Below are 72,089 nucleotides of genomic sequence, written 5' to 3'. Positions count from 1 at the left end.
ATTCAACATAGGAAAATCAATAAGTAGTAAAAGGCCGCCCCCAAAACACACCCTGAAGGACATGTCACTGGCACAACTAAAAAGTTACAGATGATCTGCAGATGGGTGTACAATCATATGTCAAAAGCCGCACCTTTTATGTGTGCAGAGAAATAAATGACAAGTGAAGGTGACTGAAAATCAGTCTTTCCAAAGACAATCACTGCAGATTCTTTGCATATAAGTGCCTGGGGATTACAGATGAAATGGACCATGCATCATGTGATAGCCCATAGGAAACAGTATGCAAAGGACATCAGGGTATATGGCGGTGATAAGGTCCTTAAGGAACTGTTTCTCCTGCAACTGACTTTGAATGGAAAAGACTACATTTTTTTCAAGCTTCTTATTTTGCTTACTGTAGGACTGTGCTCTTTAAAGTGAAGGAAGATCCATGAACTAGTGCCAGCACATGCTGCTGATCCACAGTAAATTTCTAGGAATGAAAATGAATGCACAACAGGACCAGTAGTATACTTCAGGTCCTTGGTACACTGCAGAGAAAAAGTTGCCAATTTGTCACATCAGAGACTTTGAGACTTTAGGGAACACTACTGAAGAATGGAACATCTTATTATGCATGGAGAAAGGCAGTGTTTCTCAGGTTGGCAATATGATCTCTATGGCTAGTAATTTTTCCCCTCAATGTACAAGGGACCAACACTATTTTTTTTCTCATTTGGTAGAGTTGCTTCTTTCTTTCCTGTAAATTGGCCGAGGGCCTGCAGTCAATGGATATGGAACTGACAACAGTCCAGGGTCCACCACTTTGAGTTGCACTGATGAGTTGCTTTTTGTGAAAGCTGTTTTCATTAGTTTTAATTTGTATTAGTTAGAAGCTCATTGAGTCCATCCAAAAAGTAGGAGAGACTGATGCCTCCATCATCCTTCAGTACTCTCTGTGCCTTGGAATGCTTCTGCTTGGATAGAGGGACAGGGGACTTCAGGGAAGGCGAGCGTCTTATTCTGTAGGTGAGTGTTCACTCACATGATATTGATTTCACACATTGGATAGCTTTCAAGAGTTATATGACCCCCATGTGGGGACCAAAACTAATACTGGAGCTACTCAGAGAAACTATTTAATATTACACTGCAACAATCTGTTATTCTGTTGTGCGGATGCTCTGCTAAAAGTGTGAGATAATCTAAAATAACTTAACTATACTTTTAATTGTTCCTCTTCCTCTTAATACACATATTTTCAGACAACGTTTTGTAAAACTCCAATGAAACTGATGTAGTAATGTCCTTTTAAATTAGTACTGCACTAATTTAAAATGTTAAAATGCAAAATGATTTATCTGGGGTTTTTTTTTTTTAGAAGGAGATCCTTGCGATCTCTAAATTGCTGTGTTCCTTGAAGATGCAGGTGGCAATCACTATCAAATTTATCAATCAACCAATAAAATCACAAGCAATTTCCTATTTTATCCATATTGCATGATGAACTGATGAACCCAGGATGTATGACTAGATTGATGTTTACTAGAATTCCACACTTCCATTTATTTTCCTCACATTCCCCTGCTTCAGTAATTAGTCAACTGATGTTACTGCAGCTCTTTTCAAAACAATATTCACCTTTGTGCCATTTGCATGCTAATTTACCAGAAAACTAGCAAGGTATTTGCATGTTTTTCCATCTCATTTGGCATCAGTACTGTTTAAAGCAGGTGCAACACTAATAAAGCAACTTGAGTAATCAGCCATAAAAATGGTTGGTGGTCTCTCAGTTGTGAGCTCTCACTATAATTTTACTTTGGCACTGATGAAGTGGGGAGAGAAAACTGAAGCACATGATTGATGCAAGTGGCATGGTAATGCTAGGGAAACCTTTAAAATGTTGTTATTTGCATATGAATGCATTCTGTGGCTTTGTGGCCAATTTGCTTTTTACTTGATTTGTTGTGTTATATGACTAATACTTAGCACCCACTTACACAGACAAACCTGAATCCTGCTGGTAGTCCCAACTGGCATAGACTTATTAAATCAGTTGTTGAAAAATGTTTTTATTAACCTCATTGACTCAGGGGTTCATCACATGGGGTTTTTGTCCCATCATAGAATGCTTTCAACACGGAGCCGATATGGATCCTGTCAGAGCCCATCACGGCAGGGCTCTGTGTCGGCTCCATGTTGAAAGCGTGCTCAGAGGAATAATGCAGAATATGGGCAGCAACTGCTTCCCCCATGTGATGGGGAAGGGGATGTTGCGGGTGATGTGGGGTGCAGAGTGACGGTTTCCTCTGCTGTCCCACAGATTTGCCATGCTGCCCCATAGATTTCCACACTGTCATCCAGCTTCAGAACCTCAATGTGATGGTCCTGAGGTTGAGACTACAAAAAGGATCCAGGCCACAGTGTTACAGTAGCACTTGGTACAAACGCTAAAATTTAAGTTACCTGCCCATAAGCTCTTCAGAACACCAGAACAACAGCCTTTGGGCCAAGTGGAATTGGGTTTTTCTTGCTCTTTGCTTTAGAACCCATGAGGTTAGGTGTGGGTTTATTTACATGAGCATGAGTCTGCCCTGCTTGACAAACAACATCAGCACACGTGTATTTTGATGGGTAAAGAAGGCCACCGCTTCTGTGAATTCTTTTATGTTCAGATTTTACATCATTATATAATTGTTTGATTACGTTTGCTTTAATCTATTGATGTTAGGTTCTAAATGTTGTTTTTATATGTGGGGTTTTTCGAGGGTTGTGATGTTAGTACTTGTTTTATGGATGCATTGAATGTTTGGCGTTGTATGTTGGGATCCGCCCTGAGTCCCCCTGTGGAGATAAAGAAGGTTGTTGTTGTTGTTGTTGTTGTTGTTGTTGTTGTTGCCTACAGATGTAAAAAGGTTTGGCCCAAGTATAAAGGTCCTAAATATAGGCCCACAACCAAACCCCCTGTTGATCGGTGAACACAATGCTCTGGCCCACTGCCAGAGGCCTTGGTATGATAGAAGGGGGACCACATGGGCAAATGTCCTCCACCACCACCATTGGGAGCTGTAAAAATGTCACCAAGATGCCCTTCAAACCCAGCATTCTCAACCATGAGCTGAGTATACTGGTGTACCTCACTTACTAACCTATCATTCGCTAATCCAATGTTAAAATTCTGTACCAATTCATCCAGAGCAGATATATTTTTGGGAAAAGAAATCAATGCAGACCATTGCTGCAGCACCATGGACTGCTCCAAGGAAGCAGTTTGTTCCATTGTCGAGTACAGGTGGAGATGAAGTAGGGCCTTATGAGTCACTTCACCTAATATATGTCTCTTAAGCTCCATGCACTGCCCCTGTTGAAGTATTTGCATCTGTACTAGCCCAATCCACAGGCAAGAAGGCAAGTGATTTTTTTATTGAGCTTTGCATCTGGAGCTCTTTCACACTTTATGATGACAGCAATATGATTCCACTTTAACTGCCATGGAATCCTAGAGTTTTGTTGTTTGGTGAAGCACTAATTTCAATTGCCCTCTCCAAACTTCAGTCTTCACTGGAGAATTTCCTAGGAAGATACCATAGCAGTTATAGTAGAATTGTAGATCTGGATAACTTTTCTGCACCACTAACCAGGTACTGTGAGGTGGTAGTTTGCAACGACAGCTGATAGGGCTTTGCAGTGATAGTCAGGGATGTGTATGTCTGAAAAGAAGGCATACTATGACATCTTGACACTTCCCCTCTCAAATGTTTTATTAAACTCAGACTTGGGGCAGGGAATTTTGTGAAGTGGCCAGAAATGTGGCAATGCTTGTAGGATGCAGGCTTTACTTACTACTGATTGTGGTATCAGTGTGTATAGATTAGAGCTAGAACAGAAGGACAGACAGACATATGTCCATGTCCACACATTTAGACAAAAAAGCACTCTACCATGAAGAAGTATGTTCTGCTGTCACAAATGAAAAGCCCCAGGGTTCACGCTTGCCACTAAATCCATTAGTAACACATGCTTTTAGACACGCAGTAGTGTCAGGGCCATCAAGATCAATTAGAACTTTTCCAGCCTTTGCTGACACATTAAATTCTATTCAGATTTCTCTTTGTGTTGATGTATGTGTGCAGAAAAAAGAGGGAGGGAGGGAAAAAGTGAGAGAAATTTTTGTGTGCTTCTTGATAGATTTGCATATTTAAAAATCTGACACTGGTGTGGAACTGTTCTATATTTCAGAAGAGAAGGCTGAGAGGAGACATGATGGCCATGTATAAATATGTGAGGTGAAGTCACAGGGAGGAGAGAACAAGCTTGTTTTCTGCTGCCCTGGAGACTAGGACGTGGAACAATGGCTTCAAACTACAAGAAAGAAGATTCTACCTGAACATGAGGAAGAACTTCCTGACTGTGAGAGTTGTTCAGTAGTGGAGCTCTCTGCCCTGGAGTGTGGTGGAGGCTCCTTCTTTGGAGGCTTTTAAGCAGAGGCTGGATGGCCATCTGTCAGAGGTGCTTTGAATGCAATTTCCCTTCTTCTTAGCAGGGGGTTGGACTGGATGGCCCACAAGGTCTCTTCCAACTCTATGATTCTATGATTCTATAAACAGGGAGTATATTTTTCAAATCAAAGCCAAGGTTTCAATTTCACACTGGGCTTTTATGTTCCTTGGTGCTACACATTATGGCTCTGGCTTTGACAAAACCATCCCTTTCCTAACTCATAACTGGAAATGCATAATGAAGGACCTGCATGGTGTAAGGACAACTGGATCCCCATTTTTTCCAGAAACCTTCTCATGTTCTGTTCAAAAGGTTTACTGTATGGAATAAATGTTTCTTGTGCCATTTTATACTGTCTGGAAGAACAATCAGACCATAAGGTTGGAGCCAGCTTTAGTTTGGCAATACCTACTGAAGTCCATTGGACCTAAACCACCACAAACCCATTTTATATTGATCTCAGCAGGTCTTGTCATTATCTGTTGTTGTGTGCCTTCAATTTCTGACATGGTGACCCTAAGGTGACCCTATCATGGGGTTTTCTTGACAAGATTTGTTCAGGTCAGGTTGCTCAAGAATAATTTTGTACCCTCAGTCTCAGTGATAGATTGCTTTAATTTAGCTAGCATCGTAAGGCTCAGCCATGGTCCAACAAAATTAAGGAGTTAAAGCACAATTTTGGGTAGAATTACTTTTACAGTTGCAGATGGGCCAATGGTTTTGGTAAATGTTGGGTTATTATATTTTCCAGATTTCTCCCTTTATAATCCCACTCCTGTATCCAGTCATACCCTAGATATACCAGTGTATCATACACCCTTTTTGCCTTTTTGCCTGAAGGTTTTTTTCACTAACCTTCAGCCTTCTTGAACTCCACATCTACTCCCATACTTCACCTCATGTATTCATATTCCTTGTCTCACACATTTATATTTTAAAACATTATGTTGTGCTAAAGTGGTGTGTTACTTTAGCACTGTAACTGTAAAAGAAAAGGGGGAGGAAAAAGTTTGGTCTAGTAACTAGAGATGTAATAGAGGGAGGAAGGTCAAGGAAAATCCTCAATTGCCCAAGTCTTTCCCCCATTCATCACATTATCATTTGGACTACCCAGAAGTGCAGGAAGAACCAAGGAAATAGGTATAATTTCTGCTAGTATAAGAAACTCCAGAGATGGGAAAATATGCTGTATCCCAGAAATCTGTGAGAAATTGAGTGAGATAGTGGAGTTATATCTGCAGCTTGGGGAACCGAACTCTTGGAATTAAAAAGATCAGAGAGGTATGTTCCTAGTGAGTAGAATAGTGGTTTCCAGCCTGTGGTCCATGGACCACCAGTGGTCCGCAAGAACTAAAATATGGTCCACTGCCTCACTGTTACTACACCATTGCAACAAGAGTGTCTGTTGTCATGAAACCCTCTTATAGTGCCGAAGCTTATTAAACATGGTTTTCTGTGGGTGAGGAGATGGTGACTACTGGATGGCATATGTTCTGTATCAGAAACTAGAGCTGATGTGGTCTACCTAATGCAATTTTCTGAATCAGCACCCCAAATAACCAAACCAAATCTAAAGTTGACCAAAAACTGATTTGTAACCTTTTTGGTACTAATGTTGGATAGTGGTCCCTGGTCAAAGTGGTCCCTGATCAAGTGGTTCCTGGTCAAAAAAGGGTTGGGAATTACTGGACTAGAAGAAACTTATCCACTCATCCAGATGGACTGCCATTTGCCATGATGACTGGGGATGATGGAACCGTAATCTGACACAGGCAGAGGACCTCAAATTGTCAACAAATGGAGAAACTTTCTACTATTGGTGCACAGACAAACACAAATGGTTCCTGTTATAGTTCTCTGAGCATATTCTAGACCAGGGGTCCTCAAACTTTTTAAACAGAGGGCCAGGTACAGTCCCTCAAACTGTTGGAGGGTCAGATTATAATTTGAAAAAAGCATGAATGAATTCCTATGCATACTGCACATACTTCTTTGCATGCAAAAAACACTTTAAAAACAATACAATAATTAAAATGAAGAACAATTTTAACCAATATAAACTTATTAGTATTTTGATGGGAAGTGTGGGCCTGCTTTTGGCTGATGAGAAAGGATAGTTGTTGTTGTTGTGGTTGTGGTTGTTGTTGTTGTGTGCTTTCAAGTCATTTCAGACTTAGGTTGACTCTGAGCGAGGGCCGGGTAAATGACCTTGAAGGGTCGTATCTGGCTCTCGGGCCTTAGTTTGGGGACCCCTGTTCTAGACAATGCACGTGTTTTGTTTTGTTTTGTTTTGTTTTCTTCCTATTTTCACATATTTGTCAGAATGACCTGCACGTATTTTTATAAAATAATATTTTGAGTAATACTGTCAAGAAGATGTAGCCAGAGAATCTTTCATCCTGTGGATATGTTCAAATGCCAAGCTGCTTCATGAAAGAAATTTCCCACTTAAAAAGGTCACCACTCTTGAACCAAGAATTTTCTAAATGATGGTTTTTCAATTCACCAAGAAGTGCATTGCTAGTATCAACACTAGCTGCTCCATAATCCATTAAATAAAGCCTAACTGACCTGAGGATGACTTGAAAAACTTTCCACAGGATGGACATGAAAATAGAATTTTGACAGTTCAATAACTTCTAGTTGTAGCCTGAACAAAGGGCTCTTTCACACTATAAATTTATAGTGCTATGATTTCATTTTAACTGCCATGGCTCCATCCTATGGGATTCTAGGATTTATAGTCTGGTGAGGCATTGCATCTCTCTGACCCAGAACTCTAGCGCCTTTTACACTGCCATATAATTCAGTTTCTGATCCCAGATTATCTGCTTTGAACTTTATTATATGGCAATGTAAACTCATATAATCCAATTCAAAGCAGATAATCTGGGATCAGATACTGGATTATGTGGCAGTGTAGATCCAACCTCTATGCCTCAAAAATGGCAAACCCCAGGACTCCAAAGAATGTTGCAATGGCAGTGAAATCATAGTTTTATAATTCTATTCTGTGAAAGGGCCCATGTTTCTGGACAGAGTGAAATTAGCATTTATTCTCCTCCAATTGGAAGGTCCAGCCAAGCCCTGGCCAAAAGCACCAAAATGAGGCTATTTAGCCCTGTGTGAAGAGGTCCATATACTACAGTGCAGTACAATACGGTATGGTATAGTATAGTATAATGCTTAAGAATCCTGCATTGCAGTGAAAAGGTATGTGTTAAAAAGCCAGGAACAAACTCTGTTTTAAGGGCAGAGGGCAAAATAATGTAACCTTTTCAATTCCATCATCTGTTCAATGGTCAAGGATTCAAGAACTGAAGATTCAAACAAACAAGGACATTTTTAAAGACTCAGACTCTTCAGTGGGCGAAACAATCAAAATATCAATGAAAACCACTTCAGTGTGGTCCTTCAAGCTTTGAATGTTGAGTTCTTAATTTATTTTTTGACAAAAAGTCAAGTTGTCTCCAAAACAGAGAAATTGCCATGATTATTTCCGACCACTTAGGAAGTGTTCATACATGACATTAAAAGTGGTTTGTGTGTTTTTTTCTTTTTGTGTTTCTACGTCTGTCACTTAAATGTCAGGTTGCTTAAAGAACACAGCGAGAAAAGAACAGTTGCTATGCTCCCTGCACTACTTTCCTGATTTTATCACCTTCTACATCAAAAAATAGGCTACAGTGGCCTTAAGCTTGTTTATTGGACTCCCAAAATCTTTTAGACTCCATTTTCCACAATCATAGAATCATAGAGTTGGAAGAGACCTCATGGGCCATCCAGTCCAACCCCTGCCAAGAAGCAGGAAAATCACATTCAAAGCACCCCCAACAGATAGCCAATCTCTTACCACTGGCTATGCTGCCTAAGCCTTCTGGAATACCAGTCCAAAAGCATCTGGAGAGCTAGAATCACTGAGCCTGTGAGTGAACTTCAGGATGAAGTTTTCTATCTTTAAAGGCTGCCTACATGGGATTTACCTATCCATGTGAACTCCACATCCTATCCAAATGGTTTGAAATATGACTATATTTGTAAGATTGCAGTTCAATTATTTAGGCATCCTGTAACACATAGTTAAAGTAAACACACAAGGGGAACATGTTATCCCTTCCTAATTATTCTATGATTCTATGACCATCTTTCTCCAGATGGACAGTAACAATGTGAAGAAGAGAAGTTTCTTTACACATGAAGGCTGTACATATAATCCAGAATCCTGGAAATCCGGGGTTTTCTATGATTTGGAAAATCTCCATGTACAGTGGAAGATCTTCTTTTTGAGCTGCCATTCTTTGACATGGAAAGCGAATCTGGAGAGGGAGAGTATAGCCTGTTCCCCTCCTTCCATGTTTACTTCACAACTATTTTGCAAAATGTTGGAATCCTGATTTTTCAGGGTTCCGAAATACATGCAGAACCTACACGGACAGAAAAGATTTGCTGTTACTACAGCATAAGGAAGATAATGAGAAAGATGATTACAAGCCTCCTTTGGAGGCTTTTAAACAGAGCCCATCTGTCGGGGATGCTTTGAATGCAATTTTCCTGCTTCTTGGCAAGGGGTTGGACTGGATGGCCCATGAGGTCTCTTCCAACTTTATGATTCTATGATGTTATGATTCTATGAAACTGGGTGGTTCTCCTGTTTCCTCTTCATTTTCTTTGAATCTAGAGGTTTGCCAGATCTCTTCGCTTGCCCTGATTGTTCCAGCTCATCTCCAATAAGTGCTGATTTTTCAATTTCTCCAAAAGGAGATGAGGGTATAAATTCTCCTTTTTGGGGAACGCTCACTTGCCATTTATTTATTTATTTATTTATTTAGAACTTTTATATACCGGTCTTCTCAACCTTTGCAGAGGGACTCAGTCCGGTTCACAACAAAAGATTCATAAACAATAGTTTAAAACATCACATCCCATAATTCACTAAAACATTAAAATACGATCATATAATTACATAATGCCAGGTCGTCAAAATGAAGTCACAATTCATCGCCATCCATCCGTGTGGTCAGGAGTTATTGGCTCACTCATCAAATGCTAAATTCCAGAGCCAGGTTTTCACCAGTTTTCTAAAAGTCTTTATGTTCTGCATCCCTCTTCCAGGTAGAAACAAGTAGGTTACGTAGATTAAATACTCCTTTCAGAGGAAATGAGAAGGAATGATCCCATCATTTTAGCTTGATCTAGGAATCACCTTTTAATTCTGTATTCATTTCTGAAAAGCAAAATTCCTTTTTTATTTTTGTAAATGACAAGATGTGAGCAAATATGGTTGGCACTTTATTTGAATGCATCGCAACACACCCAGGGATCATTGCTAGGTCTTAGGCTTTGGCCAGAAATCCGAAGGACTTGGGATGATCCTGAACTGGACACCCTAAAGGCGATTGTTTTTGTTTTTCTAATCCAACCCATTGGATCAATTGGAGCTTCATAAATGCTGACTTGCTATCTAGAAATTGATTCAACATGCCTACTGTAGCAGGGAGAGCCAGAGTGATGTAGGAATCCAGACCAGAGTTTGAACTCCTTCTCAGTCATGGAAGTCGACTGGGTAACTGTGGACAAGTCACATTCTCTCCACCTTACAGAAAAGCAATGCAAACCTCCTCTGAAGATATCTTCCCAAGAAAACCCTAAGATATGGTAGCTACGTATAAACTCGAGTCCACTTGAAAACACACAACAACACCAGTGGTCTCTGGCAACTAGATTTAGGTTTTTGGTGAAAAGTGATAAAAATCATCAAGCTCTCTAAATCAGCGTGCTCCTAAGCTTTTACTTTTGCTCATTTATAGATTTTGATATCAAAAGAAATATAATTTCTGAAACGGCCACAGTTCAAAGTGTCAGGCACTTTTACTTACTTAGGCGATCCCTCGTTGGACGAGTAAGATGGTCTTCCATCATGGGTTTCCTTGTGGGTCCGCATGTGGCTGTGGAGCCCTATTCTTGCTCTGCATCTTCTTCCGCAGTGAGGGCATTGGTTTCCAGGTGGAAGGCGGTCCCGGTCGGGGTTGGCTTGACGCTCCTTCCTCCTGGCACGTTTCTCTCTTTCACCCTCCACTCGTGCCTCCTCGAATTCTGCAGCACTGCTGGTCACAGCTGACCTCCAGCTGGAGCGCTCAAGGGCCAGGGCCTCCCAGTTCTCAGTGTCTATGCCAGAGTTTTTAAGGTTGGCTTTAAGCCCATCTTTAAATCTCTTTTCCTGTCCACCGACATTCCGTTTTCCGTTCTTGAGTTCGGAGTAGAGCAACTGCTTTGGGAGACGGTGGTCAGGCATCCGGACAACGTGGCCTGTCCAGCGGAGTTGATGTTGGAGGACCATCGCTTCAATGCTGGTGGTCTTTGCTTCTTCCAGCACGCTGACGTTTGTCCGCTTGTCTTCCCAGGAGATTTGCAGGATTTTCCGGAGGCAGCGCTGATGGAATCGTTCCAGGAGCTGCATGTGACGTCTGTAGACAGTCCATGTCTCACAGGCATATAGCAGGGTTGGGAGGACAATAGCTTTATAGACAAGCACCTTAGTATCCCTACGGATGTCCCGGTCCTCAAACACTCTCTGCTTCATTCGGGAAAATGCTGCACTTGCAGAGCTCAGGCGGTGTTGTATTTCGGCGTCAATGTTGACTTTGGTGGAGAGGTGGCTGCCAAGGTAGCGGAAATGGTCCACATTTTCTAATGTTACACCATTAAGCTGTATCTCTGGCATTGGAGAGGGGGCGGCTGGTGACTGCTGGAACAGCACTTTGGTTTTCTCGATGTTCAGTGACAGGCCAAGCTTTGTGTATGCTTCTGCAAAGGTGTTGAGAGTGGCTTGTAGATCTTCTTCTGTATGCGCACAGACGACATTGTCATCAGCATACTGGAGTTCTATAACAGATGTTGTTGTGACCTTGGTTTTGGCTTTCAGTCTGCTGAGGTTAAATAGCTTGCCGTCTGTCCGATAGATGATTTCCACTCCGGTGGGAAGCTTCCCATCAACAAGGTGAAGTATCATGGCGATGAAGATGGAGAATAAAGTTGGGGCAATAACACATCCCTGTTTGACACCTGATTCCACCTTAAATGGGTCACTTTGGGAGCCATTGCTGTCCAAGACTGTTGCCATCATGTCATCGTGGAGGAGCCGCAGGATGTTCACAAATTTGCTTGGGCACCCGATTTTTTGGAGGATGGTCCAGAGAGCACTGCGATTCACTGTGTCGAATGCCTTTGCAAGGTCAATGAATGCCATGTACAGAGGTTGGTTTTGTTCCCTGCATTTTTCTTGGAGCTGTCGTGCAGTGAAGATCATGTCCACAGTTCCTCTGGAGGGGCGGAAGCCGTTCTGGGATTCTGGGAGGGTGTCTTCTGAGAGGGGCAGAAGGCGGTTTGCAAGGATTCTTGCGAGGATTTTTCCAGCAGAGGTTAGAAGGGAGATACCTCGATAGTTTCCGCAGTCTGTTCTTTCCCCTTTTTTGAAGAGGGTGATGATGGTGGCATCCCTGAAGTCTGCTGGGATTTTCTCGGTCACCCACACTTTTTCTATGAGCTGGTGGAGTTGGTGTGTCAGCGCAGGTCCTCCCTCTTTAAAGATTTCAGCAGGGATCCCATCCGGTCCGCTGGCTTTGTTGTTCTTTTGTTGGCTGATGGCATTGCTGACTTCTTCCAAACTAGGCAGTGCTGCAAGCTCATCCCTGGTTTGTTGTTGCGGGATTTGTGAGAGGACCTCTTCGGCCACACTGGAGCTGCGGTTTAGGAGGCTTTGGTAGTGTTCTTTCCAACGTAGTGCAATTGACTTTTGGTCCTTCAGGAGTTTGGTTCCGTCTGATGAGCGTAGAGGCTGTATGCCATGGTTTCTTGGCCCATAGATGACCTTTGTGGCTTTGAAAAATCCTTGAGCATTATGGGTATCTGCCAGGTGTTGGATTTCTTCAGCCTTCTTTGTCCACCAGATGTTCTTGAGTTCTCTTGTCCTTCTTTGGACCTCAGCTTTTGCACTGGCGTAGATCTTTTTCTTAGCAGCACAGTTGATGTCTCTCTGCCATGTTTGGAAGGCTTTCCTTTTCTTGTCGATTAGCTGTTGGATCTCGATGTCATTTTCGTCAAACCAGTCTTGATGTTTCTTGGCTTGGTATCCAATAGTTTCTTCGCAGGCTTGGATGATGGAGGTCTTCAGTTTGTTCCAATGTTCCTCAACATTTTCGGGGTGCTCTGTGGGGAGATGGTCCTTGAGTGCTGTTTGGAGATGGGCTTGCCTGGAGGGCTCCTGAAGGGCTTGGGTGTTCATTTTGCGCTTTTACTTTTGCTCATTTATAGATTTTGATATCAAAAGAAATATAATTTCTGAAACGGCCACAGTTCAAAGTGTCAGGCAACCACTTGGCCAGTTAGGGTGAATGCTGACAGGTGAACTGGTATAATCTGGATGCGGAGACAAGTTAACATGTAACTCTATCCCCAGCTGAATGTGGGTGTTTGCCAGAATAACAGTGTGTCCAACCAGTAAGCTTGCAACCATGCCAGTATAAGATGAGCACTGTCTGGCTCCATTACAGAAGGCCTTGCTGACCCCCTGTACCTCTTGTTAATGTGGGTAATGATTACTGTAATAGCAACTGGAAAGAAGAAAACAATCTGGTGCACTGTTTGACACTACTTGTGCTACGAAAGTGCTATTCTACACTCCTTACAGACCTTACAACCTCTGAGGATGCCTGCCATAGATACAAGTGAAATGTCAGGAGAGAATGCTTCTAGAACATGGCCATACAGCCTGAAAAACCTACAACAACCCACTCCTGAATTTGTTTCTCAATTTTTTATGTGTCCAGAATTTTGGGATACAGCACAACCATTCAGCTGACTTAGAATCTGACATATCTATGTCCCTGAATCTCAAATTAAGAATGAAATATTCAGTATTACATATTGCCATTCTTCAGAAACATGCTATTTCAGTATTATTTTCAAATTACATAGTTGTGTGTGCCCAATATCATAGGCATCACTAGGGTTGGTGTCAGCTGGGTAGTAACTCATGTTGTCATCTCCATACAAGACCAATATGAATTTAAAAAAAAATAACCAACAGAAAACAAAACAACATGCATAATTGTAGTGTGGCAGGCAGCCTTAGAGGTTGTGAGGTCTATTGGAAACTAGGAAAATTGGGTTTATATACCTGTGGAATGTTCAGGGTGGGAGAAAGAACTCTTGCCTGTTGGAGGTAGGTGTGAATGTATCAATTGGTCACCTTGATTAGAATTTAATAGCAGTTTCAAGGTTTGGCTTCTTACTATCTGGGAGAATCCTTTGTTGGGAGGTGTTAACTGGCCCCGAAATTTTCTTGTCTGGAATTCCCCCGTTTTTGAGTGTTGTTCTTTATTTACTGTTAAGATTTTTAGAGTTTTTTAATACTAGTAGCCAAATTTTGTTCATTTTCATGGCATCTTCCTTTCTGTAGAAATTGTGCACATGCTTGTAATTTTCAGTGACTTCTCTGTGTAGTCTGACATGGTAGTTGTTAGAGTGGTCCAGCATTTCTGTGTTCTCAAATAATATGCATTGTCCAGGTTGGTTCATTAATTAGCTCAGGCATTGTTGCTGTCCTTATTGGACTCCAGCAAATAAACCTGTGCCTATCACATGTTGCAATGTCAAAAATACTGCACATGTCCACTTGTCCAGCCAGTAAATTTATGTTCCTCCACTGCTTTTTCCACAAAGGAGAAACACTGGGTCATTTGTGCAAATGGGTTGGGGCTGTCGTTGCTTTTCTTTGCCTCTCTGCATGGCAGTGTCATTTTATCCACATGAGTTTGGGTCATGTGGCGATTTCAATGAATGTGTCAGCAGCTCCGCGCCACTCAAAGTGCCATGTGCTGCTCTTTTCTCAGCAGAAAAACAATACTGGTTTGTCGTTTTGCAGAGAACAAAGGCAGGAAACATCCAGAGTGCTGGCAGAACAGAGATGGTGGGGAGCGTGTTGTTGGGGAGGGATGGAGGGACAGCTCATTGTTTGAGCAGGCAATGTTATTAGGGAGAGAAAGACTTGGCTGCCGTATATGGTGCTATCGAAATGGCATAGATCATTGACTTTCAGGGATCCGTCATCTCCAAAAAAATGAATCCATACTTTCAAAAATATTTCCTTATAATACAGAATATATTTCTTTTACAGCTGCTTGGGATTGTTCAGTCATGTTTAACTCCCCACCCTACCCTGCTCGACCCCCCAATGTAATTGCAATAGATTCTCTCATCCAAAATACATGAGTAAATCTTCTCTTTATTTCCTTGAAAAAACCTACAAGTTAAAACACTGAAGTATTCCAGTTTCAGACAGAACAAACCAATTTAGGCAAGGAATATCACCCTCTGGATGACCTCTCAAAATATATTTAAACTATCAGGGTGCCATATTCGAAATCAGAGATATTTAAGTTTACAAAGAACTGTGGAAGATGACAGATATTCTTTTGTAGAGGGACATTTCTGCCCTCAAGCGAACAAAACATGTACTGCAAGCATCTACATATAATTGTTTCAAAAACATTGTTTTGCATGATTTGTTACATTACTGAACATAGGAAGACGGTAAATGGAACATAGGAATGATACAAGGATGATGAGTTTGGATCTGATTTCATTGAGGCGCTATGTTTCTTTCATGTTGTTTGTTAATTGTTGTGGATCGGTGTTGTTGATCCTGTTGTTATATTTGTTGTGTTTTTAATTGCACTGAGATTGTTATGATAATTTGTACCCTGTAAACCGCATTGAGTCGCCTTTTTGGGCTGAAAATGCGGTATAGAAATGAAGCAAATAAATAAATAATAAATACTTAAAAATACACACATTTTGTTTTATGTGTTGTCGAAAGCTTTCATGGCCCGAATCACTGGGTCGCTGTGAGTTTTCTGGGCTGTATGGCCATGTTCCAGAAGGATTCTCTCCTGACATTTCGCCCACATCTATGGCATTCATCCTCAGAGGTTGTGAGGTCTGTTGGAAACTAAGCAAGTGAGGTTTATATATCTGTGGAATATCTCCAGGGTGGGAGAAAGAACTCTTGTCTGCTTGAGGCAAGTGTGAATGTCGCAATTGGCCAACTTGATTAGCACTGAATGGCCTTGCTGCTTCAAAGCCTGGTTGGTTGCTGCCTGTGGATACTTTATTGGATCAAAAAAAAAAACAGGAGAATTCCAGACAAGAATCAATCAGGACCAGCTAACACCTCCCAACAAAGGATTCCCCCTGGCAGTAACCAGCCAGGCTTTGAAGCTGTAAGGCTATTCAATGTTAATCAAGGTGGCCAATTCCACTTTGAAAAACTAGACCTGAAAACAGCAACAAAAAAGCCCACTATATCGTTCAGATATGTGGATGACACTTTCACCATTTGGAGCCATGGAGAAGAAGAACTCAATAGGTTCCTGGACCATCTTAACAGCGTCCACCCAAACATCCAGTTCACCATGGAAAAAGAAAATGAAGGAAGACTGCTTTTTCTAGATGTCCTAGTCATCCGCAAACCAGATCAACAATTGGGTCACACCGTTTACAGAAAACCCACACACACAGATAGATATCTACATAAAAACTCCAACCATCACCCAAGTCAAAAAAGAAGCACCATTAAAGCCTTGGTAGACCGTGCAAAAAGAATCTGCAAACCCCACCTCCTCCAAGATGAACTGAACCACCTCAACTGGGCTCTACAGGCCAATGGATACTCCACCTCAGACATCAGAAGAGCTGCAAAACCGAGAACAAGCCACAAGAATAAAGACGAAGATCCACCCATACATCAAGGGAACCACTGACCGCATAGGGAAGCTGATGAGGAAACACAACATACAAACTATCTACAGACCCACCAAGAAAATCCAACAAATGCTACGTTCAGCAAAGGACAAGAGGGATCTTCTCACTTCTGCAGGAGTCTACCGTGTAGCATGCAGCTGTGGACAAGTCTTCATAGGGACCACCAAACGCAGCATTGCCCAAACACGAATCAAGGAACATGAAAGGCACTGCAGACTACTTCAACCAGAGAAATCAGCCATAACAGAGCACCTGATGAACCAACCTGGACACAGCATTTTATTTGAGAACACATAAATGCTGGACCACACTCACAACCACCATGTCAGACTACACAGAGAAGCCATTGTAATCCAGAAGCATGTGGACAATTTCAACAGAAAGGAGGAAACCATAAAAATGAACAAAATCTGGCTACCAGTATTAAAAAAAACTCTAAAATTGCAACAGCACAACAACAGAGAGGAAGCAGGCAAGGACATCTAATCACCTCTCAACAAAAGTTTGCTCTAGGCACTGTCAGGCCATTATATGCCAATCAAGGTGGTCAGTTGAAACATTCACACCTAGCTCCAGCAGACAAGAGTCCTTTGTCTCACCCTGGTCATTCCACAGATATATAAACCCTTTTTCCTAGTTCCAACAGACCTCACTACTTCTGAGGATGCTTGCCATAGATGCAGGCGAAACGTCAGGAGAGAATTCCTCTAGACCATGGCCGTATAGCCCAAAAAAACCTACAACAACCCAGTGATTCCGGCCATGAAAGCCTTCGACAATGCATCATGTCATGGTTTTAAAACCAGTTGCAGAAAGTATGGGAAAGCCTGACCTCTTGTGGGGACCTCTTTATTTTACAATCCAATTGGATGCATGAAAGTTCACAAAATGTCAACCTTTGTTGTTATTTGATTTCAACTTGATTTCAGATTATCTGAAAGAGTGACTTCCAAGAGTCTTGGTTATCAGCTGCTCTGTCCAAGTCTTGCACATTCAGAGTTATGGTTTCCATGATTGAAACAAACATGTGTAGTGCAATCTCTTTCTTTTCCTACTGTCTCCCACTTTACCAGATATTATTGTCTTCTCCAATGAGGTGTCTCACAACATATCCAAAGCATGGTAACCTCAGTTTAGTGATTTTCACTTCTTGAGAGTTCAGAGCTGGTTTGTTCTGACTCCATTCATAGAATCATAGAATCAAAGAGCTGGAAGAGACCTCATGGGCCATCCAGTCCAACCCCCTGCCAAAAAGCAGGAATATTGCATTCAAATCACCCCTGACAAATGGCCATCCAGCCTCTGCTTAAAAGCTTCCAAAGAAGGAGCCTCCACCACACTCCAGGGCAGAGAGTTCCACTGCTGAACGGCTCTCACAGTCAGGAAGTTCTTCCTAATGTTCAGATGGAATCTCCTCTCTTGTGAAGCCATTGTTCCGCCTCCTAGTCTCCAAGGAAGCAGAAAACAAGCTTGCTCCTTCCTCCCCGTGGCTTCCTCTCACATATTTATACATGGCTATCATATCTCCTCTCAGCCTTCTCTTCTTCAGGCTAAACATGTCCAGTTCCCTAAGCCGCTCCTCATAGGGCTTGTTCTCCAGACCCTTGATCATTTTAGTCGCCCTCCTCTGGACACATTCCAGCTTGTCAATATCTCTCTTAGAATCATAGAATCATAGAATCAAAGAGTTGGAAGAGACCTCATGGGCCATCCAGTCCAACCCCCTGCCAAGAAGCAGGAATATTGCATTCAAATCACCCCTGACAAATGGCCATCCAGCCTCTGCTTAAAAGCTTCCAAAGAAGGAGCCTCCACCACACTCCGGGGCAGAGAGTTCCACTGCTGACTCTTGAATTGTGGTGCCCAGAATTGGACACAATATTCCAGATGTGGTCTAACCAAAGCAGAATAGAGGGGTAGCATTACTTCCTTAGATCTAGACACTATGCTCCTATTGATGCAGGCCAAAATCCCATTGGCTTTTTTTGCCGCCACATCACATTGTTGGCTCATGTTTAACTTGTTGTCCACGAGGACTCCAAGATCTTTTTCACACGTACTGCTCTCGAGCCAGGCGTCACCCATTCTGTATCTTTGCATTTCATTTTTTCTGCCAAAGTGGAGTATCTTGCATTTGTCACTGTTGAACTTCATTTTGTTAGTTTTGGCCCATCTCTCTAATCTGTCAAGATCGTTTTGAATTCTGCTCCTGTCCTCTGGAGTATTGGCAATCCCTCCCAATTTAGTGTCATCTGCAAACTTGATGATCATGCCTTCTAGCCCTTCATCTAAGTCGTTAATAAAGATGTTGAACAGGACCGGGCCCAGGACGGAACCCTGCGGCACTCCACTTGTCACTTCTTTCCAAGATGAAGAGGAAGCATTAGTGAGCATTCATCTGTCTTTTTAACAGTAACCCTGCTATCCATAGGCATTTTCCCCAGCACCTCATTTCAATGAGTGGATTTCCTTCCTGACAGCTTTCTTCACTGTCTAGCTTTCATAACAATATAAAGAAATTGGAAATATCATGGTCTGGGTTGTTCTAATTTAGGTATTTAATTAAGCTTCTGTATGCCTGAAGGTCTTATTGAGTTCCTTCATTGCACACTTTAAAGTTATATAAATAATTTGCCGCCATTATTGTATTTCCCTAATATGTGACTGGGCCCCCTTTTGTACTTTCCCCCTTAATTTTCATTAATAGCTATTCTGAGTCCTAAATTTAACACGTAACATTCAATTACAGGGGTAATGCATGTGACAAATATAAGTGCATCTGATCCAAAGACTGTATTATCCAGTTCACTCTCCAAAAAGGATTCTCCATGCATTTAATCTCCTTTTCTTATATTGGTTATTTATCTTTCATTCAGTCTTTTTGCTTCCTTACGGTAAATGTAAATTTAATTCTAGACCAGTGGTTCCCAACCTTTTTGACCAGGGACCACTTTTACCAAGGACCACTCTCCAACATTAGTACTAAAAGGGTTACGAATCAACTTTGGATTTTGTCTGATTATTTGGGATGCTGATTCAGAAAATTGCATTGGATAGACCACATCAGCTCTACAGAACATATGCTAACCAGTAGTTGCCATCTCCTCGGCCACAGAAAACCATATTTAATAATCTAGAGCTGGTGTGGTAGTAGTAATCTTTCGTGGGTAGTCATCCAATCTCCTCCTGAGATCCCTGTTGCCTTGGTACTATAAGATGGTTTTGCAAGACCAGTCTCTCTCGTTGCCGCATGGTTTTGAGGCATCAATGTAGTAATGGTGAGGCCATGGACCAGATTTTAGTTCTTGCAGACCACTGGTTCTCCACAGACAACAGGCTGGGAGACAGTTCTGCTCTATCTCCTGACAATAGAAATTCAGTATATTCAGTTATATTCATTTCCAAATGATAACAACTTTATCTTTCTTGTCTGGATCTGGCATCCCCTTTTTCTTGTCTTTTCCCAAGTGGTCTTATTAAAAGGATTTCCTTTAAGCAGCTTGTAAATATTACAAAACAGGTACATGGCTTCTCTTCAGTCTACTTTAACTATATATTATTTATAAGATACAAAATCAGATACAAAAGTCTAGTGAGGATGAGTGAAGTAGAGTGAGCTGATTCTAAGAACATTTGATGACTGCCTTGGCACACTAACTGAAAGCCAAGATTTATAGTGCCATGTAAAAGCCAAATTTAAATCAAGTTTCTATATTTCTAATTTATTTGCTTCCTGAATTTATACATTTTCAGGACATGAATGAAATTATTGTGCATTACCCAAAACAATTGTCATGTAACTCATATCATCTTTTTGCTGCAACATTATCTCCAAAGACAAATGAAATCAAGGCATCCCTATTTCTCTATTCATTGCCTCACTAACCAAAGAAATGCTGCATCATGGAGATGAGTAATGTATGTATCCACAGTGTGTGCATCCACTAATTCAACCATCCATGCTTTTATTTATTTATTTATTTTAAAAAAAACCCAAAAGCAAACCTTGAGTATGCCATTTTATATTAGGGTTATCATTTTACTATACGATTGTATATAATGGGACTTTAACATCCATGGAGATCTGCACACTTGGTCAAGACACTTTCCCAAAAGTGCCACTTTTGAGTTGGTTGGAAGAAGGTGATGAGATGCGACAGGCAGCACGTAGCAGAAGCATACAGAGATTGTGTCTCCCCCCCACCCCCCATCCCCAGGGCTACCTATGTGGATGGCTGACAGGGCAATGTTCAGGGGGATGTCACAGGATCCCCAGGGAGAACAGACAGGAGAGACCGCCATAGCTATCCTGACAGCATTTCATATGGCATTGAAATTCATCCTAACAATAGAGCCTTCCCTGAAAGATGCTAACATGAATTCCCCAGCATTTTCCAAAAGCTCCAACCAACTTGTTACTGGAAAACATTCGTGCTGCTTTGTGAGATGGAAAAGAAATGTTCCTGCCAATCTAAATATTCATCATCACCCCGACAATAATGTATACAATACATGACCTACCACAGCACATTCATAATGGGTATCTTCAAATACAAGATATTTTTATTGCTGCCTATCCTTTTATGTAAAAAAAGCAGTTATTAAAAGTTATTTAAGAGTGATTCATACAGTGTGGTGTCTTCAGCATTGAGATAACCTGCAGCTGAAACTTAATCTGTTTGCATTCTTTTAAAATCAGGTTTTAGGGGACTGGAACACAAGTATCCAATTGCAATTTAAAGAAATATGATTTTGTTTTTTGCTCAGATTGTATTTTATTTGTTCAGCCAAAAAAAGATGCCTGAAAGATGACTTTGTGGCATAATAATTTCAATATTTATTATGCTCTCTATTTTAGGACATTTGCTTTTATTTTTCATGTCCAGTATCAAGGTTCCTTTAAAATTCAAACTAAGAATGCAGAACAAAGGCACAAGAGTATTATTTCCTCAAAATCTTAACTTTCTGAATTGCAGCATATTAAGGAAAAGAAAATATATTGTCAACAGTTTTTACCACCAGCTTCTTTCAAAACAAAAATACTGAGAAAGAAGAACAGGAGTCTTCACAGCTGTCATTTGAAGAGAAGACTGGGTAGTCAAAACAGGTCATCTGGTCTTAGCTTTCTCCCACTTTAGTGAGCTGGATTGGGTAATTACTCCTAAACGAGCATCTATGCAAATAAATAATGACATGCAAATATCATGCCAATTTGTGCCTTCTTTTTCATCATGCATCAAAAAGGCAGGGTGATTGAATGTTTATGAAAGCTAAGAACGTAAAATAGATAATATTTTGATGGTTTGGGTTTTGTAAGCTATTCTCAGAAGAATCAAATGCTATGTATGCATTTTCTCTCAGTTTGTGAACAAAAGCAAATTTTGAGGATGAGAAGGGATGTTAAGGAACAAACGGAACACAAGTTGCTTGTTTCACGTTTCTTTATTGACTGCCACTGACTGAGTTCTCAGATTGTGTGCCAGATATCAGTAAAACAGGTGGAGCTATGTTAGATTTACAGCAAGTTTAAGGAAGATGGTGTGATACACGCAGGCCTGGGAAGAGCTTTGGAGGGGTTTGAAGCCACAGCACCACGATGAGCATGCTTGTCATTGCATCCGTTGCCACTAAGGGAAGACAACACTAGAGCAGATGTTATCTAAATGGATATACGTCTTACTTTAAGAAATATCAGCTGTGCAGAAGAAATGCTACAAAGTCCAAACCCTTTTTGCTTTTGCTTTGTTTAAAGGAATGCATGGTACATTCTTTCGAAGTGCCATCCAAGCCCTCTCCCCACTCCCCAATCCACCCACCACTGATCATTTTAGCTCTTGATCATTCCTGCCTCTTACTTATTTTAGGATAGAAGGACTCTGCCTCATTGTTTTTGCAGCAACAAACTCAAGTTGAACAATTGAGAGCTAACACTTTCTGGTTGGCCCTGTATTTGGTCTTGGCAGATGTTCTCAAACCTAGCACAGCATCTGGATCACTTCAGCAAGTACATCAGCCCTGCACCATGTCTTTCGTGGCACTGCAATGTATGTGTGTATTTGTGAGGGGGATAAGCTTCAAATTCCTCTAGCTGCTCTCCTAGCCTCTCATTCCATTCAAGAGAAAAATTAGAACCAAAAAGAGAGAGAGAGAAATCCTTCTAGATATTCACTGATATCTATGTACTGGCTTTGTGAATGAGGCCTGCAAGTGGTGACAGCCTGGATGCTTCAGCAGCAGTGGGTTCAGCCTAAGAAGAAGGAGCCGCGGGCTTCTCTTCACGGGTTACGGGAATGGGTCTCTCACTATGGCTGGGGTCTGTGTTGGACTGGACCCTGGGAGCAGAGAAGGTCAGCATGCCGTCAGCAGAGAGAGAGCAGGCAAAAGCCGATTGGTCCACATTGGAAGGGAAGCGGTACCGACGGTGGAATTCACGGGAAATGTACCCATGGTCATCCTGAGAAAAGAAGGAAGAGAACAAGAGACGTTGAAGTGTTAGGTATTGCATCTGCAAAGAGTCAGTATGGTGTAATGGTCTGAGTGTTGGGTTAGGATTCTGGGAGACCAGGGCTTAAAAGCCCATTCAGCCATGGAAATCCACTGTGTGACCTCAGGCTAATGATATGCTCTTAGCCGTTGAGAAATGCAATAGCAAATATTTTCTAAAGAAATCCTGTTGAGAAAACTCTTGAAGAGCGCTGCTGTAAATCATTGTCAGAGGCTACCATCTTGGTTGCTCTTTTCTGAACATATTCCCACTTGTCAATAAACTTAATAATGCCATTCCCCATTTTGCTTCAGCAAACACTTTCAAAAAGTCCTACTGCAGCATGGAGACACAAGTTTTTACTTTCACCTGTTCCAGCAGGTAGGCAAACGAGCCTTCACTCTCCCTCCAGTACTCTATTGGGCCCCAAACTGGAAAAAATACATGGCAAATAAATAAGAAATCAAAATCAGAAGTGACTGGATTGTTATCTCTGCTTTTTATTTTGGGTAGTTTGAAGATACACAGGCTTGTGTTCTTCTGACCTATCTAAATACTAAAGTGCCGCTTCTGGAGACTTACCGCTGAGGGGAATTACTTTTTAAACATTGACAAGATGGGGTGTAAGGGGGTCACCAAAAGCAAAAAGAAGTACAAGTATGGTCTGTGAGCTATAGTTTGCCCACTCCACACACTCCAATGGACAGCAAGCTCGGTCCTAGATAAATCCTGCACTCCTTGGGTAATAAAGGGTAATAAAATAACAAAACATAAAGTTTGACCATAAAAGAAATAGAATGAGACACATAATAAGTGAACACAGTTATCTTGGACTGAGTGGTATAATTTTCAAGGATAGGTGTAGGGTCACATTTTAAATGCTGCCCTAGGCAAAAATATGCAGCAGTAGAACTTGTCTTCTATATGATTTTCAATTTATTGACGTGCTCATAGAAATGTACCATAAATTGGTTGTCATTTAGTGATTTCGCTCCCCAATACATGAAGTCAGAAAATTAATAAATCTCATGTTAACTCCTGTAACTAAAGTTATATTTCATCGTATTTCCCCATTTACCCCTCATTCTAAATAATGGACAGTCCTTAAAATCTCATTCTTCACAGTTGATTGATACTATCCCATTTGTCTCTTACTGCCTTTTGATAAAGTGTGCCATTTAAAATTGTTCTCCAGTTCTGCTACTATAGAGACCATATAACACATGAATCTAAATGCGTAGTTTTGTCATTTAGTGTGATGTGGGTTTTCATTGTTCTCAAGTTGAGCGGTGCTGCTGATCTGGAATGAGACATTGGCAGGGTGTACGGGTTCTTTAACCCCTTGTTCTCTGCTTGCATCCTGATCTGTGCCTTGAAGATGCATACACAATTGAGAATCCCATAGATTATCCCATTTACAGATGTTATTAATCTACAAATACTTTCTTAGAACTTCAGAATGCATTGCCACTAATCTCAAAACAGAGCTTGGAAAAGTTTCTTTTGGGGATCCACGATCAGTATGGCTAGGAAACTGCAGTTTTTATTAACGTTTCAAATTTATGCTCAAAAATCATTGCTCAAACTTTTCCCAGTGTCATACATGATTAAAATTCGAGAGCTGCTTGAAGATTATATGCTCCGGTGATTCACAAATTTTGTCCATTCTGGAGTTTGGGGATTCATCTCCCAGATGCCCTAGTTACCTTGGCCAACAGTCATGATTTCTGAGGGATGAAATCCAAATCATCTGGAGAACCAAGTTTTGGGAACTACTGCTCTAATCCAACATTTTGTTCAATGCCAAATCTGAAAAAGGGGGTAACTACAGTATCCCATCTCACCTCTGCCTATATCTCCAGCAAAGGAAAGCTTTTGAGGCACCTTTTCCCCACGCTTACAGCATTTAGCATTTGGTAGTGCCTTATGATCCTTCACTGACATCTACTTCCCTGGATTTTCCAATTTCTGATTAACAGAAAAGTATCAGCAGATCTCACATTTGATATTTCTTAGCATAGAATATACTGATATTCTTAATTGGTAGCCTTTAATATAATCTCAATAAAATGTACTTTCATTGTCCCTTCTTCATACCTGTCTTTCATTGTGCTTCCCATGAATTTCCACAAAGTCATCAATAACCTTCACGCTCAAATCTTCAGGGGAGAAGTGTTTTACATCCAAATAGATTGTATACTTGTCCCGGTCAGATCTCACCTGAAATTAGAATGAGGAGAAACAAGCCCCCTCCAATTAATATTCAACATTTTGCAAAACAAGGTGATTACTTTAAGAACACAAAGAGCTGTCCTTATATTCTTTACAAAATTATTTGTAATGGCAAAGTTACTGAAGGTTATTCTAGAGTCTAATGAAATTAGAAGAAGCCTTGTTAACAATTTCTATTTGGAAAAGGAATGCTTTCTGAAAAGGCGGGGGGAGGAATTTTAGTCCCACAAACAAATCCAGCAATTGGGAGCTTCCAGATAAGACAACTACCCTGCTTCATTGATGGAATTTTACAGGATATCCATATGATGTGTTCTTCCAATTGTAGCTATCCTATGTTTTCCCAATGCTGCATCTATCTCCCCCTTCCAGCACAAAGCCAGTAAAAACTAGAGATGGAAAGAATATTCAAATAATATGAAAAAGTCTGATTGAAAACCAGTTTTCTATGTAATATTGAGAAAATTGGATAAGACTGATGAAAATCTTTGTACATGGTTGATTGACATGGAAAATATTTTCTGCGCAGAAAATAATATTTCTGAATAAAAAACTATCACTTTTAAGGATTGAAAACATAATATAGATGCCTCTTTTTTTTGCTAGGAACTGCCCATCTGGAAGTTTCCAAAACATGTTTGTCTAAGCTACGAGTATTTCACTTACTTACTTCAGAGGAACAAAACTTGCTGAAAATCAATATTGTGGCCTTAAAAATCCTTTTAAATAGTATGGATTGATACGTTTATAGATGTGCATTAAGGATCCTATATACCAGCTTACAAAAAAAAAATCCCTGACTGGAATTCATTTCATGGCTACTCTGATTCACTCTGCATAAGGTTTTTGTTGTGATGTTCCACTTCACTACAGTTTTCATATAGTTTGAGACCAGAAAACCCAGGTGTAAATAGAACCATGGAGGTATTGTCTCACTTTGTCTATACGATGACATAAATGCAGATATGCATAGAAAGAGCAAGATCCCTGAATTTAAGTGCTAACTTTTAAAAGTTGCCATAGCTGTTCACCTGCTGAGATAATATTAGATTTCTACACAACACCTTAAACAAGTTTGTAGAATACAACACAAAACAAGGGAACCTATCAGATTTGCTTGATCAGAGTGCATAGCTTGAGAAAGAACCAATCCTCTTTGTAGATAATCTATCTATTCTTTCTGCCACTAAGTAGTGGATAAAGATTTATTATAGCTGTCAGAATATGGTGAATATTTTAGTGTGAATTTATTTCTAATTATAAATTAACTAGAAACTACTTAAGTGTAATTCACATGAAGATTTGCTTTCATCTAAGCATGTAACTCACATTCTCCAATCTGATGAATGCTTCGCTTTCTAAAACTATAATTACAGAATGTCTGAACTTTCTTACTGTTAAGTGATAGTGATATCTATTTTATACCATCCTGTTTGGCAAATAACATATCGACTTTGGTCGTTTAAAAGGTGAGTGGACCAATGAAGCCAACAACAAATCCAGTGGCTTGTTGTTTCTTTGAATTGCAAACCAAAGGAGTTTAAATTGATTCCAGAACATGAAGTCTTACCTCGGAAACACCTGACTCCAGAAAAGTGCGGAAGAACGATTGCCTGTAGTATGGGCTGATGGTCGAGGAAAAGAAAGGCAGGAAGTCATATTCGAAAAAACCTTCTCCAAAATATTGGTCAAACAAACGGCTTGGGAAAAAGGGTCCAAGAGCACGTTTGAACCAGGGGTGCTGAATGGTAATATCCATGGTCGTCTTTGCTGCTGCTGCTGCTGCAAGCCTGGAGGTGGAGAGGAGACAGTGCAGTCACTGTGAGGTGACAGTGAGGTCTTTGTTGGACTGCACAGTGGCGTTTGCGGGAAACGTCCCTCTATATATACCAGGTTCACAGAATAAAGGCATTAGTGGGATTTCTCTGGAAAGACATGATCTCATGATGAAGGCCAATCTGGTCAGCAGAAATTGTAGGGGCTGACCCGAGAATGACAGTCTGGTTAGAATCAGTGCCAGATCTCGCTGAACAACAGCTGGCTGGGCTCTGCAGAATTCTCCCTGGACAGACAGCAGGGACCGTTGCCACTCTCCAGCTGCAAGGGACACCAGCCCTCACTTAGGCAAGGGCATCCCAAACAATATCGCAGCTGACAGGACTCTAAAACTTTTCTCTAAGTTGAAGTTCCCTACTTGTTGCTTTTTTAAGGGGGGAAGGGGGGGATTAATCTGTAAACATGTCTGAAGCCTAGAAGAGATACTTAGCAGCATTTTTAAATAGGGGTTTAGATGAAATTTTACTTTAGACTGAAAGCAACTGAAAGAAAATACATTCATACTGATGGGTGCATTTATTTATTTACTTATTTACTTACTTACTCTATTTGTATCCCACCTTTCTCTACCCCGAAGGGGACTCAAGGCGGCTTTACATATATCAACTATTCAATGCCTTTGGACAACAAACAGTTAAAATACACTTAAATTTAAAATTAAAATTAAATGAACATTAAAACATATAAAACATATACACTGTAGAATGCATGCAATTTGACACCACTTTAACTGCCATGGGTCAAATGCCATGGAATCATAGGAATTGCAATTTCTCAAAGCCTTTAGTCTACTCTGCCAAAGAATGTTGGTGCTTCACCAAACTACAAATCCCAGGATTTGCTAGCAAGGAGATACAGCAGTTAAAGTAGCATCAAATTGCATTCATTCTACAGTATAGATGCATAACATGGAACCCTGGTGCCAAACTGCAGTCATTCTATAATGTAGATGCACAATGAGTTCAGCAGACTGTGAAGAAAAGAAAATAATACAGCAGCATTTTATGTCAACATAGTTTTAAATCGGGGGTGAATATCATTCTGGTGTTTTAAAAATGAAGTTAGTAGAGCCGTATACTTTGGAGACAGATAAACAACTTAAATCATAGGTTTTATTCATCCAGGTAAGTACAGAAAAGATAGTCTTGTACAATGAAAGGAGCACTGGAAATAGGCCTGTATTGTCCATCCAGGCTGGACCTTCACCACCACATTTCTGATGTTATATGTAAATAGATATCCTCTTCCAATCTCATTTTCTTTGAAGATCTGTTTTCACTTGAGATATTCATGAACACATATGCTTCCCTTATTGGCCTCCTTTCTCCAAAATTGTGTATGTATGGTCAGTGTCTAGTATACATTTAACCTACCTGTATACCTGAAAATCAAGGCAAGCAAAGCAAGACCTGTGTTCGTATAGTCAATGCTGTATCATCTTAAAGAAGAACAAATCTACACACACATGTCATTTATTGCATGCATAACCTAATTAATATTTCTGAAGAGCATCAAAAAAGTGTATGTTGCCCATAGTCCCAAAACCCACACATGCTGCAGTTTTTAACCTGGATAAGCTGAATTATAAGCAGCACTTTGGTTTTCGTTTGTTTGTTTGTTTTGGGTTTTTTGTTTGTTTTGCTTGCTTTGCCCCTAGTCTGGAACTCTGATTGAGCTGATTTGGGGCAGGGGATATCAGGAGGGGGGTTGTTTACTTTCTTTAGGGAGGGAGTTTTAGAGCCTGGGAGCAGCCACTGAGAAGGTCCTCTCATGTGTTCCCGCTAAATGTACCTGTGAGGGTGCTGAGACAGAGAGAAAGACCTCCCTGAAAAATCTCAACACAGAAGCAGCCTCATACAAAGAGATATGGTCCTTCAGTTAATCTGCAAAACAAACACTGTATAAGCAAGCAGCAATGGTACTCTTCATATTCAGTGGTGCACTTACGGTTGGACATCAGGGCTGGTGCATCTCCTACCACCTTATGTTCACCCCCATGAAAATAATGGGCTCTGCAGAATTGTTCTAATGGTTCTAATGGCTCTATGGTTCTAATCTGTCAAGATCGTTTTGAATCCTGCTCCTGTCCTCTGGAGTATTGGCTATCCCTCCCAATTTGGTGTCGTCTGCAAACTTGATGATCATGCCTTCTAGCCCTTCATCTAAGTCATTAATAAAGATGTTGAACAGGACCGGGCCCAGGACGGAACCCTGTGGCTCTCCGCTCGTCACTTCTTTCCAGGATAAAGAGGAAGCATTGGTGAGCACCCTCTGGGTTCGTCCATTTAACCAATTACAGATCCACCTCACTGTAGTTTTGCCTAGCCCACATTGGACTAGTTTCCTTGCCAGAAGGTCATGGGGGACCTTGTCGAAGGCCTTACTGAAATCCAGGTATGCTACATCCATGGCATTCCCCGCATCTACCCAGCTTGTAACTCTATCAAAAAAAGAGATCAGATTAGTCTGGCATGACTTGTTTTTGATAAATCCATGTTGACTATTAGCGATGACCTCATTTGTTTCTAAGTGTTTGCAGACCACTTCCTTAACAATCTTTTCCAGAATCTTGCCTGGTATCGACGTGAGGCTGACCGGACGGTAATTGTTTGGGTCATCCTTTTTTCCCTTCTTGAAGATTGGGACCACATTGGCCCTCCTCCAATCTGCTTAAACTTCTCCCGTTCTCCAAGAACTCTCAAAGATGGTTGCCAATGGTTCCGAAATGACTTCCGCTGGTTCCTTCAATACTCTTGGGTGTAGTTGATCTGGCCCTGGGGACTTGAACTCATTTAGAGCGGCCAGGTATTTCTGGACAACTTGTTTCCCAATTTGGGGTTGGATGTCCTCTAATCCCTCATCCACTCCATCTTGCTGAGGTTGAAGATTACTTTCTTTTTGTGAGAAGACCGAGGCAAAGAAGGCATTAAGTAGTTCTGCCTTTTCCCTACCCGCTATCAGCATTGCCCCATCTTCTCCTCAAAGAGGCCCTATCGCCTCCTTGTTTTTCCTTTGAGATACAGAACAAGTGATTTAATTTAATATTTATTTATTTAGAACTTTTATATCCCGTTCTTCTCTACTTCCGTGGAGGGACTCAGAACGGCTAACAGCAAAAATTCAATGCTAAACAATAAATAACATTTTAAAACAACAAATATAAAATAATAGGTTAAAATACATATAAGTTAAAATACATATAAAACCATTCGCCAAGTTAAAAACATCGTCCAACTCAGTCCACATATTGTGGTCCAATAACTTCTAGTCTTTTCCAGTCTCAGCCGTCACTCTGCAAATGCCTGGTTCCAAAGCCAGGATTTCAATTGCTTTCTGAATGTCAGGAGGGAGGGGGCATACCTGACTTCATTCGGGAGACAATTCCTTAGCCAGGGGGCCACCACAGAGAAGGCCCTGTTGCTTTTTTAAAAAAAAAGTCAAATTAACAGGGTTTTGTAATTAATTACATACCAAAATACTTTTTGCTATGTAATTCACTACACAACCCTGTTAATGTGACTTTTAGGGAGGTTTAGGGAAAGGTGTTTAGAATTCCCTTCCACTGAGTTTTATTTGCTCACCAAACTACAAATCCCAAAATCCATCCATGACAGTTAAAGAGGAATCACAGAACTATATTAAACAGAGGCTGGATGGTCATCTCTTGGGGTGTTTTGAATGCAATTTTCCTGCTTCTTGGCAGGGGGTTGGACTGGATGGCCCATGAGGTCTCTTTCAACACTATGGTTCTATGATTCTATATTTGTGTAGTGTGAAAGGGCCCTCAGTAAAGCTGCCCTGTGACTTTGCATGCTTGTTCAGTTGTCCACTTGCTGCCATTGATCCCTTCTTCATTTAGTTCCGTATTCCAAGTTGGGATTCTCAGCCTTACTAAAGAGAATTTTGTTCTGGTTGATTCTTGTTCAGTTATGGCCTATCTACAGTTTGTATGATTCCTTATCAAGACTTCAGACATCAATGCTCTCAATGTGTACGGTGGAATAGAAAATTTAACAGAGGAAGAAAAAGCAAAACAGAAGACTACAAAAAGTGTTATAGTCTTACCACACTGAAAGACTGGCAGGTTGGAGAAGGCTGATTAATTAGTTCCATCCCATTAGTTCCTGTACTGGTTTAGTTGTTGTTTGCCATCAAGCCAGTTCTGACTTATTGTATAGTTATTTTGTTACACTTATCAGACAAGCAGGATAAACAAAAAAGGGCATCAACCAGGCATGTAGCCGGGGGGGGGGGGGGGGCTTGGGGGGCTTCAGCCCCCCCCCCCCCCCTGAAATTCTCATGGTGGTTCGCGAAAAGGCCTTACTGGTGCATTATTTAAACTGTTATGTTTATTCATATCATGATCTGATCACCATATTTAATATATCCCATATGCATGGGGGTATTGGGGTAATGATACAAAAGGTTTGCTAGGCTAGACCCTCTTTCACTCAGACTCAGCCCCCCCCCGAAACTCAGCCCCCCCGAACCCCCCCTGAACATTTTTAGCCCCCCCCCCCCCCCGAAATGAAATCCTGGCTACAGGCCTGGCATCAACAGATATTTTAATAAATGTATTTCTATTCACCCATGTTTATGTTGAAGCTTTAAGTGCTGTTGCTATGGCAGCTCTTTCTGTTTGCTAGTGGTATTGCCAATTCTGTTCCAGGTCTTGAAATTTCACAGCTGAAAGTTGGGGGGAAAAAGTCATGAATCCTTGTTATAACATTGGGGTGGAACTTGGAGATGCTACAATGGTTATGTCGGAAGGGGCAGCATGACACATTAAGCATCAACCAGAGTTCATATTTTTTTAAAATCAAGCTTAACTAATCAGCAATACATGCACAAGCAAAACTTTCAAGGCAATGCTTTCACCCTGAGATGACTTCCATTTCCCTTGAAAGTGGATCCAGGCTGAGGCCCCATCTACATGGCAATATAATGCAAATATTTGTCAACTTTATTTACATAGCGAGGAGCCCCCGGTGGTGCAATGGGTTAAACCCTTGTGCTGACAGGACTGAAGACTGATAGGTCGGAGGTTCGAATCCAGGGAGAGCATGGCTGAGCTCCCTCTGTCAGCTCCAGCTTCCCATGTGGGGACATGAGAGAAGCCTCCCACAAGAATGGTAAAACATCAAACATCCAAGCGTCCCCTGGGCAACGTCCTTGCAGAAGGCCAATTATCTCACACCAGGCATGACTTGCAGTTTCTCAAGTTGCTCCTGTCACAAAAAAACCCAACAATTTATATGGCATGCTCAGGATATTTTGATGCCTTATGCCAAGCAGGAAATGGACCAAAATCAAACAGCATTATCAGGAATGCAGCAAGGTAACTTTATATCCTGCACTTTGTCTTATGCCTCTGTCCAACTTTAGATGGTTGTTACAGTATATAGTACAACCCTCATATCCATGAAGGATTCATTGCTGGGATTCATGTGGCTAATAGCAAACACTATTGAAATAAAGTCATCTGTTTCAAAAATACAACAGAGCCAAGCTGGAAGCCCTAGAAAATTCTTAGAAGGGACATCATATTTTGTCAAGATGGATAAATGAAAGTGTGGGTACGGGGTTGTATACTACAGCTCCTTCCTAGTCCAATACTATTCTGTTCCTGATATCTTCAAGCAAATATCTGTATGTGCCCACCCATTTGTTGACTCATTTTGATAAAGATCTATTCTGAACATTGCCATTTTACATTCTAAATTCACTACAGTTAAAGAAATTATGTCATGAATACAGTAACAAAAGAGACTTTGGTTTTGCAGCCTTGGCACTGAATCCATTGTCTTGTTATCCTAATATACAATTTTGTTGAAGAAATAGATAATGCAATTTAGAATTAAATGTTCTATATTTTGTCATAGTCAGAATCACTGGTTTGCTGTGAGTTTTCCAGGCTGTAAGGTCATGTTCCAGAAGCAGTCTCTCCTGACATTTCACCATAGATGCGGGTGAAACGTCAGGAGAGAATGCTTCTGGAACATGGCCATACAGCCCAGAAAACTTTTACTTCTAAACTGCATTATCTATTTCTTCAACAAAATTCTATATTAGGAAAACATGTATTTCCAAGACAATGGATTCAGTGCCAAGGCTGCAAAACCAAAGTCTCTTTTGCTACTCTATTCAGAACATAATTTCTTTAACTGTAGTGAATTTAGAATGTAAAATGGCAACAATAATGATAATCAAATGATGACAACATGGTAACACTTGATAGTGCCACATTGTTTAACAATACTTCAGTAATTTTGAACATTCTTGAAGTGCATATGTATCACTGATGGTCCAAAAGTCCAAACAGTTATATTTGGTAGATGGTGAAATCAAGAATAATTGTTATAATACAATTGCAAAAGCATAATTACAACTAGTGACTTTGGTTGGAACATTCCACATTATTGGACAATACAAGGGGTCCTAGATTTGTAGACAGAATCCGAAGATACACTGACTTGGCCACGGTAGTCCACGCTCTGGTTACATCCCGTTTAGACTACTGCAACGCTCTCTACGCGGGGTTGCCTTTGAAGACGGCTTGGAAGCTTCAACTAGTCCAACGCTCGACAGCCATGATACTAACAGGAGCGGAGCACAGGGAGCATACAACTCCTCTGCTGCACCAGCTCCACTGGCTGCCGATTTGCTACCGGGCTCAATTCAAAGTGCTGGCGTTGGCCTTTAAAGCCCTAAACGGTTCTGGCCCAAGCTACCTATCCGAACGTATCTCTGCCTATCAGCCCGCCAGGACCCTAAGATCTTCTAGGGAGGCCCTGCTCTCTATCCTGCCTGCTTCACAGGTGCGGCTGGCGGGGACAAGAGACAGGGACTTTTCTGTGGTGGCCCCTCGGCTGTGGAACGCCCTTCCCATGGAGGTAAGATCAGCCCCCTCGCTAATGGTATTCCGAAGGAGATTAAAAACTTGGATGTTTGAACAGGCATTTGGTTAATCAGTGCAATGAATGTGACGATTACAGGAATGGAAATATGGATGACGAATTGCATCACGACTCTAGTTATGAGATGCATTGTGTTGTTATTGTTGTGTCAATATTGTATATTGTGCTCTAATGGTTTTAAATTGTATATCGTTGATTGATCTTATCCTTGTTGTAAACCGCGTTGAGTCGCCTGTTAGGCTGAGAAACTGCGGTATACAAGTAAAGTAAGTAAATAAATAAATAAATAATGGCCCATCAGTAAAACCCGCAAACAGTGAACCGGTGGAGATTATGGTAATTATGAGATTACAGTATGGCATCAATTCTAGTTTGCCACTGTTCATTACCAGTCACTCACTTCTAGGCAGTTACATTTGCCCTCCTAAATGCGTATATGCCTTAGACATTGTCTAAAGTCAAGCCCTAGTTTTTACACAGAACCTAAAGGCAATCGTTTCGAGTACCTATCAAAACATTCACAAATGCTCTCGCCATCCCTGGCAATAAAATTAGAAAGATAATAAATTAGCAATTTGCTGCCTTTTCATGATTTTCAAAATTGGTTTAATATGAAACTGTAGAATTCTGGTTAAGGGCTGAGGAATCCCTGCTTGTTAAACTGAGGGTCAGACCAATAATAATAATTATTATTCATTCATTCATTCATTCATTCATTCATTCATTTATATACCGCTCCATCTCCCCGAGGGGACTCAGAGCGGTTCCCAGGTAACATCACAAAATATACAAAGTAAAAAACCCCAACATAACCATAAGATTAACAAAACAAAGCAATGGCTAGAGTTTGTTCATAGATCTTTATTTCTAAGTTTTGCCTCAATAAAACAGAAATACAGCAAGAGAAAATATATCCCACTGAAAATTAAGCATTGCTTAATTGTTGTCTGCTTAGAGCTTTCCATTTCACAGTTGCATTCCTCTTTAGCATTATCCTTTTAAAATGTGTGCACAGTTTATAGGTACTACACATTTGCTGCCCTCCAGATCTATTATACTACAGATACTATCACACCCAGCCAGCATACTGGGGCATCCCAAAGCTTGTTTCTCTTGAATCCCACCCTTATATTGGATCCGGATATAAGATGTTCATAAAGAAGTTTCCTTTCCCTTCCTCTTTTTTTTCAGATATGTGCACTATCTTAGATGTGGACAACTGTGATTCTCCAGAAGTGTGTAACCTGTAAGTCCTATACTTGATAGGAAGTATAACTTTCTGACAAGGCCATCCTTAAAAGCCCTGCCCTTTAGGATGCTTCAGGTGGCCATCTTGAATTATTTGTGATGGTCCAGCTGGCCCATTCCATTCCATGGAGTGATGGTTCAGCTGGCCATATATATATATATATATATACACTCTTTGGAGGATGGTCCATATACACTCTCTGCTTCATTCGGAAAAATGCTGCACTCGCAGAGCTCAGGCGGTGTTGTATTTCGGTGTCGATGTTGACTTTGGTGGAGAGGTGGCTGCCAAGGTAGCGGAAATGATCAACATTTTCTAATGTTACACCATTAAGCTGTATCACTGGCATTGGAGAGGGGTTGGAACAGCACCTTGGTTTTTTCAACGTTCAATGACAGGCTGAGCTTCTCGTATGCTTCTGCAAAGGTGTTTAGAGTGGCTTTTGGATCTTCTTCTGAATGCGCACAGACGACATTGTCATCAGCATACTGGAGTTCTGTAACAGATGTTGTTGTAACCTTGGTTTTGGCTTTCAGTCTGCTGAGGTTGAATAGCTTGCCATCTGTCCGATAGATGATTTCCACTCCGGTGGGAAGCTTCCCATCAACAAGGTGAAGTATCATAGCAATGAAGATGGAGAATAAAGTTGGGGCAATAACACATCCCTGTTTGACACCGGATTCCACCTTAAATGGGTCACTTTGGGAGCCATTGCTGTCCAAAACTGTTGCCATCATGTCATCATGGAGGAGCAGCAGGATGTTCACAAATTTGTTAGGGCACCCAATTTTTTGGAGGATGGTCCAGAGAGCGCTGCGATTCACTGTGTCGAATGCCTTTGCAAGGTCGATGAATGCCATAGCTAAGGCTGGCTCTCCAGGAGCGAACTGCATTGCCGGTTTGTGTGTGTATGTGGGGGGGGGGGGGGGGAGGCATTGACAAATCTGGCCAGAGTTGACCACCTCTCAGTCTGGGCTTTCTCTTATTAGAAATGTTGTCTGTTTACGATGAGTTTGACAGAAGAAGTAAGGGCTTAATTTTGCCTCTTCATGTCTCATTCCCTGAGCACAGGAGCAGAGGTTCCTACTGATAATGCTTACTGCTTGGATCTTGTGCTTGCTGTCCTTGGTTTATGAAGGCCGATGGACTGAGATGCTGAGCGTCTCATTCACCATGTGAATCCATTGATGAAGACATGGAGTGCATTGTGCTGCTGAAACTTGCTGAGCTTGGTTGAATATGTGCCAAGGATTAGCACCATGTACATTCACCATTGATTTGAAAACAATGATATTATACGCCCCAAGCACTGAGGGGATTTATTCAGTGTTCAGGACATGGGCTCTGAGGTGGAAAATTGGGATTGCTAGTAACTTTTTAAGCCCCTTTGGCTGCATCCAGGCAGACTGTTGACATTATATAAATTCTTTCGATAAAATAAATATCTGTCTTTGTATAAAGAAAGCTGCTGTTTAGCTTTTTTAATGTACAGCCAGAATGAAAAAGCTGATCAAAACGAAGGCACAGGCACTGCGATAACAGAAAACCCAGTAGTTTCAAACGTTAGAGGAGGGGGATGCAGAGAGATAAAATGACAAGATGCTAAAGGCCAGGAAACCAAACAGAGCTTGTAGATATTCAGCATTGAGATATTTGGTATTAAATATAGCAAGTGGCATGCTCTAGGATGAAAGACAGAAACAACAAATGGCAGGAGGAACCAGAAACCACCAAGCTATTCCTAGATTACTTGGCCATGCTGGCTAGGAAAGAAGAAATCTAGGAACATCTGAGAAGCTATAGATACCCCACCTAGAATGACAATACTCAGAAATGTCTCAGTCAACATTATTGAGCAAATCAATTTTTGTTGTTGTCGCAGATACCTTATATTCCTGTGATGCAGCTCACAAGCAATCACATATGGACTACTTCATACCTTGTTCCTTCACTAATTATATTGTATCATGAATGTACAGTGTTTGAAAGAATTAAATAAGCTAGAAAACATTATATCCCATGGAAAGCACAGTCCCAATGTTTGTCTTTGTCCCAAAGGACCACAGAATCGTAGAATCGTAGAGTTAGAAGAGACCTCATGGACCATCCAGTCTAACCCCCTGCCAAGAAGCAGGAAAATCACATTCAAAGCTCCCCTGACAGATGGCCACCCAGCCTCTGCTTAAAAACCTCCAAAGAAGGCGCCTCCACCACAATACGGGGCAGAGAGTGCCACTGCTGAACAGCTCTCAGAAGGAATAAAAGGATTTACAGCCTTCTGTCCCAAGGACAGAGAATCTTTAACATCGTGTCTGACCAGTTCTGACTTTACTTAACCATTTGCTACATGGCTGAGGTTGATGAGATAACAGGAACCTTGAAGTTGTTCAAGAGTTGGTCCTGGACAATAGACTGAGCAGGTCACTTTGGAACTGCCTTTCCCATTACAGTGAGGTATATTACATTTCCATTTAAATTATAGTAATTATGTCTAAATCTGCATGTCTATACATAAATTAGCACATGAATATATGTGAATTTTAATGGCACATGCCCATTTTCATTTGCTATGCTTGAACAGTCACCCTTATTGCAATGTTGGACAAGATGACGGAGGCACCTGCTTGTCCAATTTTGTGGGATTCTTTTAGGCTTGTTCTTCCTGAAACCGTGGAGGAGATTCTTGGGGCTGTGAGAGCGACCACCTCATCTCTGGACCCATGCCCATCTTGGCTCATTAAATCAGCCAGAGGGGGGTTGCTTGATTGGTTTGTACCGATTATCAATGCATCGTTGGAGCAAGGAATTTTTCCATCTAATTTGAAGCAGGCCGTGGTTCGCCCACTTATCAAAAAAGCTTCCCTTGACTCCACGGTGCTGAATAATTACAGGCCGATCTCCAACCTCCCCTTTTTGGGTAAGGTGCTGGAGAGGGTGGTCGCCTCTCAGCTCCAGGGCTTCCTAGACGATACCAACTACCTAGATCAGTCACAGTCTGGTTTCAGGCCTGGTCATGGCACCAAGACAGCCTTGGTCGCCTTGGTGGATGACCTCCGCAGAGAGCTGGACAGGGGGAGTGTGACCCTGCTGGTTCTCTTGGACATCTCAGCGGCTTTCGATACCATCGATCATGGTATCCTTCTGGGTCGTCTCTCCGGGATGGGCCTTGGGGGCACGGTTTTGTCGTGGCTCCAGTCCTTCCTGGAGGCACGAACTCAGATGGTGAAGCTGGGAGATGCCTGCTCGGACCCCTGGCCTTTGACCTGTGGGGTCCCGCAAGGCTCTATTCTGTCTCCCATGCTCTTCAACATCTACATGAAACCACTGGGAGAGGTCATCCGGAGTTTTGGAGTTGGGTGCCATCTCTACGCGGATGACACACAACTCTACTACTCTTTTCCACCTAATTCCAAGGAGGCTTCTCAGGTGCTAGACGAGTGCCTGGCCGCTGTGTCGATCTGGATGAGGAAGAACAAGCTGAAGATCAATCCCGACAAGACAGAGGTCCTCCTGGTCGATCGTAAACCGGATCGGGGTATAGGGTGGTCACCTGTGTTGGACGGGGTTACACTCCCCCTAAAGCCACAGGTCCGCAGTTTGGGCGTCCTCTTGGATTCTTCGCTTACACTTGAGGCTCAGGTGTCGGCGGTATCCGGGAGGGCCTTTGCGCAACTGAGACTTGTGCGCCAACTGCGACCATACCTCGTGAAGGCTGATCTGGCCGGGGTGGTCCACGCCTTGGTCACCTCTAGAATGGATTACTGCAATGCGCTCTACGTGGGGCTGCCCTTGAAGACGGCTCGGAAACTTCAATTGGTCCAGCGGGCAGCAGCCAGGATGTTAACCGGGGCCCATTATCAAGAGAGGTCTACCCCTCTGTTTAAGGAGCTCCACTGGCTGCCATTTATTTTCCGAGCCCAATTCAAGGTGCAGGTGCTTACCTACAAAGCCCTAAACGGTTTGGGGCCACCCTACCTGCGTGACCGCATCACCATCTACGAACCCACACGCTCGCTTCGGTCATCTGGAGAGGCCCTGCTCGTGATCCCACCCACGTCGCAAGCGCGCTTGGTGGGGACACGGGACAGGGCCTTTTCTGTGGCGGCCCCCCGACTTTGGAACGCCCTCCCAAAAGATCTCAGACAGGCCCCTACTCTAGCCGTTTTCAGAAGGAATTTAAAAACTTGGCTGTTCCGTTGTGCCTTCTCAGACTAGGAATCCCCACCCCAAGTCCTAGTAGCACCTTAGCATAACTAATTGTCGCTGCACACTGCACTTTTAATCCCACGTGCCTCCTGCCATTTCAGCACTTTTAACCCTTGTACCCCAGTGCGCCGGCCGAACCAGTTTTAATAATGTCTTGATGTACTGCTATTGTTGTTATTTTGCTTATTGTTTGATTTGCTTTGTTATTGTGGTGTTATGCTATTTTGTTTATTGCTGATTTGCTTGCTATTGTGATGTTATACTCTCTACTGTATTGTTGTTTTGAGGCTTCGGCCTGTGTAAGCCGCATCGAGTCCTCCGGGAGATGCTAGCGGGGTACAAATAAAGTTAATAATAAATAATAATAATAATAATAAGATAACATCTCTTTTCACCTCTCACCTTAGCTATCAAGGAATGGCTGAAAGCTTGGTTTTCCTGGATTCAGTGTCATTCAAATCCAATGGAAGGTCGGTGGATTAAAATGTGCACTTTTATATAATAATAGTAAAAAAAAATTCAGATATTGTTATTAGGTAGCTTGAAAAGGAATGGGACAAAAAGAGAGCACACAGTGGAGCCATGAAATAGGATGAAAAATGCCACCTGTCACCAAGTAGTAGCTATTATATCAGGTTGCTTGTACTGTTTCCAACTCACCTGGCTACTGTGAGAATTCAAATGTTAAAAACAAGTTGCAGCCCTTGCTTTCTCTGATTGCTTATCCTTTACTCTGTCGATCTTCTGAGATTGAAACATGCTAAAGTGCAAACACGAATTTTTCATCAACATACAAGGTACTCCTGGTGCCTGTTTGGCAAAAGAGAACAATATTGTAGTAAATACAAAACAATTCCTATATCCACAGCCAGACTTAAGAAATGCTGGGCTGATTGTAGACAGAGTTGGAATCCTTAAGTTCCTTTCAATTTGGGGCCCATCCTCACTCATTCCTTTAGTTCAGTGGTTCTTAACTTGTGAGTCCCCAGATGTTTTGGCCTTCAACTCCCAGAAATTGTAGACCAAAACACCTGAGGACCCACAGGTTGAGAACCATTGCCTTAGTTGCTAGAGCCACACAGTTGCTAGGGTCATATTAAGAGGATCAACAGTCAGGCAATTTACAACATGGGACCTCTCAAGACGACCACACTACACACTTTAACATTGATTCAGCCTAACCAGAGATAACAAAAATATCATTAGAATGGGAGATGGTGCACAAAGGCTTGAATTTGGATCTTATATATTAATGCCAATATAGTATTTCTGCCTATGGCTTGTTCCTTAATCAATGGGAACCTTTTCAAATATTTTGTTGATCTCCCAGTAAGACAAATTAAATCCAGCCAATGGGCCAGACTTTCCCCATTCCATCTTGAGTCTGGGCTATGAAGCGAGAAATTTCAGTGACTTGCTGTTTTTCCAAGTTGTTCCTGAAAGCTCTTCAGAAAATGTAAGTATGTAAATGATAAAAATTTGAAGCCTATGTTTCCCAGTATGGTTCTGACAGGACGAAATTCCAGAAGGGCAGAAGGCAACATGTAAAACAAAAGCATTTGAAAAGCTATATTTTTTCACCTCCTTTCCCGCTTCAAGAATATTGCCTTGAAAAGAACTCTGCAATACCTGTAATTTGCTGTGAATGTTGTTGCAAGGGCATTGACATGGCTGCTTTTAAACACAGAATCACAGACTTCACATGATTTTTCCCTTTATTGTCTCCACAAACTGACATGCAGACAATTTTCCAATGTGTACATAGCACTGCAGAAACAATGTGCAGCCTTCAGCTGAAATCACGACATGCCCCACATCCATCCAGCTTCTTTTCCCATGGATTATGAACTCCAAAGGCTGGCTGTTCTCCCCTGTGAAATTCTGAAAGCCCAAAGTCTCCCATGGTGGGAAGATATGTAAACCTTGGCCTTTGCTTTTATCTACACTGAAATTGTATATGCCATCTTTGTGTCGTTCTCAATTTTAATATAAAGCAGGAGAAAGGGCTGTAGACTTTAATGATAAGAACAAACTCATAGTGAGTTGCAATTCCCATACGTACAAAGGCTTATTAGGACTGGCTTTACCATGAGACAGTTTAGGGTTATGTCTCAGGTAGCAAATCAAAAGTGTCATGAAAGGCCAGCAAAGTTAAGCCTCTCCAGTTATTATGCTTGGTAAACTGGATGGGAAAGGGAAAAAAACAGATTGCATTACATATGTATTGATTCAATCAAGGCCACAGCCCTGGGTTTGCAGGATTTGAGCAAAGCAGTTGATGACTGGGGCTCTTTAAAGGTTTCCCATTTACAGGTTGCCATAATTCAATCATGACTTGATGACAAATAACAAAAGTATATGTTCAATACCAAGGATAGGATGGGTTTGTGGGATTTTCTTTATGTGCCAAAATAATTTACTTGGCTTTGGCTACAGGGGACTTTAATGTCAATAGAAGTTGCTATTTTCAGCTTTGCTTTAGACAAGAAAATGTCTTGGAATAGTCCTTGGTCTTATCAATATAGTCAAATGCAGAAAGTCATCTATCTCTTCTTTAAACTGAAAGATGCTTTTCTTTGTAAAGTATAGAAGTTTGTAAAGTATAGAACATATAGAAATTACAGAAATCTCCAGAATTGATTCTATTTATAAATACAATGGGGGGGGGGAGTGCTGCCCTCCAGATATTGTTGAACTGTAACTCCCAGTATTCCTTCTTCTCATTCACTATGCTTGACTAAATCTGTTGGGAGTTACACCGGGGGGGGGGGGGCAACATTTTCTGTATTCACTCATATAATAATTACTTCCCAAATTTAGTTATACAAAAATATTTTAAACATGGGTCAGGTAGGTTAACTTAAGATAGATGCATAACTATGGCAGAGTGGGTGAAAGTAGTGGTTAATGCTTCCTTACGAAAAAGTAAGATTCCAGAGGGCCTAGAGGAGACCATCATGAAACCGCTGTTGAAAAAACCATCACTGGACACCACTCAGTTGAACAACTTCCAGCCAGTCTCCAGTCTCCTTTATTTGGACGAAGTCTTGGAACATGTGGTGGCCTCGCAACTCCAGGTATTCTTGGAAGAAACTGATTTTCTAGACTCCTTGCAGTCTGGCTTTAGAACAGACCATGGTACAGAAACAGCCTTGGTCTCCTTAGTGCAATGGTTCTCAACTTGTGGGTCCCCAAATGTTTTGGCCTCTAACTCGCAGAAATCCTAACAGCTGATAAACAGGCTGGGATTTCTGGGAGCTGTAGGCCCAAACACCTGGGGACCCACAGGTTGAGAACCATTGCCTTAGTGGATGATTTACATAGGGAACTTGACAGGGATAATGTACTCCTGTTGGTTCTTAGACCTCTCAGCAGCTTTTCATACCATAGACCATGTTATCCTTCTGAGTCGCCTCATGGGAATGGGGCTTGTGGCTACTGTTTTGCAGTGAGTTCAGTCCTTCTTGGAGGGCCATTCTCAGGTGTTGTTGGGGGACACCTGCTCAACCCTGCAACCATTGTCCTTTGGGGTCCCGCAGGGATCAGTAATGTCTCCCATGTTGTTTACCATCTACATGAAACCACTGGGGGAGATCATCCTGAGTTTTGGAGTTCGATGCCATCTGTACACAGATGATGTCCAACTATATCACCCCTTTCCACCTACAGCTAAGGAGGCTGTTCAGGTCCTGAACGGGTCCTTGGCGGCCGTGACAGGATAAGGACAAACAAACTGAAATTGAATCCAGACAAGACAGAGGTACTCTTGATCAGTGGGAAGGCCTAACAGAGTATAGGATTACAATCTGTGTTGGATGGGGTTCACAGCTTGGGAGTGGTCCTGGATTCATTGTTGAGCCTAGAGTTCCTGGTTTTGGTGGTGGTCAGGGGAGCCTTTGCACAATTAATACTTGTGCACCAGTTACACCCATACCTTGGGAAGTCAGACTTCACCATGGTGGCCCATGCTCATTACATCTCATATAGACTACCACAAGGCGTTCTATGTGGGTTGCCTTAGAAGCCTGTTCAGAAGCTTAAATTTGGTCCCATCAACTTAAATTGTGATGTTATAAGAATCGTAAGTCTGGAACTACGGTATACCTTTAATTATCAACAGATATCACAAATGTTTTGGAATCTACAAAACCATTAACAGCTCTTCCATTTTAGACCCTTCCAATGCTCATTAAGGCAGGTTCCACACAGGGAAGAAGTTTGCACTGACATGGGTCGGGTGGCCTTCTATTCCATCAGGCTGCAAAGCCTGTGCTCTTGGTGGTGGGTGTCTAGATGCCCTCCCAGAACCTTCCAGAAAAACACCCAGACACTCTAACCCCATCTCCAAAAATCCTTTTAAAAACCCTTTAAAAATAAATAAATAAATAAATAAATAAATGTTATTTTATTTTAAAGGGTTTTTTATGGGTTTTTGGGGAGGGGGTTACAACCCTCTGGATTTTTCAGGCTGATTCAGCCCGGAAAATCCAAGAGGGCTGTGTGGACCACCTCTTCGGTAGTCCCAGGACTATCGAGGGGGTGTTCAGAATAGGATCAATACTGGATTAGACCTGGGTCTTTGAGGAAGACCCCTATCTAATCCAGTTCCTAATTAATTCAGGACAAAGCAGGGTTTTCCTGCTTTGCCCTGAATTAATTCAGTTTTAACCAGAGATGTTGTTTGGACATCTCCGGTAAAACCATGGCAGCTCCTGTGTTATGGGCCCTGTATGGATGGGGCCTGAGATGCTCAATGTTCACAGCCAGTATATGGATTTTCCAGGCCACTTGCCTGGAATCTTTATACCAAGGTAACTGCAGATAAAGTACAGTTCTGGCATTGCAGAACCATAAATGGCACTAAATTAGATTAGGACCAGAAAAAAAACATAACTAGGTCCTTTACTGCCTATTCTATTTTATATTTTAATGTATAATGATGCACTGTGCTGTTTTTTATATTACTGTATATGAACACACGTTGTGAACCGGCCTGAGTCCCTCCTCAGTGGAAATTGTTTGCAGAGAATTCAGTGCAAGAAACAAGTTACATTATGAGTTTCGTTGTACTAAAAGGAATAAAATGTGAGTACATACTGACAGTGTTCAGACTAACCAGGGTGCAGGGGGTGGGTGGAAATTGAACTATGACTAATCAGAATTTTCCTTTGTCTTTCAGCTACACTGCACAAGTGCTGATGTCTGGCAATGCAAAAGATACACCACCAAAGGGGAATGATAGCTAAACATGTCTGCCTTTCCTACAAAACTAATATGCAGCATGACCAAGTCAATAATGGCTTTTTACATCCTCTGTGTCAAAACACTTTCTCAATAACTCAGCCCCCTTAATAGGGTCTTCACCATGTACAGCCTTATACCACTTCTGGGCAGATAACAAAGCCTAGAAAAATTCCCAGCATTGGCATTCTAGTGAAGATGGCTGCTTAGGAAAGCAACGTGTTAGGAGAAGAAAACAAGCCTGCCTCTTGTTATTGTTGGCAGACTAATTCAAGTGCAATGTATCATGCCTGAAAGCATTTGTTGTTTCTGCCTTGGCTTTGAGAAGACAGTATGTGTGAGAAAACCAAGTATTGCTTTGAATGATCATTGCATGAGTAGATGTGCCATTGCCGTAATAACTTTTAAAAAAGAGGCTTAGTGCTTTGTAGCACATACATGTTTTCTCCACAAGACTGTGATCAATGTTCATTTTTTCCTACCCCCCAAAAATCATGTTTTTCAATCCTGAAAAGGAAGTCCAGGGTTGAATAGGCAGTGTCCATGTATGGGTCTCCATTTAAACATTTGGATACACACTATCATTGCCATACATATATGGGAGAGTCTTCTAGCATGAAGCACAGTGCACCACATACTCAGTTTGGTGTGAATCAAAGCCCAATTGCTTCCCTTGGAAGAAGACGTGATTTGCATTGGGAGGAGAGAAGACTCAAGAAAACTTTCCCACATTATCGAGAATAATGTTTTATTTCTAAGAGTGCTTGTTAACTTTATCCACTTCCATTGCAACTAGAGTGCCATTTCTAAATCCAATTTAACAGAAGTAGATGAGGGGAGCCTTGCTGCCATTTTCTCCTCTTGCAATATACCAAGCTCATGTGCAGAAAGGAGTAGATTCTGTGTTAGAATCCCTTTCAGTAATTTTCCATCATGGTCAGAGGATTGCAGCTTGGTTATTGAGTATGAATTGATATTTTTATATGTACATGTGTTTTATTTGTACTGGTTAAAAATATGCACCGGTACATATTATTATATGTACCTGTATAAATATGCTAGGGGTGTAATGAAAAAGTAGAACCATTTCAATTAAAGTGACACAAAAAGTGAAGAAATTTAAGTTCATTTAATAAGCTGTCTTCTTTAGCCTTGATTTTTCAAAAAAGGTTATTAAGCATTTCAATTTTTCCGCCTTATGCAAGGACGTTTTACTCTTTCCTGGTGTCTTTTCAGTTTTTATTTAACATTAAGCATGACAAATTCTAGAGAATGTTGAAAAACGTTTTCAACAGTCAGCAATAGAAAAAAATATAAAAACACAACAGCTAATGCTTTAAAAGACTATAAACTTTGCCAAGAGAAGGACAAGATAAAAGGATGGCTGTGTATTCAGAAGAAGCAGGTGGAAAAAAAACCCCGAAAAATGGAAAAAAGAAATAATTGTTCAATTTGAATTCTTAAACAATGGCTTGGAAATTGGATAAATTACAAGCTATATCGCACATTTTGGATATGCTGGATTACAAATTTTGAAGCTTAATACAACTGGTGAAGTATCAAAGCTGCACGATCTCCAATCAAGAGATTTACACCTACAAGATAATAATATGAGGTTAAAACAACAACCAGTTCTACTAAGGTCCTCCCTCAGATGGAATGGTGTCTATGGTTAAATCAGAAGAGTTTTTGGACCCAAGAGTTGTAGATGGAAAATATTAGTATTATTGTCTATACATACTTGTATTTTATACTAAGCACCCACCCATGTAAAAAATTTTGTGAAACATTAACTAAACAGAGTGATTATGATTAAATCAGAAGAGTTTTTGAAATGCCCATATTTAACAAATAAAATTGAGCTCAAATATTAGAGGAATTGAAAGTTTGGCTTTTAATCATATATGTGTGTGTGTTTGTCTGTTAAACACCAGGAAAATGAGAACTCAAGAGTGTGGGTGAAAAATATTATTGCTAGTAGTGGTGTATGTTTTGGATTCTGCACATACCCAAAATTTAAGAAATTCCGTGAAATGGCATTAACTAATAAAACTGTGATAGGCAATAAAAATGGATTGGTTATATGGAATTATATAGATCTGATGTAATACTAAAGAAGGAAGAGAAGGTATGATAATGATAAAATGATATAAATACCAACCTAATAACAATTTAGATGAAAATTGTAGAATTTTCTTCGTGGATAATAATAAATAATTTAAGAAAAGATTTAATGTAGAGCTATCTATAACTAAAAATTATGATCAATTTTTATTGAAGAAGAACCGGAAAAGAATATATGAAGTCCAGGACACAATGTGAGAAGAAACAAGAAGATACAGTCAATGGACTTAGAATTAAAATTGTTAAGAATCTTCAAAATTTTGTGAAATATATGTTAAAGAAATAGAGATGAAGCCTTAGTTGTAACAACTTGGTAAAAGAACTCCCCATACCAACAATCCCCACTCTTGTGACATATTAGACTTTTGCAATGATGCAACTAGCCAACAACAAATCTATTATCTATTTTTATTCCTTTTTCCTTTCCCCTTTCCCCCAGCTCCCACTTTCTTAGTAAACGTTTAATAAAAATTATTTGGGAAGAATTCTGGAAAATGTGAGAGACTGATCATTATTTGCTGCATTTTGCTGGTTACAAAGCTCCCTCCTTCCTATTAACAATGTAGCTAGCCAGCCATTTTGGCATCATCAATTTGAAAACAAAAGATTACATACAGTGGTTGTTGTTCATGAAAAAGAAAGCTTGAGAGATAATAAACCCTATTTCTTTCAATACGGATTTCTTGAAACTGTATTCCATATCTGTATTCTCTGCTCATTTCTGCCAACCTAAAATTCACATTAAATTAATACAGGGTTCCCCCACTCTTTCAAATTATCTATTCTTCCCAAACCAACTTTTGAATGGGATTTTCTTCTTTTTACCACTTGAGGGAGTCGTAATCATGCAGATGGAACATGACATTCCATCCTTTATGTTATACTAGCTTGGGGACCGGCGCTGCCTGGGTTATTTGAGAAAGGAATTGTGTATCAAGGTTGATCTTTTTCAGTTATTTATATGGCTCGCAGTGGACTCAGGAGTTAGTGAAGGTACTGTGAGTCCCATCATCTGTGGTCCATCCTCCTCCAAACTGCTCCAGGATGTAGAGTGGGTCATGGGGGCTCTGTGTGCCAAGTTTGGTCTTGATTGGTCATTAGATGAGTGTTGCAGAAGTCTTGGGAAGTGAGGAGAGGTACTTGAAGTCCCATCATCCATAGTCTGTCCTCCTCGAAAGTGCACCAGGATGTAGAGTGGGTCATGGGGGCTCTGTGAGCCAAGTTTGATCTTGATCAGTCATTGGCGAGGGTCTCAGTGGCCTCAGGAAGTGAGTGAAGTTACTGCAAGTTCCATCATCCATCTCAAAAATTTTCCAAACCACACCAGGATGCAGAGTGGGTCATGCGAGCTCTCTGTGTCAATTGTGATCCTGATCCATCATTGTTGGCAGTTGTAATGGTCTCAGGAAGGAAGTGCATGTATTGCAAGTCCCATCATCCATTTTGCATCTTACTCCAAACCGCAGCAGGATGTAGAGTGCATCATGAAGACTCAGTGTGCCAAGTTTGGTCTTTTTCGGTAATTGGATGAGGGTTGTAGTGGTGTCAGGAATTGAGCAAAGATACTGCAAGTCCCATAATCCATGGTCCATCCCCGGCCAAACCACACCAGGGCGCAAAGTGGATCATGAGAGGTCTATGTGCCAAGTTTGGTTCTGATCAGTCATTGGATGAGGTTAACAGCGGTCACAGAAAGTGAGTGATATACTTTGAGTCCCATCATCCATGGTCCATCCTCCTACAAACAGCACCTGGATGTAGAGTGGGTCAAGGGGGCTCTGTGTGCCAAGTTTGGTTCTGATCAGTCATTGGATGAGGTTAACAGCTGTCACAGAAAGTGAGTGATATACTTTGAGTCCCATCATCCATGGTCCATCCTCCTCTAAACAGCACCTGGATGTAGAGTGGGTCATGGGGGCTCTGTGTGCCGAGTTTGGTCTTGATCAGTCATTGAATGAGGGTCACAGTGGTCTCAGAAAGTGAGTTAAGGTACTGCAATTCCCATCATCCATAGTCTGTTCTCCACCAAACCTCACCAGAATGTTGAGTTGGCCATGGGAGCTCTCTGTGCCAAGTTTGGTCTTTATTGGTATTTGGATGAGTGTCGCTGTAGTTTCAGGAAGTGAGTGAAGGTACTGCAAGTCCCATCATCCATCATTGGTCCTCCTCCAAACAGCACTGGGATGTAGAGTGGCTCACGGGGGCTCTGTGTGCCAAGTTTGGTCTTGATCTGTCATTAGATGAGGTTTGCAGCAGTCTTGGGAAGTGAATGGAGGTACTTGTAGTCCCATCATCCATGTTCTGTCCTCCTCGAAAGTGCACCAGGATGTAGAGTGGTCATGGGGGCTCTGTGTGCCAAGTTTGGTCTTGATCAGTCATTGACGAGGGTCTCAGTGGTCTCAGGAGGTGAGTTAAGTTACTGCAAGTCCCATCATCCATCTCCAAATTCTTCCAAACCACACCAGGATGTAGAGTGGGTAATGGGGGCTCTGTGTGCCAAGTTTGGTCTTTATCAGTCATTGGATGATGTTCACAGCGGTCTCGGGAAGTGAGTGAAGTTACTTCAAGTCCCATCATCCATGGTCCATCTTCCTCCAAACTGCAGTAGGATGCAGAATGGGTCATGGGTGCTCTGTGTGCCAAGTTTGGTCTTTATCAGTTATTGTTGGGGGCTGCAGTGGTCTCTGGGAATCAAAATGTTGGGAAGTACTACAAATCCCATCATCCATTGTCCGCCCTCCCCCAAACCTCACCAGGATGTAAAAGGGGTCATGGGAGTTATGTGTGCCAAGTTTGGTCTTGTTCAGTCATTGGATGAGGGTCGCAGCAGTCTCGGAAAGTGAGTGGAGGTACTTCAAGTCCCATCATGGTCTGCCCCCCTCCAAACTGCAGTAGGATGTAGAGTGGGTCATGGGGGCTCTGTGTGCCAAGTTTGGTCTTTATCAGTCTTTGTTGGGGGTCAAAGTGGTCTGTGGGAACCAAAGGGTTGGAAAGTACTACAAATCCCATCATCCATTGTCCATCCTCCCCCAAACCACACCAGGATGTAAAGGGGTTCATAGGGGGTTATGTGTGCCAAGTTTGGTCCAGGTGTGACACCCGTGTTGGTCACAGTGGCCTGTGAAAGTGGCAGCCAATCAGAAAGCTGCCACATACACTTCCGCCCTTCCGCCCTCCTCCAGGAAGGAACTGGCAAAAACCACCTGAATATTTCTTGCCTAAGAAAATTCTACAATGTATTTGATTATTGGGTTGCTGTGAGTTTTCCAGGCTGTATGGCCATGTTTCAGAAGCATTTTCTCTTGACGTTTCGCCCACAACTATGGCAGGCATCCTCAGATGTTGTGAAGTTTGTTGGAAACTAGGCAAGTGGGGTTTATATATCTGTGGGATGTATTAGGGAGAAAAATCTCGTCTGGTTGAGGCAGGTGTGAATGTTGCAAATGGCCACCTTGATTAGGATTGAGGGATCCTTTGTTGGGAGGTGATTAGCCGTCTGTTGCTTCTCTGGAATGCCCGTTTTTGAATGTTGTTCTTTCTTTACTGTCCTGATTTAAAGGTTTTATTTAATACTGGTAGACAGATTTTGTTCGTTTTCATGGTTTCTTACTTTCTGTTGAAATTGTCCACATGCTTGGGGATTTCAGTATCTTCTCTGTGTAGTCTGACATGGTCGTTGTTAGAAAGGTCCAGCATTTCTGTGTTTTTAAATAATATAATAAATAATAGTAAATAATATGCTGAGTCCAAGTTGGTTCATCAAGTGCTCTGCTATGGTTGACTTCTCAGGTTGAACTAGTCTGCAGTGCCTTTCATAGAATCATAGAGTTGGAAGAGACCTCATGGGCCATCCAGTCCAACCCCCAGTCAAGAAGCAGGAAAATCGCATTCAAAGCACCCCTGACAGATGGACATTCAGCCTCTGTTTAAAAGTATCCAAAGAAGGTGTCTCCACCACACTCTGAGGCAGAGAGTTCCACTGCTAAACAGGTCTCACAGTCAGGAAGTTCTTCCGAATGTTCAGATGTATTCTCCTTTCTTGTAGTTTGAAGCCATTGTTCTGCATCCTAGTTTCCAGGGCAGCGAAAAACAAGCTTGCTCCCTCCTCCCTATGACATCATCTCACATATTTATACATGGCTATCATGTCTCCTCTCAGCCTTCCCTTCTTCAGGCTAAACATGCCCAGCTCTTTAAGCCGCTTCTCACAGGGCTTGTTCTCCAGACCCTTATCATTTTAGTCACGCTCCTCTGGACCCATTCCAGCTTGTCAACATATCCCTTTCATGTTCTTTGTCTGGGCACTACAAGGTTATTCAATGCTAATCAAGGTGGCCAATTGCAGCATTCACACTTGCCTTAAACAGACAAGAGTTCTTTCTCCCACCCTGGACATTCCAGATATTTAAACCCCACCTGCTCTCGCTCCCGTCAACAGCACAAATGCGCCTGGCGGGGACGAGACAGGGCCTTCTCGTTGGTAGCTCACCACCTATGGAACACACTCCCAACTGAGGTAAGATTGGCCACCTCCCTCTTGGCTTTTCAAAAGAAATTAAAGGCATAGTTTTGGGATCAGGCTTTTGGACAATAGATGTAAGCAGCACCTTAGAAGTGACTTGACTGGAAGGATGATATGGCTGACGAGACTGTTTTACTGTTTTTAATTATGGCTTATGTATTGTTTAATTATGTTTTATGTTCAGTTGTGGTTTTATTATTGTATTTATTTATCGTGTGTCATCCGCAACCAGACAATTGTATTATTTATTATTGTAATTGTTATGTAGTGGCCTCATAACGAGGCCCATTGTAAGCTGTCCTGAGTACCCCTTCGGGGGTTGAGAAGTGACGGGATAGAAATACAGGAAATAATAAATAATAATTTTCATTTGTTGGATTTTCTTAGTGGGTCTGTAGGTAGTTTGTAAGTTGTGTTTCTTCATCAGCTTCCCCATGCGGTCAGTGGTGCCTTTGACGTATGGTAAGAACGCTTACCATAAATAAAGAGCAACACTCAAAACAGGAGAATTTCAGACAAGAATCAATCAGGGCCAGCTAACACCTCCCAACAAGGGATCCCCAGGCAAGCAGCCAGGCTTTGAAGCTGCAAAGCCATTCAATGCTAATCAAGCTGGCCAATTGCAACATTCACCCTTGCCTCAAGCAGGCAAGAGTTCTTTCTCCCACACTGGACATTCCAGATATATAAACCTCACTTGACTAGTTGCCAACAGACCTCACAACCTCTGAGGATGCGTGACATAGATGTGGGCGAAACGTCAGGAGAGAATGCTTCTGGCACATGGCCATACGGCCCGGAAAACTCACAGCAACCCAAGTGATTCTGGCCATGAAAGCCTTCGCCAACATATTTGATTATTGCATTTGTATCCCGCCTTCCTCTCAAACTGGGATTCGGGGCGACTATAAAGTTGCTTCTTGTCCCCGCCACAGAAACAACCCAGAGAGCGCGAACAAGATGGAAGAAAAAGCAATGCAGTGTGCGAAGACGCCTGGGAAGAGGCCCCTTCACGCATGCGCCGCAGCGTCCCCCGCACCAGGCGCGTGCGCGAGGGCTCTCCCTGCCATGCCCTCCTTTCTGCGCCGATTGGCCCAGCGTTCCAGGGATTGGGAGGCGTGGCGGGCGTTTTCCGTCGCTCGCGGATGACGTGTTAGGAGAGAGCCGAGGGGTCCGGCGGGCGGGTGGCCGGGCAGGGCGGGCGCTGAGAAATGGCGGAGTATCTGGCCTCCATCTTCGGGACCGAGAAAGACAAGTGAGTGGGTCGCTTTCCCCTTCCCGCTGGGCTCGCACGAACGGCGCCTCATTTCCTGGGGTGGGGGAGGGCCCTTCAGCCACTCGGGTGGAGGCCTCGCGGTTTCCCACGAGGCGTCCCCCCCCGCCCTTTTCTTTCTCCTTCTCGGGCTCTGTGTGTGCGCGTGCGCGATTCCAGCGCGCGAAACGTTCCTCTTCCGTTGTTGCTGACGGCAGCTCTCTCTCTCACTCTTGCGCGAGCCGGAGATGGCCTTTCTGATTGGAGCAGGCCTCTGTGCGCGCTCCTCGCTTTACTCTTCCCTCCCCTCCCCCAAAGCCTGGAAGGGAAGCGCGCGGCGGCTGGCGAGCGCGAGGCCGCCTTTTCCGGCTACGAGGCGCCTTTTCCCCACCCCCAACCCACCCTGTGTGTAGTGGGAGCGCGCGCCCACGAGAGGCAGCGAGAGAGAGAATATTTGCCGCCTCTTCTCCTTTCTGGCCTTGTTTCTCTTCATGAAACAGAATAATGATGATAATTTGGGTGAGGGAGGGAATAAGAAGCAACTCTACTGGTAAATTATCATCATAATAGTCTTATTCTCTCTGTCTGAATATCCTCTTTGAGAATTCATCGGGGAAAATCTCACCTTGGGCCTATCAGATTACTGTCAGGCCTAAGTGATGTTTCAAAATGAGTTTCAAGAGTCTGATCTGGAGCCTTGTATGTGTAGGTGCCTTCGAGTCAATTTATGGCAAACCCGTGAATTTTACAGGTTTTATAATAATAATAATATAAACTTTATTTATGCCCCACCACCATCTCCCCAATGGGGACTCGGAGCAGCTTACATGGGGCCAAGCCCAAAGAAGAATTACAATATAACAATACAAATTGCAATAAAATAAACAGCATAACATTAAAATAAAACATCAAAGCATATAAAACAATATACACAGAACATAAGAACTAAACATAATAACAAAATGACAGAGGGCAAGGAATTTACTTAGGCAAGGAATATTCAGGGTGCCTCTACACCAGGTATTTATTTATTTACTGTATTTGTATACTGCCTTTCCCAGCCTATCGGTGACTCAAGGCAGTTTCCAACAAAACAGTATACACAGTATCATAGAACAATTTAAAACATTACAATTACATAAACCACAACAGCAATAAAAACATCATTAGCGTCTCCTTATTGTCAAGCCTTGTCCAGTTCCAGGTATGGGCAAACTTGGGCCTTCTGGGTGTTTTGGATATCAATTCCCACAATTCCTAATAGCCTCAGGCCTCTTCCTTCTCCCCCTCAGCCACTTAAGTAGCTGAGGGGGGGAAAGGAAAGGGCCTGAGGCTGTTGAGAATTGAGGGAGTTTAAGTCCAAAACACCTGGAGGGCCCAAGTTTGCCCACAACTGATCTACACTGTAAAATTAATGCATTTTGACACTACTTGAACTGCCATGGCTCAATGCCCTTAAGAATCATGGAAGTTGTAGTTTTGTGAGGCACCAGCACTCTTTGGTAGAGAAGGCTAAAAACCTCGTACATCTCCCATAATTCCATACTACTGTGTCGAATTAGCTAAAGTGGCACCAGACTATTTTGCCAAATGCTTTCTCTGGAATAACATTTGGCCCTACATAACCAAGAAATCTGTAACCTAACCATAGAATCAACCAATTGCTGTTTGAAAATGTTTTTTGAAAATTTCAAAAAGCACAGTTTGGTTCTGGCATTTTATATTAGGGAGTGCACTATTACATATTATTATTAACTTTATTGGAGCCCCCGGTGGCGCAGTGGGTTAAACCCCTGTGCCGGCAGTACTGAAGACTGACAGGTCGCAGGTTTGAATCTGGGGAGAGGCAGATGAGCTCCCTCATCAGCTCCACCTCCTCATGCGGGGACATGAGAGAAGCCTCCCACAAGGATAATAAAACATCAAATCATCCGGGCGTCCCCTGGGCAAAGTCCTTGCAGACAGCCAATTCTCTCACACCAGAAGCGGTTTGCAGTTTCTCAGGTCGCTCCTGACACGACAAAAAAAAATTAACTTTATTTATACCCCGCCTTTCTCCTCTTGCGGACTCAAGGTAGCTAACAAACCACAAGTTTTAAAAGCACAATACAAAGGCTAAAAACAATTAAATAGTAACTCTGTGGTAAAAACAGAATTCATAATACAATAAATGCACAGAAATGGCCTTTCCCCTTCCCCAAATGCTTGTTGGCAGAAGAATTTCTTGACCTGTTTATGGTATTTGTTGCTGCATATCAGACATGTAACTTGATCATAGAATCATAGAGTTGGAAGAGACCTCATGGGCCATCCAGTCCAAATCGCTGCCAAGAAACAGGAAAATCACATTCAAAGCAAACCTGACAGATGGCCATCCAGCCTCTATTTAAAAGTCGCCAAAAGAAGGAGACTCTACCACACTCAAGGGCAGAGAGTTCCACTGTTGAACAGCTCTCACAAGAAGTTCTTCCTCATGTTCAGGTGGAATCTCCTTTCCTGTTGTTTGAAGCCATTGTCCCGCTTCTTTGATCATTCAGATGTGGTTTAGAACATCGTGTTTCATAGGCCCTTTCTACACTGCCATATATTCCAGATTATAAAAGCAAATAATTCACATGGTCTGCTTTGAACAGATCACTGCCCTATCATCCAGTTCAAAGCATATAATCTGGATTTGATATGGCAGTGTAGAAGGGGCCATAGACGTGTAAATAATAAGAACAGTGTCCAGATACATTATTATTATCATCATCATTATTTATATCCCACTTTCTCTCTGTAGGGACTCAAGGCAGCTAACACTCCACACTAAGTTTAAAAGGTGCAATACAAGAGTTAAAAAACAATTAATTTGGTAAATATTCATTTATTTACTATATTTGTATCTCACGTTTCTCAACCCGAAGGGACTCAAGGTGGCCTTACGACAGGCAGCAATTTGATGCCAAACATACATGTATCAATACACAATTACAATTAAAACCAAACAATTAAAATATAACTTATTAAAAATATCAGTTAAAATCACATCATCCAAAATGTAATCCAGGACCAATTTATTTATCAACACATTAATTCATAGTCACTTAACTGCACTGCTCCACTTGTCAAAAGCTTGTCCCCAAAGCCACGACTGAAGTTTTTTCTTCTGAAGGTCAGGAAAGAAGGGTCTGATCTAATTTCATTGCGGAGGGAGTTCCACAGACAAGGAGACACCACTGAAAAGGCCCTGTTTCTTGTCCCCACCAGTCGCACCTGCGAAGGAGGTGGGACCAAGAGCAGGACGTCCTCAGATCTTAACCTCCGAGATGGTTCAGAAAGGGAGATAAAAACAGAATTAAAAGTACTAAGCAAAGCTAACCTTGTTTAACACCCAAGATCACTTCTCTAAAGCAGCCAACTCTCTAAATTCCAATTCTCTAAAGCAGCTACAATTTGTCACCACCAAGTAGGTGGTGATAAATGATTAGCATAAAAACAAATGCCCAAAAGTCCATAGTGGTGTCTTTCTAGTGGATTTAACCATGAGAGATTTTCCTCCCCAAAATGTTAAGTACTGTTTCAATATGTTTTGTATATTTTTAAACAACATTTATAATAATAAAACACTTTATTTGTATTCCACTGTATTTCCTCAAAGGGACTCAGGGGAGATTCCAATAAAAATGGCATACATTCAATGCCCCGAGTATAACAAGCAATAAGCATGTAATTACAAAAGTTGACAACTCAACATATATAAACAAATTGTAACTTAACTAAAATTAAATTAAGAAACACAGCCTATTGTTTATAAGCTCTTTTGATTTTATGTACACTGCCCAGAGAACCTTTGTATTGGGATGCTGTAGAAATAACTACTATTTAATAAGATATTTAGATGAAAATGTTGCACACCCATATTATCCCTTCAGCCTCAGTAAAGGTACTTAAGGTGGCTCAATAAACATGAAAAGGGGTTTTTAAAGGCATGCTAGGGTTAAAAGAAAATGGAAACTACTAGTTTGCATTAAAAGGATAGATTCACTATACCTTGGCTGACAAGAAAGCAAGCCAAGGAAATCTTCCTCACCTCAGCCACCCAATCCAATACATTCCCTTTACATATGCTGATTTGAGACTTGTTTGGCTGGCCTAAATGCCTTAAAGCACATGTGTCAAACCTGAGGCCCGCAGACTAAATACGGTCCTCCATGTCCTTTTATGCAGCCATCCAGTTGTTGGACGGCAACTCCTGTATTCCATCAACTCCATCATTAGACATCATGACTAAAGTTGATGGGAGCTGTAATACAGTACTGGGTCTAGAAGGCTACAATTTATTCTTGTTTACTCGGGAGAAGAGTTTGAATTTAGATGCAAAGCTTATAGATAGGATGTCTGGTTTTAAAATGCCTTTTAATCTTTTCCCAACCTCGGAGCCGCAGGTGCTGTTGGGTTGCAATTCCCATTATCCCCAGATAATAAAAAAGGATTGGAGTTGTTCTTCAATAACACCTGGGGGCCCACATTGAGTAAAAACTAAAGAGCACTGACCACTATGCAAAAAAAAAAAAAAAACCTTATAATTGGCCCTTTCTCTGTATCCATGAATTCTCCATCCATGAATTCAATTACTATTTGTAGGCAACAGTAAGGTCAATGTGGCTCTCAATGGGAAATTAATTTGACACCCCTGCCCCGAAGGCATGAAATTCCATGTGATCTTGGGTGCTATACAGTTAGCACTGGTAAGCACTTGGATGGAAGACCACCAATGAACACCAGGTGCTGTGGCTATGTTTCAAAACTACCTCTTAAGTATTCCTTGCCTAAGAAAACCCTATAAAATAAATGGGGTCACCATATGTTTACAGGTGACTTGAAGGTACATACCCACAAGTCATGCTAGGGACATCTAATGTTCCATTCAGATTAATGAAGAATCATGGAATTGTGGACTTGCCTAATTTTGCAGGGAAGCACAAAAGCCTTCATACTTCAAATGTGAATTCCATAGGCCTTTTTCAGTCAAGGAATACTAAGAAAACCCTTAAGGCGTCTTAATGAGGGCCAATCCTTCTTAGCAATTGGGATCTGGTGCCTTTAGGACCCTTCATACTTCAAGTGGTAAAAAAACATTCTTTTTGCATAATTATAAACAGTGATAGTGCAAATAATATTATAAATATCAGACTGCACTTATCTACAAATGCCCTAAGCATTTTATCATTTAACTGCATCATGACCATTATCTTAGGGTGCTTCCACACCAGGCATGTGCAAACATTGGCTCCCCAGATTTTTTTTACCTCAACTCCCAGAAATCCCAGCCAACTTATCAGCTATTAGGAATTGTGGGAGTTGAAGTCCAAAACACCTTAAAGGCTGAAGTTTGCCCACACTGTGAAAGTGATGCAGTTTGATAACACTAACTGGTATAGCTCAATCTTGTGGAATCCTGGGAGTTGGTGCTGGTGCCCCACCAAACTACAATTTCCAAAATTAAATCCCTGATTTCAAGAGTCGTCCAACTCTTAAAACACTACAGCACATAATGGCCCGTAATTCTCATATGTGTTTACTTTCACATGTACAGTGATTAGACTCACAGGCCATGGTGCAAATAAATCTGCCATTAGGGTTTGAGGAATTAGCAAGGACCCCACAGTATTTTACCCGATGAATAAAAGTATTAAGTACTTTTTTCTCAAGCAAAAGAAGTGTGGAAGCATTCAAGTTTAAATGAAAAAAATACAGAACTCCTTTGTACAGGTTGAGCATCCCTTATTCCAAAATAATCTAAAAATGTCCACATCGTGGGGTATTAGGGGCATCTTTACTTTCCCGTGTTTCAGTGTACACAAACTTTGTTTCATGAACAAAAAGACAAAAATATTTTGTGTAATATTACCTTTGGAGTCTGTGTGGAAGCTATAGATGAAACATAAATGAGTTTTGTTTTTAGACTTGGGTTTTATCTTTAAGATAATGGATTATGTGTATGCAAATATTCCAAAATCCAAAATCCGAAACATTTCTGGTCCCAAGGGAGACTCAGCCTGTATTACAAATGTACATATGAACTTTTGATAGAAATACTTATAACTCTTTCAAATACTTTTGGACGTAGACAACGTGTTTCAAATAGTATTTAAAAATACTTTCTGAATAAATACTCTAAATAGCTATTTGTTGAATGGTATACTAACTAGAAAGAAATGTTAAAGTATTATATTTTCTTAACTTGAAATATACATTTTGTGAGGTAAATATTTCAGTTTATTAAATGGTTCCATGCCTCTCTAGCAAATTTTGTAAAATGCAAACAATATTTAAATTTGTTTTCAGATTTCTCTTGGTGGAAATTTGTTATTTTTTAAGAATTAGTAGAACATATTGTTCTTGACTAGAAAGAGAAAAGCCATTTACTTGATGAATATGTGATTAAAAGTAGAAAGTACAGAATGTGCCCAGCCTTGAATAGAATGTTCTTCACTTCTTACACCAGTCATGTTTCCAATTAATTTGCTTAGCTCTACTCTTGTAACCAAATATTTTGCATATGATCCTTATTTACTTATTACTTACTTATTTACGTATTATTCCCCCTTTTGGTTTTTGTATAGATATGTTATATTTTGCATTCTTTTGTTTCAGAGTGAACTGTTCTTTTTATTTCAAAATTGGAGCATGCCGTCATGGAGATCGTTGTTCTCGGTTGCACAATAAGCCAACATTTAGCCAGGTTTGTGTTTTTCTCTTGGTTGAACTTTTACATAAATTTTACAGCATCTATGAATTTCAGAGCTTCATAGTCTATAAATCTATATGTATAGACATGCCTTTGAGTTCCCCCCTACCTCGAATAAAACCCTTTTGAGTTCTTTATTTACATTGGTTACAGGAAATGGTTCCATTAGATTCCTAGTGTTAGAGGTCAGCCAGTGGTAACCTTCAGGATGATATTTGTCACAATATTGTTAGTCACAAACAAGTATGTAGCATTTTAAATTTGACCAAAATTTGTTTGAACTTTTACAGTTCAATGAAGTAGCAGAAATGCAAATTCCTACATACCAACAAAAGCTGGCATTTGAAAATATGTCCTCCTGGTGACTTTGTATCTGTTAAATCTAGCACATGTGTGACACTCAGTAGGCACTGATTAATACCTGCTAAATCACACTATAATAGCATTTTAATTAATTTTGACCTTACACTAGTTAAGGACATTCCTACTTAAACTGGATGTGATGATCAAATTAGCTTTATTTGCTACTGCAAATGTGTCATAGCATTTTTTTGTATTAGATTGCCAAATAGTAAATCGTTTAATATGCAGGTTTTTCTGTATCCTACCTGTTCTTCTCTGGATACTGAAAATTATAATAATCAAATACTAACTAAATTAAAATGCCCCCTTTTAGAGCAGAAGTTTTAAAACATTAGATGATTGTTATTCCATCACATACTACATACAACATATTTATAATTTCCACTACATTATTGATTATATTGTTAATACAGGTTGAATATCTCTTATCTGAAATACTTGGGCACAGAAATGTTTTGAAACCTATACTAATTTTCTGTGTGTGATTTAGAGTTTGGTCTTGATGTTAGTAGTTGTGAGTAACAGAATTATAAATGTATTATAAATGAAAATTAAGGACATGTTATATTTTAGATATTTTAACTTGGATCTTCCGGTTTTTGTAGAAGTCACTATGAGCAATTGGTTGTACCATACATTTTAACTAAGATAACAATCCTTTCCAACTCATTAATATCTATAAAAATGTAAAATAATACTTTGAAAATAGTTTAGTTAACAGGCTATATCAGAATCAAATGGTATACATTTCCTGGGCCATAGCGATTATTTCATAATTGGATCCCTTCATATTTACAAGCCTTCAATTTTTTTTTAAATGGCTTTGCAGAGGGCTGCAATCAAAGGGTGAAGGGAAAAACGTCTCGGTTCCACTGAAAGTCTGAAAATATGAAGTAGCTTTATTTTGGATTCTTCTGTCTCATATACTCAAATGCAGTAGTTTGCTTTAATTGGTTGTGATTATGAATTGTAAACAAACAAAAGATACATCTTTTCCTTTAATGGTCACTTCAGATGCTGCAGTACTAAACAGTATGGTTTTAAAGACTAGCATACTGGGTCTTGCTAGCCACCAAAAATATTTAGAATGTTGGTTGTAAGAGCATTGTGAATGTGAAATAGCCTAGATAACAGTAAGTTGAAACTGTATCTGTTATTGTGGCTAGAAACCAGCTGGTTTTAGCTTTAAAAAGAAGCTCTGAAAACATTTTTAATGCAGTAGATTACATTCAGTTTGAATGACAGCTCAAAACAAACTAACATTTTAATTAAGTAACATGAGATATTTACACTAATATGGACATTAAACGTTGAGATGTTAGATTACTAACTTAAAACATGATTTGTTTTTTCAGACAACTTGATATTAAGAAGAGCGGTACAAATGTAAGGTTTCAAGTCTGCCTGGGCAATTCTTCAAGTAGAAAGCACAAAGGCCGAAAGGATATTTTCTTTAAAGATCTGCAAAAAGTGAACATTTAGAAAGGCGTATTATTGAAATGGAAATTCCACCAAGAAAATGCTTAATAAGAGAAAAGATATTCCCTGTGAAAGTGACCCTTTAATACATTGACACTCCATGTTGTGGGTGTCATGTAACATTTTTATGGCTCTGTACTTTTTGAGGTATAAAATAAGATAACATTGGAACACATGTCTTTCTGTTTCCATTTTAAATCTTAGGCTAGCCACATTTCCCTAGAGAATAAGCTTATAGAGCAACTTCTTGGTGAAATTCATTGCTGTCTTCATAATATGAATGTTTGAGTGATATTTCAAAAACATATTGCAAAAACAAAATAATAACATACAATTTGGATACATTTTATATTTAGCTGTTCACAAAAGGTTGTCTCTTTGCAATTGTCTATTATATGCACAGCAGCCAGTAGAATTCCCCTTTTTATTTTTTTTCCCCGCAGACCATCTTGATTCAAAACATCTATCGTAATCCCCAAAACAGTGCACAGACGGCTGACGGCTCACACTGTAAGTCCCACAGTTGGAGAAATTTTTTTAAAAGAATGGTGTTAAAGAGCCCATTCCTAAATATGAGAAAATCATGTTGGCTTCTGAGCTGCTGACATAAAGCTGTTGCAAACAGGACAAGTGATGGAACTCTTACAATATTAGCCAAGAGTTTGTTAAATGCCTATGTGCAAAAAGGAACAACGATTAATAAAGGTAGCCTGATTTGATTTTTTTGATTCAGAACTTTTTCAGCTAAGACATGGATATTGGTTTTCATGCTAGGAAGATTAAGCATTAGGCATTTATCAAATATCTTGTTTTTTAAAAATCTGAAATCATGGTGGTCTGCCATGTACGGTAAGTGAAGCTTGGGTTTTATTTGATGTTAACAGTATTAGGCAATAGAGATTTCATGACAGCCTTATTATTGTTTTAGTGGAATCTAGTTCCTGACAATTTTTAACCTTTCTTTACTTCCATATTTTTATGGATTCAGGTTCGAGATCTTTGATGATCAAATACTAGTTGTTGCATTTTTAAAAAATGCAATAATAAGTGTTGTGAGATCTCTATTTTTTACTGTTAGATGGTTCAGTGAGTCACAAGTTCAATTGCAGATTTCCCTCGTGGGAGAAAATAACATCCTCTCTTTCAGCACTGAGACTCAACTAAAAGTGATCACCACAAGGAAACCAGTTTCTTGTTAAACTTATTTTCCGTAATATAAAGTTGTTGCGTTTTGTATTTCAGACCATTGCCCTCTTGAACATTTACCGTAACCCTCAAAACTCTTCCCAGTCTGCTGACGGTTTGCGCTGTAAGTTCATACAAGTTCCTTCACTGGTTCCCTGGGCTTGATTGTCAGAGCTCAGTGTCAACTGAAGCTGGTCTACCATTTTTAGTTTAATGGAACAAATTGACCACAATTAAATTTGCCTGACAAATTTTTGCTCCTTTTCATACCCCATGCCCCCCCACCCCAATTATGTTTCCTCAGAAACTAAATGTCTGCCCATTTTATGTTTTTAAGGAACACTTTTTCAAACATTCTTGAGCCATTGGTCTCTACCCCACCCTGGCCACTGGCCTCCACCATCTCAATGTGTTCTGATGTGTTCACATTGCTTTTAATCCAGCAATGAGGTCAACAGCATATAAATTTAACTCAATTGCCTTTCCATTTGTTTGTTGAAGTTTAAATCACTTTAATTTGATCTCTTTGCATAGGTACACTTAAAATTTCTTGTTTTAAAAACTGAACTGATAGTCATTTATGGGAAAGTGTGGAGATTGTCTTGAACTAGTTCATTAATACTTGTGTAGTAATGAAATGTGGATGTCTTCTTGTCTACTGTACATCAGTAGATGTAAGTGACTTTAAAGGGTAAACAAGCTCATTTGGGATTTGCTCATGATGCAGTTAAACAATGCAATGCTTAGGGAATTTATAGTTAAGTGTAGTCTGCTGTTTATAACATTTACACTATCACTGTTAGATATTTATGCAGTGATATGTACATTCCTGGGCACGTGTTAAAATTTCCACCAATTTGATAATGAATTCATGTTGCATGGTCTGCTGTGGAGATGTTAATCTTCTTTGTCCAGAACCTATTAGCTGAACAAGCATAATTGCAGCAACAAGTTTCTCTTAAAATAATGAATCTTCAATATCTTCTGTCAATTGGGTAATTATGCTTATGATCACAGCTTTTTGCTGCTTCACCTATTGCATGGTTTGCTATAAACTGGCAAGCAAATATATACATTGTTTAACTATTCTACTCCCCATCAGTGTCATACAGAAATATCAGCTGTGTCTAGTAATAGTTGTCTGATGGTGTACTCATTTAGCTAGCAGAACACCATCATTAACGTCAGCTTGTTTAATGCTACCTTTTGCAGGGAAATAATTATATCAAATTTAGCAAAGTGACATATGGTATATTTTTAAAGTATGTTTAATGTACAACAACTTTGCTCTTAGAAGTAGATAATTATTAAGCTCTACTATATTTTGTCAGATTGTTTGGGATAGTTTAATGCGTTTTTTAGAGCTCAGTGCATTTTACAGCAGGGTAAAACACTATGGATATATTGGCCTAAATCCAATGACATGCTTATGCTGCAGCACCAATGTGCCTGATCATTTTACACTGCATCACCTTGGCGCCCAACAAACTGGACTAGAGAGCAAGACTTTCATATTTATGGGAGGTTGCAGTAGAAAACAGGCCACCCGCTGTCCAATTCTGCTGAAAGAAACAGTTCTGCCAGTAGAATCACCTCATTGGATTTTGGCCATTATCTTTTCTGTGAACATTTTTTATCTCATTTCATCTGTGTCCCTTTAATTTTAATGTAGAGGGCATAGCTGATCTCTGCTATTTTTTGTCATTGAAAGGTGTTGAAAATTGATTTTCCAAAATCTTCATAGGTTTTCCAGTTGATGAGTACTTCAGATTCTGTTTGTAAAATATCTGTTTGTTTTATGCTTTAAAGTTGCTTTGTTCAGTAGTACCATTTAGGATCAGATAATGCAAACAAATGTAGTTTAAATTATTCTTAATGTGTACTAAAATGGTGTAGAACCATTTGTTTCTGCCCACATACATACAGTGATTTTATGCCCATATTACCTGCTTTAAAATAGGAGTAAACTATTACCCTGCAAATACCATATTGAGGACATGGTAATAATATAGCATGACTTGTTCTAACTGTTCTGAAAAATGTGAAATACTAAATTGGCTTTTGGAGAAAAAATGACTCTATCTGCCTTTAATAATTAGTAAACTTAGTTGTACTAACTGAAGGAATGAAAAACATGTTGGCTTAATAATGTGTTGAATACATTCAGTTGATTGTGAGCAGGAAATGAAATTTTAGGCTATATTTCCTGTAATACTTCCTTTTGTTCCTTCCCTGATTTGAATTCTAGTAATCATTCTCCAAAAGTTGGTAATGAAAACATGCTGCGTTAAAACTCAAAATATTTGGAACTCACAGGTTGTGTTCCATAATTTGTTTTCTTAGATTAAGCCAGCTTCTCAATGGAAGGATGCCATTGGGTTAGGGATTAAAACTTTAAGTGACTGCTGTGGGTTTTTCCCCCTTAAAGGACTTACAGAACTGCTTATGATCTACTCATAATGACTAGCAATGTGTTTCATATTTTTACTGCAGTAAATGCCTGACATTACTCTAAAAATATTTTATAAGATGCTCAAAAGTCCATTAAATTGTTAGAAGATAGATTCTAATTAATATGACTTGATATTTCCAGGTGCTGTGAGCGATGTTGAAATGCAAGAACATTATGATGAATTCTTTGAGGTATGTTAAACTAAATAATTCTTCGAAAAGTTTGTGTTGGTGTGTGCATCAAGAGATGACTGCTGAAGTGTTAAGTTCTTATGGGTTTCTTATGGGTAAAAAGGCGGCCAAATTTAAGCCACATGATTCTCTCATAAGTGGACATGTGTGGTTCCATATGCTTGTTTGAAAAAAAAACATATTGAGTCAAATAACTAAAGAATACAAGTGAAAGATTTTTCAGCAATAAGAAGTATTACAGTATACTGTGTTTTCATACCAGTTGGACCATTCTTCAATGATAATGTGCTTATCACGCTATCAGGAGAGTTTTAAGAATATTCAATATTTCTGTTGTTTTGCCCAGAATACTTTATGTCACCATAAAGTATTACAATCACTTTCAGTGAAAATACTTTTCTATTAACTTTCAGAGATAGCCAAAAATCGAGCAGCTTTGAGACTAGCTGGTTTATTCTCATATGAGCTTCCAAACATTTCAGTCCACATTATCTTAGTTTTGGTGGCTCTGATTCACATCAGACCATCTAATAAAATTCTTAACTAATATTATAGAAAAACATAACAGGCTAGATACAAATCTGGTCAATTGACCCTATCTCACATCAAAATCTGTAAGAAAAATGCCATAGATTTCAAAAGGAATTCTGTGTGATGAATTCAATCTAGATCCAGTTCAGTGGGTTCTGTTTTTCATTTCAGTTTGAGAAGTGAAGTTTCACTTTGAATTATTAAAGTTATTGCCTGATAGATAGATAGATAGATAGATAGGTAGGTAGGTAGATAGATAGATAGATAGATAGATAGATAGATAGATAGATAGATAGCCAGCCCAAAACTGGGACAGCGAAAATGTGTTCAAATTGCTGATACTTCCACTTTGGATCAGATTAACATTTTGAGTTTTTGGGTGGGGGGTTTTCAGGAAGTCTTTACAGAAATGGAAGAAAAATATGGTGAAGTAGAAGAGATGAATGTCTGTGACAACCTTGGAGATCACCTAGTTGGAAACGTATATGTAAAGGTAAGGCTAAAAACTAGCCTGTTTGCCTACCAAAATGCAATCTATGGTTCCACTGGCCTTTAAACTCAATTTAGAGTTTAATGTCTGAAAACGTGGCGGACACGATTCCTAGTAGCTAATTCCCATATATGTTTTGCATAGGGCCCCCCTGAAAGTATTCAGTTATGAATTCTCAAAAATGTATATATAACAGGCATCGGTGCACATTGGATCTAATTGAGCTATTGGTTGGAAATGTAATAGGTTTGGGTTTGCCCAAGGAGACTTATGGAACCTGATAGGTTCCTGAATGCTCTTGAGGGTTCTGGAGCCTGTCAGCGACTCGATTGAATTGCAAGTGGATTTATGGAACAACAACTTATCCAATGCACTAGACGAGATCACCCCTAGATGCCCTCTCCGACCCCACAAGAAGAGATCGCCTTGGTTTACCAAGGAATTGCGGTTGCTGAAGCGGGAGAAGAGACAGCTAGAGGACATGTGGCGTGAACTCCGTGACGAAGCAGCGAGATCGGCTTATAAGCTATTCAAAGGGTTGCTACCACCGAAGCCAAAAAAGTTTACTATGCTTCCTTGATGGCGTCTGCCAGCTCACGCCCGGCCAAATTGTTTAAGGTTATTAGATCCTTGACGGCGGTCCCTACCGTCCCAAACAGTAATGATCAGGCCCCTTCAGCCGAAGATTTTCAGAGCTATTTTGCAGACAAGATCTCGTTGCTCCTCCGGGACCTTCCCAGCCACAATTGATACAGTAAGTGAGCTTGAGACTCCGTGGCCACTCACTGGGCCCACCCTCGGATCGGTTTATCCTGCTGGACGCAGAGGCTTTTGACAGGATCATGACTGCAGTTTGATCAACCACTTGCTCTCTTGACCCGAGTCCCTCTTGGCTGATTAAATCTTGCTTAGAGGGACTACGTGGTCCCTTGTTGAACATAATAAATGGGCTCCCTTGAGCAAGGAGTTTTTTCAGAGGCTCTGAAAGAGGCCGTAGGATCTCCACTGCTGAAGAAACTGGATCTAAATTGCTCGGTTCACTCCAATAACCGCCCAGTTTCGAATCTTCCGTTTCTGGGAAAGGTGATTGAGAGGGCGGTAGTGGAGCAACTGCAGCAGTTCCTACATGACAAAGCCGGATTAGACCCCTTCCAGTCCGGCTTCCGTAAGGGCATGGGACAGGGACTGTGTTGGTCTCCGCTGAAGAGTCTGGGAATCCTTTTAGACCCTCTGCTGACGATGGAGGCCCAGCCCACCGCTGCGAACAGAATTGCATTTTTCCATCTGTGTCAGGCTAGGTGTCTGGCTCCCTATCTGTCCAAGGACGACCTGACCACGGTGATCCAGGCTACAGTCATCTCAAGGCTGGACTACTGTAACGCCCTCTACATAGGCCTGCCTTTATCGGTGATCCGGAAACTTAAACTAGTGCAAAATGCTGCTGCCCAGCTTCTCGCAGGTGTTCCAGCAAGGTGTCATATCACTCCAATCTTGCAGTAACTGCACTGGTTGCCGATTGAGCACCGGATTACCTTCAAAGTGCTGATTCTTACCTTTAAGGCCTTATATGGCCTGGGGCCAGAGTACCTGAGGGACCGCCTCACCCCCTACCAACCCCCGAGATCACTCCGTTCAGACGATCAGAATCTCCTTGAAGTTCCCTACTTTAGGACCACTCACCTGATGTCTACTGGCGTAGAGCATTCAAGGTGGTGGCTCCTTACATGTGGAATGCCTTGCCAGCAGAAACACGAGCTCTCCGAGAATTACTATCTTTTTGTAGAGCTTGTAAAACTATTTATTTAGGCTGGCATTTGAATCTTCCTGATTGAAATTTTCTTTGATTTTAAATGTAATGTATCGCATATGTATATTATAAACTTCTCTGAGCCTTCGGGGGGTGGCGGTATATAAAATTGATGAATAAAATAAATAAATAAATAAATTTTGAAATACTTTTTAATGGGTGATGTACTCCATTGACACTCTGGAGGTTGTTGCTGAACATGAGCCAGTAGCCTTGGCTATCTACAAATATTTTTGGATTATAGTTTTCATAATTCCTTACCATTGACTAGGTCTGCTGAAGGCCAGCAACTCCTGGGGTGCAAGTGTTGATATGGGCTTAACCCTTTTTAAAATTCATAAATTGGCCATCTTTTGTCATATTTTTATATTTTCCAAGTGAAACCTGTGTAATTACCAAATCCATTTATCTCTCACTAGAAAAGAAAATTGATTTCATGGTGTAAAAACTGGTCGGTGTAACCCTTAATCGCTTGCATGTATGCACACATTTTTCCAATATCTTAGAGAAATCATGTGATGAGGCTTGATAAAGCTCTTTGAAGAGGAAAGCATTTAATAATAGATTTGTTTAATGGTCAGTGGATTGATGCTATTAAATTGTGATACCATATATTTTAAGAGTATCCTAGAACAGTAACATCTTTCTTTCCTTAACTCTCTATTTGTTTATATTAAATACATTCTTCATTTTTTAAAACATTTTCAGTTTCGACGTGAAGAAGATGCAGAAAAGGCTGTGATTGACCTAAACAATCGATGGTTTAACGGACAGCCAATTCATGCTGAGCTTTCCCCTGTGACAGATTTCAGAGAAGCATGTTGTCGTCAGTATGAAATGGGGTAATTAAATTTTCTTCTAGGCTCCTTTTTTATTGAGGTGACTTAGAAATCTTTTTATGTGATAATACCTTTTTTGACACCAAGCATCATACTTAATCATAATCTGCTGAATTCCACTTTCCCCATAGTGAGTGCACACGAGGAGGTTTCTGTAACTTCATGCATTTGAAACCCATTTCTCGAGAATTGAGACGTGAGCTGTATGGCCGTCGTCGTAAGAAGTAAGTGCCTATGTTCTGTGAAAGTTCGGATGTTATTTTGGGGGGAATACTATGTAATTCTCCAGACAAGGAGAACCTAGGAGTAACACAGTTTGGGGATGAGTAGACCTCAAAATTGTGGGATGTGCTATAGTTTGCTTTACTAAAAACCTTGAATACCCCAGCCATTGCCAGGTGCAAAATGGGACTTATGTGGACAGAGGCTTCTTCAGAATTAAGCCATAGCTTATGCCTTAATTTGAGCATATCCATAGCTGATCAGTACCAGAAGCACAAACATACAAATCCTTTCTAATAGCAATCTGCTCCTGACCTTTCCTCCCCTTATTTCCATATTACCAGTCTCAGTGTTGTAACGTGAAACCTTTTTTCCTTATTACCTACAGTGTTTGATCATTGAGTCAGAAAGCACTGCTGATCTGCTCCAACTGGCTCAGATTTATTACAGCCTTGTTGACATTTTACCTACCACTGAGCTAGATGCTAAAATGCTATCAATTTCACTGGTTTGTCATATCTTAAGAAGTTCAAAACCAATTAACAATAGAACTAGCAAATAAATTATTTTACCTTCCATTTCAGTTGATAATGGATGTAATAACAGCTGCCCAAAGGCTGGTTGCTGCAAATCAAAAAGCATTCGCTTCAGTATTCTTGATGAATTTTGCAATAAACAAATTTCTGCTGAGTTTTTCTGCCACATAGCTTTTCAGTATTTCAGATATTCAGAGTTGTGGCAATAGCTATGTATTTATTTAATTGCTGATGTTGTGCCTCTTTAGAATTATACTTCGTGATGATAATGGGGCATAGTGTCATATTCATGCAGGCTATTTAAATGTTGTTATTTAATTGTGATAGTTTTTTTTGCCCAGTCGTAAGCAATAAATACTCCATGCTTCAACATATAAAGAAATAAATTGTGAAGTAAATTGTGATCTTCTTAATGCCATCCTTCCATTCCATTTAAAACAAAAGTACTTCTCGCATTATTTTGCTGTGATTGAAAAATGTTTTTTTGAAAACTCTCTGTGAGATAACACACAGCCTACAGACCATACTTCACTCACCTGTTATAAAATAATCCATGCGGAGGAGGCCAGATAAGGCAGTGTTCTGATAAGACAGTTGTATTGGCTTTTGTAAATACGTTCAGAAAAACATAATTACAGCTCCTTCATAGACCCTCCATATCATTGACATAGGACTGAAAGGAGCATTACGACCTCCTAAACAATTTGAAACTAAAGCACCTGGATATAATGTCTTATGTAGGCCTGGCGATGATGCACAACCTATTTAGGTAAAAGATGGGGCCTAACCACAGCTAATTCTGCCCAATGTAGCAATGATGAGATCTGGATAGAAAGCTAGTCCTGGAGGTGAATGATGCACTTGGTCTGAGATGGTTGTGCTGGAGAGTGCAACTTGATGATGCCAACATGGCAAAGGCAATTCTGGATCTGCTTGCTGATAAGAGAGGATTCTTCTAATAGAGAACCTTTACCATCTTAAAGAAGGACATTTACCAATGATGCAATCCTCATTTTCCTGAGAATATGTTCTCTCTAACTCAGAGCTTACGTCTTAGCTGACAGACTGCCTGAAAGTGCGTGCACATGCTCACACACAGGAATGCATAGATTTGCACTGTATATATCATGTGCCTGGTTAGTTCCTGCTGAAATAAATACATGGCATCAGTGGAACTGAATGTTGACTTGCCAAGTTCCCATCAGTTTAGTGTGTCCAGTCATATTGGTATTTATTATTAAATATAGTCAGATTAAGGATGACACTGTCCTACTGTAACTTAAACCAAAAGGAGTCTATTTTATCATTGTGGTCATATTCAAAGGATGGAAAAGTGAGAATTACCTGCAAAGCAAGTGCTGTGATATTTACTGACTAAAATTAAGAGCACATCTACATTTTAGATAAATGTGGTTTGACACCACTTTAACTGTAATGGCTTAATTGCGTGGAACCATGGAAATAGTAATATTTACAAAGTCATGAGCCTTCTCTGCCAAAGAGTGCTGGTTGTCTCGCCAAACTACAACTTCCTGGGTGCTATAGCATTCATTCAGCCAGGGCATTTAAAGTTGTTCTCAACTTTGTTCCACAGTATAAATTGCACACTAAGGGTAACACAAACATCTGATTTTTTTTCAATTCTTGTTCTTTTAAATGCTTTGTGCTTGTGCATTATGCCTTGTAGTTTACTGACTTATCACAATGTGTATGAGAAAGCAGATTTTTAGTGGATTTGTTTTGGTTTTCTAACAGGCATAGATCCAGGTCAAGATCCCGGGAGCGTCGCTCTAGATCCAGAGATCGTGGCCGTGGAGGTGGTGGCGGAGGAGGAGGAGGTGGTGGTGGTGGTGGCCGAGAGCGTGATAGAAGGCGGTCAAGAGATCGTGAAAGATCCGGGAGATTCTGAGCCATGCCATTTCTATCTTGTCTGTTAGAAAGTGTTGTAGTTGATTGACCAAACAAGTTCATAATGACAATTTTTTAAAAAAAGATGGGCTTCTGAATAAAAATTTGTAGTGATACAGTTTTTTTTGCGTAACTGATTTCTTATGGAAAAGGTATCTTAATTTCCCTGACTGAATGACTGAGGTAATAATTGCAATGTATTACAGATGAGCAGGTTTTTACATTTAGGTATGACTGAAACTGTTAATGTATATAATATTAAAATATTATATACATTAAAGAATGCTTTACCAGTTACATGTTTAAGTTTCCCTCTTCCGTTATGCTGTCTGCTTATTTAGGTTAGCTTAGGCACAGCCTTAAAAAGCTGTGCAAGGAGGATTTCTTTACTCAGTCAAAATGCTTAGTCGCATATATCTGTATGTTACTAAGAAGTCTGTGCTCTGTGAATGTGGCATTTACAATAAATCCAATTTTTGACTTAAAATTTAAAGCCTATTCTCTAAGTGCTCCTGAGTAGTTGCTGCTCCCAGCTGTATCAAAATTTACAAGGTAGCCCCCATATTTTTTTTACTTTGTTTTGACATAAATGCCTTACTACAGTTGTGTGGGTGCCATCATAACAAGCTATCTAGGAATTTTAAAGATGGAAATTGACTCAAAATTGTTGATGGATTAAAAGTGGGACTAATCTAGCTGTGGTACAAGAAAAGCTCTTATTTCACCTCTGCAAATAGGTCCATGAGGATTACTAGTTCACTTAACTTCAAACCTTCTTTGGCCATTTTTGTTTATTTTATGACTTTATTAGCCTTCAACTGATTGATTTACAGGCCTTTTATTAAAGTAAACAGTAATATAAAACTCACTTGTCCTAGAGCAGTCCCCTGTTTGTCAGCATCTGTTCCACTGCATAGTTTCTTCAAGTACTAGATATTTTTCAATTTTATTGTTGATATTACAGTATTGTGGGAGGCTTTCATGGCCG

The 72,089-nt window shown here is 40.6% G+C and overlaps 2 protein-coding genes across 3 annotated transcripts; one reads left to right on the top strand and one right to left on the bottom strand.

Annotated features, from left to right (window-relative positions):
* Positions 1-21,725: 21,725 nt before the first annotated feature.
* Positions 21,726-26,963, bottom strand: CRYAA (crystallin alpha A). The gene is made up of 3 exons (XM_060766898.2): positions 26,589-26,963; positions 24,884-25,006; positions 21,726-22,756 (listed from the first exon to the last, which is right to left on the bottom strand). Exons 1-3 carry the CDS (start codon positions 26,775-26,777, stop codon positions 22,550-22,552), a joined length of 519 nt encoding a protein of 172 aa, XP_060622881.1. The 5' UTR covers positions 26,778-26,963; the 3' UTR covers positions 21,726-22,549.
* Positions 26,964-52,236: 25,273 nt separating this feature from the next.
* Positions 52,237-71,588, top strand: U2AF1 (U2 small nuclear RNA auxiliary factor 1). 2 transcript variants are annotated; one of them, XM_060770258.2, is made up of 8 exons: positions 52,237-52,368; positions 59,005-59,092; positions 61,384-61,450; positions 64,719-64,768; positions 65,694-65,792; positions 68,305-68,438; positions 68,567-68,659; positions 70,949-71,588. In XM_060770258.2, exons 1-8 carry the CDS (start codon positions 52,325-52,327, stop codon positions 71,100-71,102), a joined length of 729 nt encoding a protein of 242 aa, XP_060626241.1. In that variant the 5' UTR covers positions 52,237-52,324; the 3' UTR covers positions 71,103-71,588. The 2 variants fall into 2 exon arrangements, with proteins under 2 accessions (XP_060626241.1, XP_060626240.1); XM_060770257.2 differs by lacking the exon at positions 61,384-61,450 and adding an exon at positions 62,183-62,249 and having other exon boundaries at positions 52,239-52,368.
* Positions 71,589-72,089: the final 501 nt, after the last annotated feature.

Source organism: Anolis sagrei, chromosome 3 (genome assembly GCF_037176765.1).
Source record: "Anolis sagrei isolate rAnoSag1 chromosome 3, rAnoSag1.mat, whole genome shotgun sequence".
Lineage (NCBI taxonomy): Eukaryota > Metazoa > Chordata > Lepidosauria > Squamata > Dactyloidae > Anolis > Anolis sagrei.
This window is presented reverse-complemented; position numbering and strand designations above follow the sequence as displayed.

What these genes read in the sequence shown, in the direction of transcription:
- CRYAA (XM_060766898.2), bottom strand. Translation starts at nt 26,777, where the DNA reads ATGGATATTACCATTCAGCACCCCTGGTTCAAACGTGCTCTTGGACCC. An exon ending in TGGAGTCAGGTGTTTCCGAG is followed by an intron (nt 25,007 to 26,588) that starts GTAAGACTTCAT and finishes TTCTAATTTCAG; the next exon opens with GTGAGATCTGACCGGGACAA. An exon ending in GGAAGCACAATGAAAGACAG is followed by an intron (nt 22,757 to 24,883) that starts GTATGAAGAAGG and finishes TTCTTTTCTCAG; the next exon opens with GATGACCATGGGTACATTTC.
- U2AF1 (XM_060770258.2), top strand. Translation starts at nt 52,325, where the DNA reads ATGGCGGAGTATCTGGCCTCCATCTTCGGGACCGAGAAAGACAA. An exon ending in TTCGGGACCGAGAAAGACAA is followed by an intron (nt 52,369 to 59,004) that starts GTGAGTGGGTCG and finishes CTTTTGTTTCAG; the next exon opens with AGTGAACTGTTCTTTTTATT. An exon ending in GACGGCTGACGGCTCACACT is followed by an intron (nt 61,451 to 64,718) that starts GTAAGTCCCACA and finishes TGATATTTCCAG; the next exon opens with GTGCTGTGAGCGATGTTGAA.